Source organism: Panulirus ornatus, chromosome 15 (genome assembly GCF_036320965.1).
Source record: "Panulirus ornatus isolate Po-2019 chromosome 15, ASM3632096v1, whole genome shotgun sequence".
Classification (NCBI taxonomy): Eukaryota; Metazoa; Arthropoda; class Malacostraca; order Decapoda; family Palinuridae; genus Panulirus; species Panulirus ornatus.
Genome location: NC_092238.1, coordinates 848,282 through 920,370, shown reverse-complemented (window position 1 = coordinate 920,370; position 72,089 = coordinate 848,282). Strand labels below are relative to the sequence as shown.

Below are 72,089 nucleotides of genomic sequence, written 5' to 3'. Positions count from 1 at the left end.
ACTCTGTGAGCCACCACCGTCGTCTGTACGTCGCTACCTTCACAGACTCGTCCGAGCGTCGCTTCCCCCATACAGACTCATATTTACGTCGCTCATTTTTCCATCTCACTGCCGGAGGGGGAATGAGGTTCACTTGTGGGTTTCAACCCCATGTAACCCCAAGATGAAGCGTGTGGCCGTCTCACAAGACGGTCGCTGACCCACTACTGCCTCACACACCTTCCCGGCCTCGTCCCTCCAACATAATCACGTTGTTTACGACTCTCGGGAATTACATTGAGTGAGCCGCCTCGAGATTATAATAATCAGGCTATTCAGGGTCTGAAAGGGTGGAATTACCAACAGGTTCCTACCAATGGAGGCTGATGAACTATGTTGACTGTATATTGAGTTATAGGTACGTTATCTGGATGTGTCACTGCTTGGTGCAGTAATCAAACGGATTGATGGTGACACAGTGTGACAGATGTCCAGACCTGTGCGCTCCTTGTATATATAATCTTTAATCCAATTAATGCCATGATTATCTCTTTATGGAAATATTAACGATGTGGAATGATATTCTATCGTTCTTATCCATTTAGAACGGCTGTAGAAGACATCCATTGTGATCAAGACCCATCTTAATGAATGATGGATTAGGTCTTAATATTGTGTGGAAGACAGTTGCTGTGTCAGCAGTGAGTGAGGCTCGTGGTTTACCCAGTGACTCATCATCATCCACCTGTGGGTCAGATTCTGTGACGTCACTGTGTGACTGTATTTGTTGATTAACTGTTGTTCAAGATGGATCAACATGAGACAGGTACCGGACGTCACGTGTCTTTCTGTTGTCTGTATCCTACACTCTGGTCAACATGCTCTTGTCCAGGATGCGATCTCTCTCTCTCTCTCTCTCTCTCTCTCTCTCTCTCTCTCTCTCTCTCTCTCTCTCTCTCTCTCTCTCTCTCTCTCATTAAATACTTCCTCCACCTCCTCGGTTCCTCCCATCTTAGCGTGACAGCGTCAGGGCCTGAGCCTTTGTGTTGAAATCTTCGCTTGGCCTGTTCGTGTGTTCGTGCGTATAGGAAGCGTTAGTTTGAGGTGGTAGGATTGGCGACCCCTTCCCTCCCTCGCTTCTCTTCGTCGCTGTTTACGAGGAGCGGGAGACACGCTGGTAGTAGTCTTACTCTCCCACCCCAGGCATGATCAATCTATCCATCTGCTTATATACACAGATCATGGTGGGAATATCTTCTCCAGAAGAGTTTCAGTCTGTGTTTTATGTTTTACTCTCTATGTTCTGTCTTCCATTATCTGTGTTGTAACTTCCACTACCTGTGTTCTATGTTTCACTACCTGTGTTCTGTGTTTTATTATTCTAGTAACAATAAACTCTGATTTTCCAGGTAAGGTTGGCAGTGCTACGTCCTCCTGGCTTGTAAGTAAGATACTTAACGTTTCTGTCTTGTGTGTGGTTAAGGAGAAGTTCCAGGATATGAATGTCATTATTCCTGAGGTACAAGAACCTGGGTAGATAGTGTTAGAGACATGATGATTGACAGTGACATGAATAGTGTTGGTCAACTGATGGTGTATTGAAATATGACGACTAATGAACATAGAGAAGCTGGCCAGTGGGTATACGTTGATGTGGTCGCTCTGTCGGTTCGTCCAGGACAGATGCCGCTCCTACACTTCCATGGTCACTTACTGGAAGCCTCGATGATCCTTGTTAATGGTGGTAGAGGCTCCATCATATTGTACGTTCGTCACAGTCTTTCTAGTATGACCTAAGCCACACAGGGAGGTAGAGGCTTAATCACAGGTGGCATAACGAGGTAAGGCGTTTAGCTGCGGGATACACAGTGTTGTAAGAGGGTTCCCAGAACAGTTCATGTGATCGTCTGGTCCTTGCTGTGGCTAATGGTTCCCTGGTGTAGTCTTCAGCTACCTAATGTATTCTAAGGTCTGCTGGTGTCATCAAAGACCTTTCGGTCTCCTCTAAGACCCACTGGTCTTCTCTAACGCCCGCTGGTCTCGCCTGAAGCCCGTTCCTCTTCTCTAAGGCTGGCTAGGTTCATTATTGTCCAATAATTATGTTAATGTCCAGCTCACTGTTCTAGTAGGCCTATTAATCTTGCCTGTATCGTCTGATTATTCTCGACGTCGAATTCAGGATCGTTGTTTGAGGCTCGCTGGTGTAGTTCCAAGCCTGCTGTGTGGTCGTTGTATTATTATGGTACATTCCAGACCCCTGCTGTAGTCTTGGCCACCTGGTAGGTCGTCCCAGACCCTTGGTGTTTTCTTAACCCCTTGGTATGTCGTTACGGACCCCAGATGTAATCTTGCCTCCCTCCCACATCACCCCAGACCCCTGCTGTAGCCTTGACCCCCTGGTGCACTATTACAGCCCCCAGGTGTATTCTTAGCCCCCTTAGTATATCATGCCGGACCCCTGGTGTAGTTTTGCCCCCCCTGGTATATTTTAGACCCCTGGAGTAGCCTTAAGCTCCCTGTTGATCAAGGTAGCTAACAGGAATGTCCCCGTTGCTTATACTTGATAATGCACTTGTCTCTCTGTTGGTGTTGTGCAACACTGATGAGAACACTGAGGACAGTGATGATAACATCAGTTGTAAGTAGTTACTACAACTGGTAAGAGACGTGGTTTACCAGCAAATCCTATAGTCGGTAAGTCCTCGAACACTGGTAAGTACATCCTACACCAAGGTAAGTGCATACTTACATCCCACACCTTAGTAAGTAGGAAGGCGAGGGTCTTGAGGATATTTCCTCCTGTAGGAGATCCATATTTGTTGTGTTGTTGACCATCTCCAGACAAGTAGGAAGAATATTGGATCAGGAAGAATATTGTGCTATGCACAAGAAGAATTATGAATTTTTTGTGGTAATTGTGAATTGTGAAAAATTGGTAGTAATAATAAGAAGATGAGAGAGAGAGGATGTAGTCATTAAAGCAGTGACTGTGAAATATATGCCTATTAGTCAAGATGGCAAACCTGATGGTGGTCAGAAAACAGGTCATTATGCTTGACCTCAGGCGTTTCGTGTCTTTTGGGTCGCCAGGACGGTCGTTTGTCGTGTCAGTCGTTCGCCAGACACATTTTTTGTTCGCTAACATCGGTAACTTGTGCGTTTGTTGACACTTGAGAGTATAACAATGAATAAGGTTGCGTTGTTTTGGGTCAAGATCCATCAAACACTTCCACCATTGTCGTAGGGAATGTGTCAACACTGGGGAGAGCATTGTTCATATCAGGAGGTGGCTGACACGGGTAATACCTTGAACTGAACCAGATGTGTACTAGTGGACACGTGGAGAGCAGAACACACCAGGGATACCATGTAGTGATACCATGTTATCTTCTGAGCACGTCGGTACGACCTGTGGACACGACGGTACGACCTGTGGACACGACGGTACGACAATACTCTTGTTCCATGTCCTGGCCTTTAAGGTCAGGCCAAAGGCCAGACCATCATACCCAAGAATCTGACCGTCGTGCTCGAGGGTCGTATCGTCGTGCTCGAGGGTCGTATCGTCGTGCTCGAGGGTCGTATATATTTCTCGTGAGGAAAGTTGATCATGAAAGGTTAGCAACTGCTCATGATATCATGAGGCTCAGACGTGGACGTACTGTACAGTAACGTCTATCCAAACATAAATTTATCTTCGGTAAAGACTTCCATTACATCATGATCTACACGTACTTGACATAAGGTATCATGTGTACTTTCCTGTGGACACATGAACAACTGCTGGATGGCTGCACAGTTACTTCATATATTTCTCTTGTTTGTGTAGAGGGATTCATGGGTGACGTGTGTGTCTGAATATAACCTTACCTGGACGGCTGCTGTCTACAACCTTCCCTGGACGGCTGCTGTCTACAACCTTCCCTTGACGGTTGCTGTCTACAACCTTCCCTGGACGGCTGCTGTCTACAACCTTCCCTGGACGGCTGCTGTCTACAACCTTCCCTGGACGGCTGCTGTCTACAACCTTCCCTTGACGGTTGCTGTCTACAACCTTACCTGGACGGCTGCTGTCTACAACCTTCCCTGGACGGCTGCTGTCTACAACCTTACCTGGACGGCTACTGTCTACAACCTTCCCTGGACGGCTGCTGTCTACAACCTTCCCTGGACGGCTGCTGTCTACAACCTTCCCTGGACGGCTGCTGTCTACAACCTTCCCTGGACGGCTGCTGTCTACAGCCTTACCTGGACGGTTGCTGTCTACAACCTTCCCTGGACGACTACTGTCTGCCACCTGCTGACAGTGAGCACCAGGACGTATCTATCACCCACAGCTGGGGGCGCCAGTGTCTCAGTATTGCCAGGTTTAACTTTATATTTAGTGGTCAGTGTCTGTATTAATAAAGTCTCGTCATTAATTAGTAACAGTGAAGCGTTGTGCTACATAGTACTAGAACTAATCTATCCAAGACACCATACTGAACCTAATTCTTCTACCTTTTCTCTTGCTAGACCTAAGCTATTGTGACTGACTAGTACGTGGCATCACCCATCATATTTGGCACATGTTAGAATAGAACTTAATGGGAAACCATTTTTTGCTTTCCTAACTTTCCCAAGTTGATGTTTTTGCCATCGACAGATATACTTCTTCACCAAACACTCTATTAAGCAACTCCTACTTTACCATTCAGTAGTAACTTAAACTTCCTCTTCACAGATAACAAGAGAATTAGTTAAATTGTTTTTACTCGCTTATAATAAACCGAGTTTATCTCCGTCAGCGAACACATTAAGCAAAGGAGAATATTAGTGTTAAGGTCATTAAGTAGATGGTCGGTGTGTGTGTTCGCTAGCTTATCATCACACTGAGCTCTGGTGAGGTGTTAGCTGAACGTGTTTGCTTAATGATTACAACATGCACCACAGAGGGCCTTCTTCCCTAGCTTGCTTGATGGCTGTATCGAGCGCTGAGACAGATTAGGGAAAACACTATTGTTTTATCGTTCATTTACGAGAGTACTGACTGACGTACCCACGACGACCAGTATTTACGATGAGATTTTGCCAGAAGGCAGAGTTGACAATGCTGACCACATACGTCTTGCTTGATGAGTAAGAGTGTGTGGCCAGGTGGACCTGTTGGTTAACCATCTCCTCTTGGTTCATCTCAGTCTGACATGGAAGGTGGATCATGTGTTCCTTCAACGTTTTCTTCAGGTGGCGTTTTGCACTTTCGTTTTATACCTCTGCGGTTTGTTTTGCTTACTCAAGTGTCATCAGCAACGGATCTTACTGAAGACACACACACACACACACACACGCACACACAGAAAGAATATCTCCTTGTGACGAAACTTTGCCATGAAGCACGTTAGCGCGTTACGCTCACCGCAGAAATGGAAATACAAAACACTGAGTGTGACCCAGTTCACACGTGTGTGTATAACAATAATGGATTCACGGGCCGCCCAGGGTCGAGCGCATAAGTTCGAATCCTGGTTACAGCAGTCGGTCCACAGTCCACCCAGCTGTCCATCCACTCCTGGGATATATATATATATATATATATATATATATATATATATATATTATCCCTGGGGATAGGGGAGAAAGAATACTTCCCACGTATTCCCTGCGTGTCGTAGAAGGCGACTAAAAGGGAAGGTAGCGGGGGGCTGGAATCCTCCCCTCTCGTTTTTTTTCTTTAAATTTTCCAAAAGAATGAACAGAGAAGGGGGCCAGGTGAGGATATTCCTTCAAAGGCTCAGTCCTCTGTTAACGCTACCTCGCTAACGCGGGAAAAGGCGAATAGTATGAAAGAAAAGAATATATATATATATATATATATATATATATATATATATATATATATATATATATATATATATATATATATATTATCCCTGGGGATAGGGGAGAAAGAATACTTCCCACGTATTCCCTGCGTGTCGTAGAAGGCGACTAAAAGGGAAGGGAGCGGGGGGCTGGAAATCCTCCCCTCTCAATTTTTTTTTCTTTTTTATTTTCCAAAAGAAGGAACAGAGAAGGGGGCCTGGTGAGGATATTCCCTAAAAGGCCCAGTCCTCTGTTCTTAACGCTACCTCGCTAATGCGGGAAATGGCGAATAGTATGAAAGAAAGAAAAGAAAAATATATATATATATATATATATATATAGCGTTAATGGGATGACCTTGAGTAGGGCCTCAGCTGCCCGTGTCGTCTCAGCTAACATAAAGTAAATGTGTTCAGCAGCCAGGTGGACACGTGGTGCACACGGAGTCAGCAGCCAGGTGGACACGTGGTGCACACGGAGTCAGCAGCCAGGTGGACACGTGGTGCACACGGAGTCAGCAGCCAGATGGACACGTGGTGCACACGGAGTCAGCAGCCAGGTGGACACGTGGTGCACACGGAGTCAGCAGCCAGGTGGACACGTGGTGCACACGGAGTCAGCAGCCAGGTGTACACGTGGTGCACACGGAGTCAGCAGCCAGGTGTACACGTGGTGCACACGGAGTCAGCAGACGCCAGTCAGTCATGAAGGATCCGGACGACACAGCAGGAGGCTCTCATGACTGGGCAACCCACACCACTCCTTTGTGAGTCCAGGCCGCCATTGGCTGCGGTCACAGGAACGCGCGGGTCCCCCGCTGTGTCGGCCACACACACACACACACACACACACCGCTGGACGGACTCTGGCTGTGATGGCAATGGACGCTGGGTCGACTATCGTGGTGTCCGGAAGCTGTGAATTCTCTGACGCGTTACATTGTGGTGTTGTGTGGTGAATCCTGGTGGCTGGTGGTGGTCAGGTGGTGGTGGTAAGGTGGTGGTGGTAAGGTGGACTCCACCACCACCACCACCAGAAGATGTTAACAGACCTGCGCGAAACTGCAGAAGGACGCACACAAAATAGAATTTGCGCAGAAAACGTCAAACGTTGTGTACCTGGGAAGGTAGGTCGTGACGTCATTATCCGGTTAGTCCGGCCTCCGCGCAGTCGCCGTGCGCAGGTTAGAAAAGATAAACAGGGCGTCTCACGACGTCATGGGGATGTTGCCAGCGGCAGTAGGTGGAGGAGAGCATGTACACACTGATGGTCAGGTGTCTGTATGTCCGTCATGAGGGAGGCGGGAGGAGCGACCTCTCTCATGGTACGGGCTAACCCCCTCATGAACCTGCAGCCTGCGGGTTGGTACATTATATCACATAGTTTCCAGAGGCTGCGCACCACGCCTGGCCAGGTTGCGCACCACGCCTAGCCGGGCTGCGCACCACGCCTGGCCAGGTTGCGCACCACGCCTAGCCGGGCTGCGCACCACGCCTGGCCGGGCTGCGCACCGTACCAAGTGGATCAAGTAACTTGATATTAACAGTTATACACACCAGTCTCGCTCGTGTCGTCATCATCTTGACTTTCAAATATTTGTATTTGATTAACCTCTTGAGCAGGACGGTACGACCCTTGAGAACGACGATACGACCCTAGAGTATCATGATAGGCCACGTGACGTCAAGTTTAAGGGTCAGTCAGGTCAGAGGTCACGCCATCTTAACCAGTCGTGATCAATGATGAATCTTCGTGATCAACGGGTCAAGATATTATGATCAAGTGTGTGTGTGTGTGTGTGTGTGTGTGTGTGTGTCTGTGTGTGTGTGTGTGTGTGTACATATTAGATTAAGTGTCTCCTTCACATACATTTCAATAACACAATACCCTCAGAAGATTGCGTATCAAAAGAGAGAGGAAAAAAAAACAGCTTACGAGGGTTCTCCTTGAAATGAGATTTTTCTTAACAAGGAAATCCAGCACTGGACAAGAGCAGAGACACAGCCAGCACCTCCCTGGTCTTATGATGATCATGAAGACCACAGGAGGGTGCTCATGTTTAGTAAGTTGGTTGTTACAACCTGATGTTGACCTTAATAACCCGAGTGATAGGCCTATAGACCAAATAAGACACCAGGCAACATCAGTGATTATTACAAAATTCATAGTAGTTACGAAAAGGAGAAGGTGCAGCGGTGATGATGGCTGGGGTAAACCACGGAAGTGTAACCTTATGTGTTGACTGGAGGGAAAGGTTTAAGGAGTTGGAGGTGGTGTGGGATGCGTTAGTTGGAGGTGGTGTGGGATGGGTTAGTTGGAGGTTGTGTGGGATGCGTTAGTTGGAGGTTGTGTGGGATGCGTTAGTTGGAGGGAGTGTGGGATGCGTTAGTTGGAGGGAGTGTGGGATGCGTTAGTTGGAGGTGGTGTGGTGAGGAAAAGAAAGCTGGGGAAGGAGGAAGTTCATAGTTGTACGTAACGTCAGTTGTTGCTGCTGTCTGACACCAGACAACACTGGACCACAATAATCACAAGATTAGAAAGATTTCATTCTCTGCCAACTTTTGTGCCAAGTTTGAAGTTTTACAAATTTGTGTTGATTGTTGTTATGTGTGTTGGTCGAGATATGATATATTGTATACTGAGTGATGGCTGATGTAACTGATAAAACAGGGAATAAGGTGGACGACAACTGCATTAATAAATAATTCTTGTTGGTGATTCTAGATAAGGTGGGTTGTTTGTGTCTGACATCTCTTGTGACATTTTAGATGAGTTTTGTTGGATGACACATCTCTCTCTGCCAGGTGATCTTATCTGATTTTTGGTCTTGGGAATATTGGATTTTAATGGAAAACATCAGGCTGGTAGACTCCTGTATTTTAGGGAAATGATCGAAATAAATTAATTTTAAAACTGATAATGACTTCAATAAACGTGTAGTTACCAAGGACGTCTGCTGGGTCCCGCTGATTCATAATGTCTCATTATCACATCATGATAATCATTATGGTATTTATGATGATGACAACAACATGTTGGTATCATCAGAACTCATCACCTGTCATCATGTTGTCATCATGTTACATAATGACCTCGCATCATTTATAACATCCATCATTAACATTATGATTGGTGATATGTTTTAGTTTACGACATTATCATCACAAGATGTTCATTTACATATAAATGTATTAGTCGTAATTTTTGGTGTAAGGATTTACTTTTTAATTATGGCTTTTAAAAGTGACCTTTAACCTTTTCAGGTCACAACCTTGTCTGAGAACCTTCAAGTGTTCTTTTACTTTTATTTTCGGTAAATTGTTGTCCTAGTGGGTCAGTCAACCTATATAGAAGAAAGAGAATATCTGACACTTGATGGATAGCTTTAAATATTTTGACCTTCCCAGTAATACCCCGGATCATAAAGGTAACATTGGTCAGACCTGAAGAATTTTGGGTTTTGTTATTTTGTTAGCACGTAATAAACTCCTTGAACAACTTTTTGAAGAAATTACCTTGGTGATAAGGTAAACAAAATGCTGATGTAGCGTTAGATGATTTAAGTTATATTTGAGAAATGTGGACTACATTGAAATTTCTCACTGAATATACACGTCAGGAAGACCGAGTTGTGTGTGGGGATTACTTGATGTTTCTTGTGTTCTTCATGTAGCAGTGTTGTGGCTGATGTGTTTATTCCTCTGACGTTGGATGTGATCGTCACATGGACAAATGTGTTATTGTTCTTTTGTACAAGACTAAATGTTCAATAGTCTGGTGAGGTCCAACCAAACCCCAGGTTATATTTTGTTATCAGATGACCATAACGAACTCTGCCTTTAGGGTCTATCATCCATACCACTACACAGTTGTAAGAGACTTTCGGGCTTACTATCACTTTGTTTTCGCCGGTCGCTTTGATGAGTGTGACGTGGATTCGGTCCTGCCTCACAGCATGGTGTTCCTGCCTCCAGCACTGCACCAGCAGACCAGTATTGTTGTGGTAACGATGGTTCACGAGGCACTTCACCTCACACATGTAAGGGGATTTCATAGCCTTCCTGCATTTTTGTTTTGTTTTACTTTGTAACTGACGCGAGACTCCTCACTCAGCACAGCCCTACCCCGGCGGGATTAAAGCTTCAATATGTGCCAGATCAATACCCTGCAACAGTAGTTTCAAACCATTTTTGTATTGCAGACAACAGCCCTGTTCCTCTCCTCATTCTGCATCGCCTCACATCTACCATGTTTGTTTATCATGACACTGCTCGACTCTCAGTAAATCTTACGTGTGTAGCATTACTTGATGTTCAGAAATATGCGTTAGTGATGTTCTCTTAAATTTCCTAACATTATATTTAATTATTCATACATCTCTGTACCTACGAAACTGATGAGACTAACTTCAAGTACCATCTGGACGACTCTCAAGCACCACTTGGACGCCGCTCACGTACCATCTGGACGACTCTCACGTACCATCTGGACGACTCTCACGTACCATCGTTTGGGAGGGCAGGCGTGAGAACACACCAGACTTGTGATACATGAAGGTTTTCCGTCACACAAGCTGAGCAATATTCGTCAACACCGGGAAGTTATCTGCCGTTAACAGCAAAAGTGCTTCATCATCAGAACTTAACTCTCAACATGAGAGCAGAAGTTGGGGAGTGACCTCAGTCAGGGTCCAGGGTGTAACCTGTCAGGTCTTCCAAGGCATACGTGAGGAGAGGTCGTAAGTTACAAGGGAAGGAAGGCGTGGGTAGGTACAGCCATACCCCCGCCCGCTTCTTAACGTCGTTCTCGCAATGTTATCTCCAAGACGAATCACAACCCGCTTCAACAACTGTTCTCGTATCTCACTGGGGTTACGACCGTGCTACATACATACCCAGAAGACCGTCCTGCCGCAAGATGTAACCCTACATTCATCCTGCTCACACTGTTCTTGCTGTGGGGAAGGTTTTCGCCTCCACGTCTCGTCCGTCAGTGGGCGGCAGGTAGTGGCGACGTGCACCACCCGAGCCATGTGTCCTCGAACTTAACGTTACACATCGTACTGACGCATTTACCTGACGACGGTTTATGTATATGGATCTGTTCCATTACAGAATGTGTGTTTCTCTGTACTAAATACAGCCCACATCTGTAGAGGTTTATCAGCCATTGTTCATGTATATATATATATATATATATAGATATAGATATAGATAGATAGATAGATAGATAGATAGATAGATAAATAGATAGATAGATCTGTCGCAGTCTATAATGTGTGACTCTATGTAATGAATACATAGGGCTCAGACCACCTTTATAACTGTGCTAAAGTTACTTATATCTGTCTTACCCACAATAATGTGTTGAAAGCTTAATATAGTAATTTAACAGAACCAAGTAAGCTGATTACTACACTTAGTGTGAGTGAAGACACGAACACTGACTACAAACTGGACAACATTACTGTTGGGAAAACAAAATGTGAAAGAGATGTAGGTGTACTGGTGAGCAAGGATCATAAGCTGCGACAACAGTGTAGTAAAGTGTGTAATAAGGCTAATAGGATGGTAGGATTCATTAATATGACTGTCAGCAATATGACTCCGAGAGTATTATTGCAACTTTATCTTGCGTTGGTGAGACCAGATTGTGCGGTACAATTTTGGGCTCCATACTGTGCAGTTGATATAGATTGTTTAGAGAGAGTACAAAGGAGAATGACGAAAATGATCCCTGGAATTAGAAACGTCACTTATGAAGAAAGGTTAAGAAGACTGAATTTGCACTCAATTAAGAGGAGGAGGGCGAGAGGGGATATGATATTAGTTTTTAAATGGGCGAAGAACATTAATACAGGTAACATGAATAAAGTTCTTAGAATGGCGCCACCAGATTGGACAAGAAATAATGAATTTGAATGAGGAAAACATAGCTGCAGGTCGGATGTTGGTAAACATTGGTGTGGGAACAAGGTAGTAAATCTATGGAGGCAGCAGCTGTCAAGTGCAGTCGTGGCGGTTGGTTGTAGGGTGGATGGAGACTCACGACCTGCCTAGGCCTCTTGCAGCGTCCTCACTTCTCATGGTCGTATGTTCTTATGACTTGTGCCACTTTTACTCCAGCAGGTTTGTCTTCCTCCGACACTGTCTCCAGCCTGTCAAGATCCTCTTGATGTTTGGCATCAGCAAGTTTCCTTTTTTGTAGAGTCCCGATCCTCCTGTCTGTCCTCTGATCTCCTGGTCTTATAATGACATCACTACATGTTGCTCCATGTTGTTGTCAGGCGATCAAGTCAGGTCGTCTCCTGTTCGTCTTAGCTTGACGACTGTCAGTAGACCAGTGATAACACCCTCTTTACCTTCCTTTATTTACCTTCTCTAATTCATGGAGATTGTTCCGTCGTTACCTTACACTCCCTGCCTCGCCTTATACTGCTGGTGATACCTTATGCTGCCTCTCTTGCCTTCTGCTTTCATGCTGCCTCACATGACTTCATGATTCCCTTTGTAGATAATACTGACACTTATTGATAATCACGAAGTGTGGTGTCGACTCTCATTGCTATGATGAAGAGTCAGCAAAGTTAATTAAATGGGAAAAGTTGGTTATTAAGGTAATTATCATTATTAGTAACTCCCACGATAGTTGGGTTCTCGTTGAGGTGATGAATGAATTATGTAGGTCAGGTGGTGATGGGAAGACCATTAGCCAGTAATAGTGCTAACCTCTCTCTCTCTCTCTCTCTAACTTGTCGCTCTCTCGTTTCTATCACCGTCCTGGAGTTAATATATAGAGACACATTAGCTCAGCAGGTCATGATTGATCCAGTGCCACGCTACCATTTTCTTCCTCTCCAACAAACTTTACCGTTCAATTGTGTGACGTCTCCCCAACTGTGTACAGCTCAGCTTAAGCACTTCAGTGGTTTTCCTTTATAATAGTTGGAAATTATATTTCTGTCATATATTTTTTTGGGAGGGCAATTTTTCGACAGTTAAGAAGGTTATCTAATGATAGAAAATTCTCAAGACTAATACCATTCTCATTTGTACTTTTTTTAATAATTTGGAGAAACCCATAATTTAAACGTTGTTTTGGTGGATATCAGACAATCATCGACACTTCAGGAAATCGAATCAGCAGAGGTCGATCAGTATTGTTCAGTACAGTACAGTGCAGTGCCATGTAACAACTGGTCTAGGTCGATGTAACACCTGTAAATTCAGTACATATTGATTTCGCACAGGTCGAATCAGTGCAGCTCAATTCTGTGTAGGTTGATTAAGTGTACTTGAAGACATTACAGGTCGATACAATACAGGTCCAATTATTATTGAGTGATTCAGCAGGTCGATACAGTATATACAGTTTCGGTACAGGTCGATACAGTATAGACAGTTTCAGTACAGGTCGATGCAGGACAGATCGGTTTAACACTGGTCGATTCACAACAGGTCTTTTCATTATAGGTTGATTGGTACATGTTGCCTCACCACAGGTCAGCTCAGTACAGTTAAGGTCGATTGTGTCAACTACCGTCTAGTTGCTGTTTTATCTTTCAGTTTCCCGTTATGTAAACCGTCGCCATGGTTGTGATGTAAACCGTCGCCATGGTTGTGATGTAAACTGTCGCCATGGTTGTGATGTAAACTGTCACCATGGTTGTGATGTAAACTGTCGCCATGGTTGTGATGTAAACCGTCGCCATGGTTGTGATGTAAACCGTCGCCATGGTTGTGATGTAAACCGTCGCCATGGTTGTGATGTAAACCGTCGCCATGGTTGTGATGTAAACCGTCGCCATGGTTGTGATGTAAACCGTCGCCATGGTTGTGATGTAAACCGTCGCCATGGTTGTGATGTAAACTGTTGCCATGGTTGTGATTGTTTCTTTGAAGTTCTTTCCTTTATTATTATCATTTATTGTTCTGTCCTTTGAGCAGTTACGTAGGTGTAGGCTTATCGCCTTTTCCCACCACCTGCCTCGTTCCTTCTATTTTTAAAAAGGCAATACATGATAGAATTCCCTTTTATTAAATCTCTCGATCTAATCCCTCGGTTCTCTATGTATATATATCTGTTATCTAGAACTAAAAGCTGGCCCGAGGCCGTTAGCGTGTGTGTGCCAGCCAAGTTAGGTGAGTGGGGACAGCCAAGTTAGGTGAGTGGGAACAGCCAAGTTAGGTGAGTGGGAACAGCCAAGTTAGGTGAGTGGGGACAGCCAAGTTAGGTGAGTGGGGACAGCCAAGTTAGGTGAGTGGGGACAGCCAGTTCACTCACGTACTTGCCTGTTTCTTGTTTAGTAATGAAACAGATGTGGTTAACGTGCTGACCTGAGTGGTGTTCACTCATGACTTTTAAACGATGAGTAATGATGGTGATGAGTAATGATGGTGATGAGTAATGATGGTGATGAGTAATGATGGTGATGAGTAATGATGGTGACACTCATAATGGTGAACATGAGGAGCCGGCCGTGTGTGTGTGTGTGTGTGTGTGACTTCCTTCCTGCTCAGGGTTTTATAGAGATTAGGCAACGTAGATGTTCAGTTGTTACTGTTACTCCAATACACACAGAGTTTATACTGTAAAATGAAGTACATGAACATATTTCAACAGGTTTTTCATCATAAATATGATAATCATATAATGAACTTATAGATCAGCTGTGGAAGAATTGTGATGTACTTACTGCTTATAAGTTTAGCTCGTAAACTGAAACTTGTCAACTTTGATAGTCAAACTTTATCGTAGATCATTTATATTCATATCAAAAAGTTGGATTAAGGACTAAGTCTGATGGTAAACCAATAATTTATCTTTAGACTGTAGATGGCTTGCTGTTGAATGTAGATGGCTTGCTGTTGAATGTAGATGGCTTGCTGTTGAATATTCATGGAACTGGAATGTGGCGGATTGACAGTGTCAGGGGAAAATGGATGGATGAAAAGTAGAATGTGTAGAGTGACCAGAGTAGAGTGGCAGCACATTACTGAAATGTGACACACACAAAAAGAATTGAGGCGTCAGTAGTGATGAGGGAAGATTGATGAGTGGCGAGAGTGATTGATGGGAAGTGTACAGGTTGATGCTGGAGTTAGATATATGGGGATCCTGCCTACCTACAGAGGATGGGCAAACCCTTGTCTACCTACTTACATCCCGCAGGAGAGGCCAACCTTATCCTGTCTACCCTCCGAAGAATGAGCCGACTCCTACCTGCCCTCCGAAGGATAATTCTCAAGTGATATTTTACATCCTTTTTCATGAAAAGGATCCCTCTGGGTGCGTGATGGAAGTCCTTTGATGGCTATAGCCACCAGACGTATTAAACTGATGTCATTATCTCTCAAATATCAAGTCAGCAGGAGGTTAATAGCTTCATATTATAATACTGTCATCACACTATGCACCAGCAGGAGGCTGGTACACTGATCATCAAAGGCATTATTCCAGTTATAATCTGGAGGTCATGTAATACGTGGTGTGATGCAGGAGTGTTGATCATTACTGAACTGTTCTCTTGAACACAAACGTCTTAAAGAAAATGGTCTTATTTCTTGTTTGGTTCACTCACACTTGTCATGACTGTAAGACAAGAGTGTTGCCCAGTGCTTTCCGCAGATACTGTCTATGTTGGCAGTTGATTGACCTGTTTGGTATCTGTTTACCTTCCACAGCCAGACTGTCATCTCCATATTATTGTCCTAAATACCAATATCCCTCTCTTTCTTTCTCCTTTAAGAGGCAGGCCTGAATGGCCAGCACAATTACTTTCTCATCTTTCCCGCAATATGTTCAGTTAGTATTCGATGAAGCTTAGTTTGAGAAATATAGTTAACACCCACGATTTCCTCCATGTTAAAAGGCAAATTTTTTACTGCCTCCAAATCTTTTTAGTTATTCTTGTCTTCTATCTTTATTTCTCTGTCTCTCTAGATCTATTCCGGTTTCATAGACCTGGCTGCCATACCAACTTCAGTCTTCGTGATGAAAAAATATTGAAATGCGATGTGTGAGTTAACCTTGCACTTCATGTAGTGGCATGTTATCCTCTGCAGATGTTGGCCTCATCTGCTGCTCAGGACACAAGAGACTTGGAAAGTGAGAGAAAGTGATGGAGTGTTTCATGATGACCACAGAAGGAACAGTCAGAGCAACAACACAGAAGAAATAGGATAACGTTATTGTGGTGATGGTTGTGTGTGTGTGTGTGTGTGTGTGCACATGTTGACAGCCGAACCTCCATCGTGGTGGGGGAACTGGACGTGAACAGAAGACCAGCATGAGGACACAGTGGAAGGCAACTGAGTAACTATAATATCATGATAACGCTTTGGAGTTCACACGTCAGCTTGGTGACGAAAATATCCTCCAAAAGATCTATAATTCTGAGTGAGTCACAGAACTTATAGAAATGTTTGAGCAATTCTTGTCGGAGACTACAGTCCAGAGTTTTACAATACTCTTTATTAGGCACAGCTTGAAAGCCAAGCTGGTGAAAATACGGAGTGACTCGGCATAAATCTGCCAACTTAATTGCACTGGTAAGCTTTTGTATTCTCCTGACCTTCCAAATGGACGGGCAGTCGAAGCTGAACTGGAAGGTGTTGCTTCAGAACCGGAGAGATTAAAACCAACATTAGCGCCACAAACAGTCACTCCAGGCGGTCAGTAAAACTCTTCTCCAATAGTTTAGCTTCCCCTGGTGTTTTACTGGGCGACCCTGGGAACAATCTTCCTTTTTGAAAAGGCTTTATCTTATGTAAGACATTGTGAAGACTTGTGTACGTTTGTCAGGCATGAAGTGAAGACTAACCAGGTTATGTGCGTATGATTTATGTTCACCTGACCTGAGTGGGGTGGAGGAGGAAGAGCGAGGCTGCTATAATCTGATGTAAAGTGGTCCAGCCAGCACCACACAGCAGAGGGGAACGCTCACAGTGATCACTGTTGCTGTGAGGGATTGTCTAGGGTCCCGGTAACCAGGAGCTGGGGAAGGATTTGCTGGGAAGAGGGATAGAGCGGAGGTGGCTAGTGTGTGGCAGCTGGTGACTGGCTAGTGTGTGGCACCTGGTGACTGGCTAGTGTGTGGCAGATGGTGACTGGCTAGTGTGTGGCAGATGGTGACTGGCTAGTGTGTGGCAGATGGTGACTGGCTAGTGTGTGGCAGATGGTGACTGTATAGAGAGTGTGTGTTGGTGGCACAAGTTGTAGATTTGTTCGTTACGTTGACAGAGAACAACCCGGATGTTTGTTCTGCTGACTCAGATGATATCAATATTTAATCATATCGTTTCTCTAACACAGATGGTAAACATCTAAATTGATACCGACAATCATCGTAATTAACTGGTAATTTGAGACAGATAGAATTAATTACAACAAAATTTATAACTGCCTGGTGTTGACATATGATGAGTTCGTCAATTATCGTGGGACAACAACTACAGTGGATGACCGTTCATCATCATGATCGCTTTATTGTCCTCTCATTTTGCTAGGTTTGACCTGAGGGAAGGTGTAGCAATGATAGAAGTGATTATATTCTCATCGTATGATAAAAATGACTTGCAGAATGGAACAAATCTGTGTCCATTGTCCGTCACTTGGCCATCATGGTGCAGTTTATTATGCTTTTAATATCTTGATTTGGAAGTTCTTGTCTTGATGTAGTTTACTGTGACGGTAATGTGAGGGAGAGTTGTAAGTTTTGTTTGCTACTGAATGAGCCTCGTGTCATGACCGGAGATACAGGCTCAGGATGTTGGCTGTGAACCTGGGAAATATGACAGATATCTGCGAGAGAGAGAGAGAGAGAGAGAGAGAGAGAGAGAGAGAGAGAGAGGAAACGAGAAGGTACAAGAGGGCGTAAGAGAGCGATGAAGAGAGATAGAATAAAGAAGAGTAGAAATTAAAGTGATAAAAGGAGTGTAAATGAAGATAGAAAAGAGATGATACGAATTTAATGGAAGACGACAACCGCCAAGGAAGGATGTTGTGAAGGTGGCCAGCGTCCACTGTGTCATCCTGAGGCACAGACCCTGTGACGTGTACACCCTCACCTGGTCTGGTGTGGCTCCACCCCTCACCTCCACCTCCATGGTTCACACTCCAGAACAACGTAACTCTGCTCAGTATCCCCTGTACAGACTCACTAGTAACACAGTGTCATGTCCAGTATTGTAGGAGGTATGATGTCTGTAGATGTTATGCTCCGGTGGTGTAGTGGTTAGCGAGCGCTGTTGATGACGTAAGCAGTTGACCTGGGGTCGATCGGGCAGAAAGCGTTCACTCACCCACCTGTTCATCCTTGCTCTAACTGGTACATAGATGGGTACCGACCGACCTGGTGTTGTTCAGGGAAACATGCCAGACAAGATAAGAGGCGGTAACATACATCATACTGGTGCTTAGTCTGAATCTCACAACCCAGTACCACATACCCTGGCTGCTCAGTACCACATACCCTGGCTGCTCAGTACCACATACCCTGGCTTCTCAGTACCACATACCCTGGCTGCTCAGTACCACATACCCTGGCTGCTCAGTAAGTTCTTATGAACTTAACAATGTCAGATTTTTGTGTTGTTTTGTGATAAAATATGTTTGTTGATATAGAAGGAAAATTTAGACATTACAGCATCATTCTGTTGTCCGACTCGTACATTATCATGTACACACACATACACACACACACACACACACACACACACACACACACACGTACTTGTGTGTGTGTGTGTGTGTGTGTGTGTGTGTGTGTGTGTGTGTGTGTGATACGGAAGTCTTTCACCAGAAATCATTATATTGCAATACTCTTGTTAACTGACATATTCCTGGCTAGATTTTCGCGTAGTGCAGGCAGTTGTTGGGTGGGATGGCTGTGCAAACACTGCATCAGCTAGATAAATAAAGGGATGTGTTACTGCCTTCTCTTATTTATGTTGATTTGTTGATATCTTTCTCATAAATCTCTGAAATCTGGAGAATATATTGAGAAACACAAACTTTGATGATGAAGATTTTTCAATCTGGAAAAGTTATATTCATCTCAGAATCTGTGATAAAGACATCGTCTCACAATTCCTATCATGTCTCTCTTACCCAAGTCCATTTTCACTTCTTGCAAACTGATGAATCATGAGAATATGTGTGACCGACTACATACGTATAAAGGTATTACGTTATGACACCTTACCGTCGCCTGCCATCTGCAAAATGGAATATTTTGTCATTGTTTACTTTTAGCAATTTCCGTATGATACTTTTATGACATTTTATTAAATTTATGAGAAACACGATCATCACAATGTTATACAGTTCAACAACACGTTCATAACTCGGCACAAAGATTAACCTACGTCTACGTAGATCTACATATTACATGAGGGTGAGAGACTTATTTATCAATTGTTAAATTATAAGTGATGAGAGAAAAATGACACACTGTTGTGAGTACGATATAAATATGTCGCACTGTTGTGAGTACGATATAAATATGTCGCACTGTTGTGAGTACGATATAAATATGTCGCACTGTTGTGAGTACGATATAAATATGTCGCACTGTTGTGAGTACGATATAAATATGTCGCACTGTTGTGAGTACGATATAAATATGTCGCACTGTTGTGAGTACGATATAAATATGTCGCACTGTTGTGAGTACGATATAAATATGTCGCACTGTTGTGAGTACGATATAAATATGTCGCACTGTTGTGAGTACGATATAAAGATGTCGCACTGTTGTGAGTACGATATAAATATGTCGCACTGTTGTGAGTACGATATAAATATGTCGCACTGTTGTGAGTACGATATAAATATGTCGCACTGTTGTGAGTACGATATAAATATGTCGCACTGTTGTGAGTACGATATAAATATGTCGCACTGTTGTGAGTACGATATAAATATGTCGCACTGTTGTGAGTACGATATAAATATGTCGCACTGTTGTGAGTCTGATTGAAAAGCGTCGTTTATTATTAGCCTGACTGGACCATATCATGTAGGATTAGCTACAGATCACGGTGTCTTGCCTCACTCGTAAAGATGTCTGTGATGGACCGAATTCTTACGACACGTCGTCCATCAGTTCATATGTTTATCCGTGCGCGTGTGAACGCAACGTCTCTCTTCGTTCCATGGATTTTTGTTAACCCCCCCCACCCCCCGGCACGGTAACTTTGGTCATCCTCAATGTTCTTAACTTCATAATCACGACCATGTGACCCCTGAACACCATGCTACGACCCTTGTACACGATGATACGACCCTTGTACACGATGGTACGACCCTTGTACACGATGGTATGACCCTTGTACACGATGGTATGACCCTTGTACACGATGGTACGATCCTTGTACACGATGGTACGATCCTTGTACACGATGGTACGATCCTTGAACATGAAGTTATGACTTTCATGGCACGACCCCTGAGCATGACGGTACGACCTTCGTGTGTGATGATGTGACCTGTGATATAATCCTGGGAGGGCATGCAAGGACCTGGCCATTATACCCAGAGGTCGTACCGTCATGCTGCACACATTACTCAAGCGAGAAGTCATTGCTACATGAAAAATTCTAAAAAACAAGTGTGTAAACCAGTTGATAAAGATTCCTAACAACTTTCGTCTATATTCAACTGGTAGAGGGTATCGAACCCAGCCTTGCCAGTTTGCAGGTAGCATCGTTAACCAAGCGCTTTCAGTGAAGAAGCATTATTTAAAGATGTTGTTGTTGTTGTTGTGTCGTGATGATCGGCTGGCAGATGCTGGGTGTTTCGGTCGGGGAGGCATGAGAAGTGAGAGAGAAGAGGTGGTGAAAATCTGCGCAAGATGAAATGTGGCAAGGCGGCTGAAGTGGATGGTAATGCAGTTGAATGTCTTAAGAAAGGAGACTGTGTTGTTGATTGGTTAGTAAGGATCTTCACTGTGTGTATGTATGTATGTATACATGTATGTACGTGCCATGGTGAGGTGCCTGAGGGTTGGAGGAATGTCTCTAATGTGTCATTATACAAAGGCAAGGAGGACAGAGGTGAGTGCTCGAATTACAGAGATGTACGTAAGTTTGGTAAGTGTACCTGGTAAGTTGTATGGAAGATGTACTACATCCAGAGGTTGTGTGTATATTTGTGTGTGTGATTCATTCCGTTATTGATGACGATGTAATATCTTGTGCAAATATACCTTTATATCTAAGTTCTTTGTCATATCGAGGATAGATTATATATCAGAAGACAAGTCAAGTGGCTACCAGTCAAATATAAGGTTTTGTGAGAGTTATTGCGATAGTTTAGCTTGAGGACACTAATAACAACGCTATTATTTTTCCTTGCCAACTTGTGTGTGTGTGTGTGTGTGTGTGTGTGTGTGTGTGTGTGTGGGCGGGGCTGGCCGGGCCTGCTGCCACACATTAATATTTTTCTTCTGGCTACAGAGGACGTTACCCCGTGCTCACCCCAGGCTGGCGCCGTAAACATGACGACCATGATGAAGATAAAAGTTTTGCCATAAATTTTGCCATTTCCTGACTTTTCTTCTTTGCCAGCATTTTGCATTTATTGTTCAGTCGTCAACAAGGACTCGCCTATTTTTTGCCAGAGTCATTTTATTTTTAGATATTAATAAAAGTATTATTGAAAAAAACACTTTCACTGAATTATTGAAATTTACGACAACGATTCCTCCTTCCACGTCATCAGTTGATGTAGTAAACCCAAGGAAAAGCACGAGTGTTAGCGACGGTAGCTCTCACTTTCTTGTCATGTTATGTTTTTTTTTATAGAGAATGGGAGATGGATGAAGTTCGTTACGTAGCTTTATGATGACGTTTGTATGAATGAAGCGGTGTTTTCTCTTCCTCTTAGGTTAAAGGAAGTAGTCACGGAGCAAAGTTTTCATCGAGGCCAGGTTTTATATGAGACACAAGATGAGTTAAAAAGAGAAGAAGAATATAAGAGTTCCTGTAGAAAGTTGAAAGCTTGACTGTTAAAGAATGAGACAAGTCATAACTGTTCGCATAGATATGAGAAGGTAGAGTTCCAAAGTTAAGTGATGCAGGGAAAGAAACAGACTTCATAATGTCCCATCTTTGAATATCACGTTTTCTTAGAAGTTTGGACGCCCATCGACTTGCATGTTCACCTGAAGGTGTTTGGTGTATTGCGAGAGGTTCTCCATCCATTCAGTAAAATGTTAAAGTATATAATGATGATGATGACAAGCTTCTCATAAGACAGGTGGCTCTGGTGGGTCGTCCCTCCCTTGTCCCACCACCGTCCAGGTGTGGACGTCGTGCGGGAAGGTCGTTCACCTGTCGTCCTAGCACCGTCCAGCTGTGGACGTTCTTTACAATGAAGACTATGTAGTGGCAGAGTGTTGCGTGTCTGTTATGACCAGCTCATATCTCGACCTGTTTTAGATTTAGGTATTTTTTTCTTTCATTGCAGAGTTTCACTTTCTCTCGTACTTGTCTGTTATAAAAGACAGACATAAAAACAGACTATTTTAATCTAGTTAATTTCCGGAGATTACAAGGTGTTAATTTCATTGTAGATGCTTATGTATTACCCCTTATATCAAATGGTGGACAGATATATACCCATTTACCAGTGACAGCTTCTTCATGGGGATATAATGGTAGCGTTTCTCACACAGGTGTTTTGTGATAGCTGCTTATGTCGGTAGACAACCTCAAGTGATATGTTCCCTGTGAAATATTGAGTCAATATATGCAAGACGCGTCGCTGAAGACATACAGATACGCTAAACTAGTTGAGGGGAACTGAAGAGTTGTTGCTCAGTCGGTTGGAGGTGTTGAGAATGGACTACTGGAAGAGTCTGTAACTTATTCCAACACCAACGGGATTTGAAAATTTAATCTCCAAACCCTAACGTCATCCAGCTTAATCTCTTGAGCAGGACGGTATGACCCTTGGGTATGATAGCCAGGCATATATCTCACCCTTATGTGTCAAGTCTAAACCCAGACTATCACACCCAAAGGTCTTACCGTCTCGCTTGTGGATCTACCGTCGTACTAAAGTGGTTAACATTTGTCCCCTGAGATGATCAACATCATGGCTGAGGAACCCTCACGTTGAGTCAGGGGTTCCTGTGTCTTGCATGGAGGGGCAGCACCAAGGATGTGGTGCCAGTAAACAGAGGTTCCCAGTCTGACGCAGTGGAACACCCACGTAACCACGAGTGGGCCAGACTCATCATGGGTTGTCGCTATGATCTCACTGGTTAACAATTAAGCTAAGGTAAGGCAGAGCTCATACCTGAGCTTCTGGTAGTATCCAGGGGGTTGTCGCAGTGGGTCCTAAGTGTTCATAGCCTTCCAGTCCGAGTAAGGAGCGAGCATGGCTGCTGGTGAAGGACCCTCAGACCATTATACATATGTGAGAGACACCACAGTCTGGGTGGGCATTAGTACCGTATATATTACCATTATTTTCTACCACAATAACTTACACCCGTCAGGGTGGTGTGGTGTATAAGGCCACCTCTTGCCTTTCATAATTACTTTCTTCTCTCACTCTCTCTCATCGCTCCACATCCAGCCTTCCTGCCACCTCTTCCATGTCTCCCACCATCTGTCTCTTTCTTTATATCATCTCTCCGTTCAAGCCATCACCAAAGCTCTTGTGAGGGAGACATTGTTGCTATTAATGAGATTGGTCTAGCCAAGATTGAGCTCACAGGGTGATGCGAGATTGGTGTAGCCAAGACTCATCGTACAGGATGATGTGAGATTTGCTCTAGCCAAGACTGAGCTCACAGGATGATTTATTTTCGTCTAAACTATACTGGATGGGTTCTGTGAGTGAGGTTAGTGTAGCCAAGGCTAGGTTCAGAGACTGGTCTAATTTCATGAGGAAGATTTGCTGCCAAGATGTAACTCAGTGAGAGAAAAACCTTCGTTGCCAACAGGAAGGTGGAGAAGGCGGGTGTCTGCCCACATGTTGTCGTGGAAACCCATGACTTCTCTATGCAAATTAGGTTAGCAATTGTTCTTGAATAGTTTTATATCATCTCGTGCAGAAGTGATCAAACTAATTCATTATCTAGTAACAATAAGTAAGTAATTACTTTGATTATGAAGGCTGTAGCAATTAACGTCGATTTGGGAATTGATTTCCCGGTTTACCTGAACAGTGTGAGTTACGTCATGTACCAGACCATTGTCATATGAATGGATACAGTTGATTACCAGAGTTTATTAAGACATAAAATGTTGTCTTGCTGTGGATCAGAGTTGATGAAGCCACTCAGACTTGTGCTGATGTTCATCACAGTTGATGGGACAATAAAATGACATCCTTGCGAAGGATGTCCGTGTTTATGTAATGTTTGTATGGCTAGTGTGTGTGTGTGTGTGTGTGTGTGTGTGTGTGTGTGTGTGTGTGTGTGTGTGTGTGTGTACGCCAGACCAAGGTGCGATGATCGCAGGAGTAAGGTCAGTGTACACAAGGCCTTTATGAGTCTTGCATGTTTGACAACCGTATGAAGGTGTGAATACTGAGCCATGTATGGACGTGGACTGGTGTAGGTTTCGTACGTTAGAGGGTTGTGTATGTTACGACTGTATGGATGAGAACTGTGAACGAGGCCAGTAAGGTTAAGGTGAGATATGCCTGGACGGGGTCGTGATGAGTGCTGTGTGTAGGGTACAGCTACCCAAGCATCACATTGTGTCATGTTTATTGCTGACGACTTGACTGTTATACCCTGTTGATATGTTAGTGCTCTCTCTCTGTCTTCTCTCTCTCTCTCTCTCTCTCTCTCTCTCTCTCTCTCTCTCTCTCTCTCTCTCTCTCTCTCTCTCTCTCTCTCTCTCTCTCTCTCTCATGTTGGCGGTATCACAGATTGCTTCTCTTGCCACATACAAGTGACCAATTTAGCCATCAGCATGATCTGTGCTGAAGAGATTTATATCTGGTTCGGTTTGAGTATATGTAAATACATGCACCCTCCATCATTACACATGTCGATGAAGAGACTGTCATAAACATTGCCTGTTTATGTTCATTGTTGCTGGAAGAGAGTGCCATGTAATGTATCCATTGCCATAAACATAAGTCTAATGATGCCTCATAACATAAAGGAAAAAAAATACCTTTATTGAAGGCCACCGTTAACATTATATTGTTCATGGTAACTAAATAATTGTATACCACAGGGGACACGGCTGAATAGTTTGGATAAGATCCTCCATACGTTAGCTAAAACGGAAGGTCGACCTTCCCAGTCCTTAGCCTCCCATCTTGAACCATAGCGTTGCATGCTCAATTAGTCCAGCCCTTCAAGGTGTGCTCAATTTACTCCTTGACAGATAACATCTCCATCTGACCAGTCGGTTCTGGGTAGGCAAATGAAGTCTGAGATTACAGGCAGACGAACGGTGCTGTTGATGGCGTCGACATCCCAACGCGAACAACCCTAACAATCAACACTTTACATGCAACAGATAATGACTGACCTCGCGAGGCATGGTGAGCGGGCGTGGAGGTGTGTACACCTGGCTGACCACATCTGCAGGAGGTCTAGGCCTGAGTTGGCTGGTGACGATATGTTGATGTTTGGGAAACTGCAACAGGGAGTGCTGAATGGCGTATTCTTGGGTCCTGCGATGTTTTGAATGGTAGTACTTCTCCATTGTGGTGTTGTGCTGTGTAATGCTCCTCCTGCGTCTCATCCTCCGGTCATACATGTGTGGGACTCCTCCATGTGTGACGCTCAATTTTGTGATTCCCTAGTGTGACTCATACATGTGATACATGTGTATGTTTTTAGCATAGTCTATGTAGCCAGGTCTCACAGGAGCCGTTGACTGTCTCAAGCCCATGTATGCAGCTGTGACGCTGGACGTTAGTTGTCACTGGTCCATTTACCCAGATGCAACAAGGATCCTTTACTGTCTCTGGTCCATATATCCAGGTGTCAGTAGGGTTCCTTTCTGTCTATAGTTCGTGTGTTCAGCTATGACAGTGGGCTTAAGTATTTTGGTCCATGTATCCACCTATTACAAGGGTCATTAGCTGACTTTGACACCGTTCATTTCTTGTCGTGAAAGTTAGTTTTTTTTTTGTGGGGTGAATTTTTTACATTTTGAGCTTGATACCTAGCGGACGATATGTGCCGGACTGCGAGAGAGTTTAGTGGGAGGCTGGTGTGTGAGCAGCGAGTACCTTGATCTTGCTGTTCATTGCCATGTAAATGTTTAGCATGCTATTCTTGTTTAAAATTTTCATTGTAATTAGTGTAATGTCAGTTGCTACGTTGTTCATTTGATAATTATGTACTTACACTATACATGTATGCAGATTATATATACATTGATATTGTAATCATATATCTCTCATGCAGTATACTTACACTTTGTAAAGCAATATATAGATAAGAACTTTAACTTTCATATAACTGTAAATATATGGGCAATTCTAATACCACAAACTAGATGTTCTATATGCAGGTTATATATCTTGGAGGACAGTAATAAGATCTTATATTGCAAATGTAAGTAGATGAAAACATGGTAGTGAGGAAGAAGGCTCTCCCCACCTACTGCCAGGGAGAGATAGAGACAGGATAAGGCGAAGAGACAGAATAGAAGGCTCATCCCACTGTCTACTGTACATGGATGGAGACAGAACAGTGAACCAACTACTGTAGACTGATGGAGACGGGATAGTAAAGCAGAAGGCTCCTTCCCACCTAATGCTGTAGACAGATGGAGACAGGAAACTTGTCTGATTTGTGTTGTAGCAAGAAAGCCGTAAACTGACAGCCGAGCGGACCGCCTTTGGGAAAGGTCGAACGGCAAGAACAAGAGGAGGGACATCGATCTCTCGAAGAAAAGAGATCCGGTCTACTTCGGCTGCCGCTTTCAGAGACCCTAAATCATGAAGGACCCTCGGCTTCCTCTACATGGGTGTCAAGTGTCACCTCCATTGTCGTATCTTGTCGTTCAGTGTGTCGTGGTTCAGGTCATCTCTCGCCGAGCCTTCTAGAAGAGTTCGACCGCTGTTGAAGTACCTCAAGTTGTTCCAGTATTCTATGATATACGTAATTTCCTGAGCGTCTGCCAGTTGTCAGACATTTACTCGTTCATTTTCCATTCGTTATAAGTGCGTTTACAGGCCATCCACTATTATACTTTGCTAAGAATTCCAGTTTAGGCCTATCAAGCCAGGTTGTTGGGTCTTATGCCGTAAGCCTAAAGTCAGGGATTGGGCAGGGCAACTGACCATGACCTTATCATGCTGTCGTATGATGCTATCTTCTGCACTGGACTCACTCAACCAACAAATATGAATGACAGCGTGAACAACACACTGAAGATACGAATCTATATTTATTACATTTTGTTTACTATGCGATAACGCAGATATTTCAAATAATAAAGATGGAAAGAGAAGTTGCAATATACGTAGTATCCGTTCAAAGATGGAATGATTCTGAGGAGCATTCCTCCATCATTGGACAAGTCATCATCTGTGGATGTGATTATATTATGATAATAACAGTAAAACGGCAACGAAAATCAGCCACAACTGCTCTTCACCTGTCTCTATCTTCACCTCTCTCTCTATCTTCATATCTCTCTCTATCTTCACATCTCTCTCTATCTCTAATTAGTTATCATGGTAAAAGTATAAAAGAAGCAGACTCATCCATGGTTCTAATTCGTAGTCATGTTATGTAAGCAACTACCTGTAAATCCATATTAATCTTGCAAGAGAAAACATTGATAGGAAGCCTGGATATCTATTACGTATTTGCCAATCTTTGAGTGAGGTAACCTACCCTCTCTGTCCTCTTGATACACTGAACCACCTTACGTCTACAATCGTAGTTTCAGAGAAAAATCCTTACAACAATAAGCCATTATAGCCCACATGATAGATAGAATATGTACGATTAATTGTGCAACATGTCCAGAGAATGTCTGTGCTTACGATGAGAACATGTAAGAATGACAACACGAAGTACAGTTTGGAATATACACGATTTTTGTTGTGTGTGTGTGTGTGTGTGTGTGTGTGTGTGTGTGTGTGTGTGTGTGTGTGTGTGTGTGTGTAGGAAGAGAGAGGAGGTGTGTGTGTTTGTAATACCTTGCGTTCTTGAAACAGCTTGAAAGCACCTAAACAAATATATCAAATACTGGCAGCGCTGACAGAGCAACTTGAGTACCATGTTGATTCTCGGTGAAGGGATCCATAAGAATGATCAGCAGGTAAAAAGATCTTAGAAGAATACATGAAGTTGTTGATGAGGATCATAAATGTAAAGCATATTTTGTTCCAACAGCTGTACCAGCTATGAGGGATTACTTAGAAAACCAGCGCATGGCGTGGTTTCATAATGAATTAAAGCTGATTCATAAGCTACACAGGTGATTCAACGATAAAAAGAATGCAAGTTAGATCTTGAATAAGATAGTGGACATTACGTACTGAATATTCATGATAAAAACGTAGAAGAAAAAATAATATAGAGAGGCCTGGACAAGGCAGCAGTTCGTAAGGCTATCTTTTTAAGAATACTTTGGCTACCTCAGTGCTGTGGTATAACCATAAAATTGATTAATCATTACTCAGACTAATGGCAAAAAGTGGAATTCAGTTTTAGTGAGCTGTTTCTAAGGATGAAGACGTAGCAAAAATAAATGTGATGTGATAAAACGAGAATATTTCAACCCTATGGAAGTAGAAATCAAACTTACCTAATATATGGATTCAATTTTAAATTGTTTTCATATAGGATTTATTTTTACACTTTAAAACGAAAATTTATGTTATGTTAGATTATATGCATAATAAAAAGTCATGAACCGAGTTAGCATTTGGCCACACGTCCGAATTTAATGGTAAGCGAATTGCTAAGAACATATAACTGAAACTAATAATGTAGCGACCAAGATGGAGAACTGGATAGCATTAATAATGGTATTCTGCACACGACCCATGTTCTGTCCGGCATGAATATTCATTCTCAAGTTATTCATTCAGATTTTTTTGCAACTGGATTTGTGTACGACGTCACCGATGAGGTAAACCATCACGCATGGATGGATGGACGCTTTCCAACATAACTAGGAGTCGGTTGGTGTTACACTGTGACCAAGAGGTTACGAATGTTACTGGAGTGCTTGGGTGACTCTGAGGTCAAAGGTGGCTAGGGTGAAGCTCGTGCTGCCGTGGTCGTAACAAGCCAATTAAACCCACTTGATTCTTGACACGAAACTGCATCAGTAAGCTGGCTTTCTCTGCTCAAGCCCTGACGCATGAATCACATTCTTCTATGATGAAACTGAGCTGCTCAAGCATGGCTCGTTCCTCATGGAAAACGTAAACATTTGCTCAGTTGACCGGACATGTAGGAAGTGTTACCCGGGCAGAGCTCGGTCCTCAGTAAATATGTAAACATTCAGTAAATGTAATGCAGAAAGTTAGGTTTCCTTTGTTCTTGTCTGGCGGCAGTGTTGTATGGAAATGAGAAGTGTGAAATGTGGGTGTGTCTATCTAGAGCAGGAAGCCTAAATTTGCAATTTTCAAATGAACTTGTGTAGAGTCCCAGAGCGTAGCTGGAGTTGGTTTTTTCAGTCGTTGTGCTGATCAGTTAGTTACATCTTTAACATGCCTGCACAACCCTTGTGTAAGACGGTACGACCCTTTGGCTTACCTTATGATCTGACCCTTGATAGTCAGTCGTGCTTAGGGGTCGTGCTGTCATGCTTAAAGGTCATACCGTTGTGCCAAGGGGTCGCAATTATCGTGCACAGGGAGTCAGTGAGTCACTTGTCGCTGTAAAAGAAAAAATACATAAAATTGTTGAAGTAAAGTGCCCCAGCTACAGAGTACCTCCAGACAAAGTATCTTTTATTTATACCATGAACTGTGTACCTCAGAGCTACGTAATGAACGTGTCTCCACCATGCACATTATCATCATTATAGATATCATTTCACCTGTGTACTCCGAGGTTACCACACAACTAGTTTAGTTTTATATCAGTAATGTCACTCCATCTGCTGTACTTGAAGGTATAGAAGTGAAGCTGCTGTAAAGTACCTCAGAAAAGCCAGCGGGTCTTACTGACCAAGCACAGCGTCTGTGGCTCTCTCTGCATCAGAAGGGCTCCACCTGAGGAGCCTCCAATTACTTGAGAAAGTTCCTGTTTCTCACTGTGGTCTGAGGTTTCACGGAAGTACATGGAAATACCAAACAACAGAACACCACCAAGTGGTCTTTGATGAGATTATCTGCTGAAAGACAATGATAATATCTTACGTTCCTAATCTGTATGGATGGAGACGGATAGTAAAGCCTTCTAAGAAGGCTCCTTCCCACTCATCATTATAGGTGGACACAGGACAGCAGTGTAGATGGAGACAGGACAGTAATGCAGAGGGCCCTCCCTACCCGCTACTATAGATGGAGACAGTACAGTAAAGTAGAAGGCCGTTCCAACTCACCACTCCTTCAAGAACATGTTTACATTGTTTCAGATTTGGTGACGAAAGTTGTTGAGCATCATCAAAGGACATTCTGCCAGAATTTCAGGAATAGCTTGGTGGACACAAGTCTGCGTCAGGAAGGAAGAAACAAGTGCACATCTCCGCGAGCTGAGAGTACGTCTGGCCCTCATGTCTGTATACTTTCTGTGTGTCTGCATGACTGTCGGTATGAGGCGCACATGTGAGTTAGTCCATGAGGCTGTACGTATGCATGACACACGCTTTCTATTCAGGATCCTCATCTTGTGTGGCAGCCGTCAGCCATGCAGGAGGGGTCAGCCAGCCATCATCAGCCATGCTGGAGGGGTCAGCCAGCCATCATCAGCCATGCAGGAGGGGTCAGCCAGCCAGCCAGCCATCAGCCATGCAGGAGGGGTCAGCCAGCCATCATCAGCCATGCAGGAAGGGTCAGCCAGCCATCATCAGCCATGCAGGAGGGGTCAGCCAGCCATCATCAGGCATGCAGGAAGGGTCAGCCAGCCATCATCAGCCATGCAGGAAGGGTCAGCCAGCCATCATCAGCCATGCAGGAGGGGTCAGCCAGCCATCATCAGCCATGCAGGAGGTTCAGCCAGCCAGCCAGCCATCAGCCATGCAGGAGGGGTCAGCCAGCCATCATCAGCCATGCAGGAAGGGTCAGCCAGCCATCATCAGCCATGCAGGAGGGGTCAGCCAGCCATCATCAGCCATGCAGGAGGGGTCAGCCAGCCATCATCAGCCATGCAGGAGGGGTCAGCCAGCCATCATCAGCCATGCAGGAGAAGTCAGCCAGCCATCATCAGCCATGCAGGAGGGGTCAGGAAGGAGTGTGCTGGCCGGGACCTCCAGCCAGACATGCCGTCCTCCAGCATACACAAGTAGTAGGAGGAGGAACGTCTCTCTCCTTCCACCTAGCTTTCCATCTCGCCAGGTTACCTCCTTCCCTCCATCATGGGGTTCTCTCTCCCTTCCCACTGGCCCTCCTCCTTCCCCATTACCGTGCCAGCTTCGCCCTTGCCTTACCCCGAGAGCAACACGACGTGCCCAGCATTTACCTCAACACCTCAGGGAAAACCTTCACCTGGCGAACACTGAGACAGCCATCTTACCTGAGGCATAACAACATGTTGTAAGACAGTTATCAGGTTATTTCCTTGTTGTTCATCTACTATGATACCCGGCCTGTATCACCGTGGAGTAGTCACTTTCTTTTATTACACACTTTGCAACTCGAGGCTTTATATATGTATATATATATATATATATATATATATATATATATATATATATATATATATATATATATATATATATATATGTATATATATGCTTAAGGTTGGGGGCCAGAAAGAACATACGTACGTACAAATGGTTGTACAACCTTGGGTTAGGAAGATGTCGTAAATTGTGTACCGTGCAGCACGTCGTCGTCATGTCGTACGGATACGCTTGGTTTACGCTTTTGAAATAGAATATGTTATCTAATGTTGACCTTTGATAAAAAAAAAAAAAATCAGTGACGGGGAACTGCGTCTTAATCAACGCAGCTTCAAACATCAACAATGACAGTCGTCAATAGTGCCTCTATATCAGCATTATGTACAGCAAGATCAGCATGACCCTCGTCGTCAGCAGTGGTCCCAGCATGATCAGGATGCACGGGACGTAACGTGAACTTGACTATGATCAAGAATGTCATGTCTGTCATCAACGAGAGCGGCACTCACAATACCAACAGGAATGTGACCTCTGACTTGGTGTGCTCCAGGTGTCATATCTGCTGACTTGGTGTGCCCTAAGGGTCGTACCGATGACCTGGCGTTCCCCAGGGGTCGTAGATGTGACATCAAGTGCCTCAGGGGTCGCACCTGTGATCTTGCTGTCCCAGGGGTCGTGCCTGGGCTTTGACGTACTCTAGGGGTCATATTTGAGACTTGGCGTCCCCTACAATTCGTAGGTACGACCTCGCTATTCCTTACAAGAGGACAACACGAAAGGTAATTCGTAAGTAAAACAGAGTGGAAGACCTTAGTGATAATGTACGTCAAGCTAGACTTTGGAGATAATACTGAGGAAAATATCTTCGTAACGATTCGTGTGTTGAGCGGAGGGATAATGAGGAGTTTCAGTAAGAGAGAGTCTGTTGATGATCACGTTCACTATACATGAGAGGCAGACTTGAATATTACTTTAATGTCTCGTCGCCGCCGGGACCACTTGATATCACTGGACTGAGAAGAATTCAGGACCATTTTATAAGAAGTATTGAGGTAAAGAAGAATGTGATCTGCCATGAGAGGTTGGAGGTAGGTCGGTGAAGGCAGAAGAGAAAGACACATGGCAGTTTCATGTACCTGCGACATAAAGTTGAAGGAACCGAACGCACTGGTCATGACCTACAAACTTTACGATGCGTATGTAACACACGTCTACAAGAATCTTGGAAATATACCAGCAGATGTCACACAAAAATATGAAAGGAATTCAGAGATATTTTCAATATTCTGCTAAGTGAAACAGACGCACAAGCAGGGAGGACGGACGTCTGTAAAAGACGGCATAAGCAAATGACTAAAAATTGTCTCAGGTGATCCTAAGACCAATAATCATGCAGCGTGCGTGGCGGCACAGAACAAGAGAATTGCTGAACAGCAGTAGAGTGGGTGAGCGCTACGCGATAGCCCTGCCTCGTGGCAGAATCTTGTCTTAGGCACAAGTGGAGTCAGTCAGTCTCTCTCTCCTGCAGCCAGAGCACTAAACGTTCCACACTCTCGTAAACGAAAACATGAAAATATTTAGTATTACCCACCTTCCTTTACCTGTGTATAAAAGAGACATAATGAGATCAAAAAAAATTCTTTTTATCGTAAGGTAAAGTACGATTGATGAAAGTGTTGAATTACTACGTAACTTATCCAATTTCCAGTTTGTATAAAAGAGATTAATGAGTCATTTCCTGCTCACGTGCTGGCAAGAAAGACCGTAAATGTCTTGATGATAATAATAAAATGTTTTTTATACCTCAGATACTTGTATGAGAAAATCCCGACTTGCTGCATCCAAACATTTGAAGAGAAGACGCAGGTGAATGTACTGTTATTCTAAGATTAAAATGTCTTGTCCTTCATATTCTCAGACTGTTGTAGAGTCTAGATCCGGTGATTAGCAAGGTAATCAGTACATTGATCCCAGACCGCTGCGTCATCTAATCGTCAATTTGCCTTAAGAGAGTTTCCAAGATTATCTTTGATCGTCTTATCCACTTAGGAAACTCCTTCGTAAGCGAATTACTCATAAACTCCTGCATTTTCTTGTTCCTGCTGAAGGAAAATGAGATTACCTTTACAAAAGCATGATGACAAGATTACCTTTACAAAACCATGATGACAAGATTACTTTTGCAGATGGAAGACGAGAGGATTACAGTGGTAACAATAATACTTAGTAGTAATTCTTTTAATCATATGCTGGATCTACAATGTAAAGCAAATATCTATTAAGTTACATATGTTTGTACTACTGCTTCTATAACTTCTCTCTCGTCATGTGATAGATGGTAACTGTTCAGGCCTTGCACGATTCACAGGTTTTACTGTGAGGTGTTGGAGTCATGATCATATTGGATATGTGGTAGTATGAGTGGTGGGTTGTCTGCTGTGAGGTATTATGGCTCTTAGTTCCTCCAAGGTAGTATGCTGGTGCCTTCTGTACTCTAAAGTTGTCAAGTTTGGGGTTTGTGTACTGTAAGATGATGTGTTTGTCTGCTGTTACTTAATATGGCTGGTGGGTTGCATACTACTGTATTATTTGTGGTTTGTGTACTCGCTCTTTCTACATTCAACATATATCAACGTGTGAAGATAACCTGAGCATGAAACTCAGAATTACACACTAATACATTTGATATGTAGACCAGTGAGGAGGATGGCTTCCGTAACACCAACAATCAAACTTGTCACCAACATATATACGATGTCATCCCCCCCCCCCCCAACCCCTTCTGAGGTCTTTCGTAAGCTTCCCGTGCGTGCGCGCGAGAGTGTGGACTGCCTAATTCACCGCTGATGTTTGCTGATGAGCTGTGGTGGTGGTGTGTTTGTATTCCACCACAGTGCGGAAAATAAGAGGGATTATCTGTTCCCTTGGAAGGAGAGGTCGGTGTGAACTAGTGCCGCCTCACCATCAGTCCACAGGCTTTACTTTGCAGACTGAACCGCAGTGCAGGTGCTCGCTACATGTGCCTGGATCAGGAAGTGAAACTCAACAGCTTTCCGACGGAAGCATCGCATGCTTGACAGTTTCACAGTAATTATAATAATACTAATAATTCCGTACAGATAGGGTACTCAGCGATTATTTCCTAATTTTCACACCTGTCTGCTGGGGAGATATTATGTTCCCGTGCCTCTGAAGGTCATCATTTCCTGGTGTTCTTCCTCATCATTTCAGTCTAAAGTCTGACCTTTCTCGTCTTCATCAATGTAATGTGAATATTCAAGTGTCTCACCGCGGGGTCCGTCCCTCGCTCTATGCCGGTACTCAAGGTAAATATATCTTCGCCTTCATCTTGCATTATTCATCTTTCAGTATCTACCATTCTGATGAAAATTTTTCTTTTGATGTGTGTGTGGTGATATACTTCAGCACAGCCTTACCCAAGCATGCTGTGGCACCCTGATGTGGGAAGGATATAGCTGTGGGGACGATACACAGTACATAGATGAAGGCAGGTCTGGCCGGAGAGGATGATGCAGTGTGATGTGGCAGGTCTGAGCTACAGGAGCATCCTAGAGGAACCTGTCTGGGGATCTCCTAAAGCGCCTACGGATCCTCCATGTCACATAGCATGGCGCGAACTGACCTCAGTTTTGTTCACACTGAAAGACTAGAGAAGCTAGTTGTTGTGCCACATTACAGCAGCAGCAGCAGGAGCATGTCTGCTGCACGATACAGATACGTAAACGATATGTGTTGTCTTGTGATGTAGTGAACGTCAAACCTTACCCATGACTGATAATTATCACGGCCTTAGGCTGTACCTGGAGACCGAGAATGGCATTAAGAAGTAGGAAGAGTCTTGTAGCATTCCTTTATACACAAGATGATTGATGTAGAAGGAAGAGTATGATGAGGCCTTCTTATACAGTACATGATTGATGATCAACTGCAATTAAAGTGTAAGACAAGAATGATGTAATGGTTTTATAAAGTGTTTGGTAGCTTGTGGTTTTATAAAGTGTTTGGTAGCTTGTGGTTTTATAAAGTGTTTGGTAGCTTGTGGTTTTATAAAGTGTTTGGTAGCTTGTGGTTTTATAAAGTGTTTGGTAGCTTGTGGTTTTATAAAGTGTTTGGTAGCTTGTGGTTTTATAAAGTGTTTGGTAGCTTGTGGTTTTATAAAGTGTTTGGTAGCTTGTGGTTTTGTGAAGCTAGCGAAGGGGGAATGATGGCCTGGCTTTCTCATGTTAGTGATGCATCCCGGGAGTGGCAGCAGGTCAGAGTGAGGCCACAGTGGAAGGTTGTCATGGCAATGTTTCAGTATAGGGATCCAATATGCCGTCTGCACGAAGGAGTAAAGCAGAATATTTTACCCAAAAGAAAAAAGAAGAAACTTATATGATGGCTTTATAAATCTGGGGGAGACTTGTGGCAGGTATTATAGGTCGTATACATTTATTCATCATTTCTTCATACACTTTCCTACATTCTTCTTGCCATCATTCCCACACTGCACACGCCAGACATATCCATCATAAGCCGGTGAACACCTCACATAATTCCAGTCACTTGCTGTACTGACATTTGACTGTTTCATTGTTGCGTGCATAATAATGGGTCATTGTCAGTAATCACCTTGCAGATCATGGTGAAGACCTGCCGCTGTAGTGAGTGTATGTGTTCCTCCTGCTGCTAATACCTGTACACCACTGCTCACGGTGAAGCTCCGTTGTGTGTGACAGTCATGCCATGAGTTGGTTCTCATGCTGCATTCACATGGACTTCTCCGGAGTGAGAGGTTCCTCGACGAGGCTGTACTCTGATGATACAGGCTGGCTCAAGGTAACTTTTCTCAACTACGTCGTCTGGCTGACTCAGGAAACGGCGATCAAGTGTATGTATGTATATATATATATATATATATATATATATATATATATATATATATATATATATATATATATATATATATATATATATATATACCTGTGGATTGGCGGAATGCGTGCATAGTGCCATTGTACAAAGGCAAAGGGGATAAGAGTGAGTGCTCAAATTACAGAGGTATAGGTTTGTTGAGTATTCCTGGTAAATTATATGGGAGGGTATTGATTGAGAGGGTAAAGGCATGTACAGAGCATCAGATTGGGGAAGAGCAGTGTGGTTTCAGAAGTGGTAGAGGATGTGTGGATCAGGTGTTTGCTTTGAAGAATGTATGTGAGAAATACTTAGAAAAGCAAATGGATTTGTATGTAGCATTTATGGATCTGGAGAAGGCATATGATAGAGTTGATAGAGATGCTCTGTGGAAGGTATTAAGAATATATGGTGTGGGAGGAAAGTTGTTAGAAGCAGTGAAAAGTTTTTATCGAGGATGTAAGGCATGTGTACGTGTAGGAAGAGAGGAAAGTGAGTGGTTCTCAGTGAATGTAGGTTTGCGGCAGGGGTGTGTGATGTCTCCATGGTTGTTTAATTTGTTTATGGATGGGGTTGTTAGGGAGGTAAATGCAAGAGTCTTGGAAAGAGGGGCAAGTATGAAGTCTGTTGGGGATGAGAGAGCTTGGGAAGTGAGTCAGTTGTTGTTCGCTGATGATACAGCGCTGATGGCTGATTCATGTGAGAAACTGCAGAAGCTGGTGACTGAGTTTGGAAAAGTGTGTGGAAGAAGAAAGTTAAGAGTAAATGTGAATAAGAGCAAGGTTATTAGGTACAGTAGGGTTGAGGGTCAAGTCAATTGGGAGGTGAGTTTGAATGGAGAAAAACTGGAGGAAGTGAAGTGTTTTAGATATCTGGGAGTGGATCTGGCAGCGGATGGAACCATGGAAGCGGAAGTGGATCATAGGGTGGGGGAGGGGGCGAAAATCCTGGGGGCCTTGAAGAATGTGTGGAAGTCGAGAACATTATCTCGGAAAGCAAAAATGGGTATGTTTGAAGGAATAGTGGTTCCAACAATGTTGTATGGTTGCGAGGCGTGGGCTATGGATAGAGTTGTGCGCAGGAGGATAGATGTGCTGGAAATGAGATGTTTGAGGACAATGTGTGGTGTGAGGTGGTTTGATCGAGTGAGTAACGTAAGGGTAAGAGAGATGTGTGGAAATAAAAAGAGCGTGGTTGAGAGAGCAGAAGAGGGTGTTTTGAAGTGGTTTGGGCACATGGAGAGGATGAGTGAGGAAAGATTGACCAAGAGGATATATGTGTCGGAGGTGGAGGGAACAAGGAGAAGAGGGAGACCAAATTCGAGGTGGAAAGATGGAGTGAAAAAGATTTTGTGTGATCGGGGCCTGAACATGCAGGAGGGTGAAAGGAGGGCAAGGAATAGAGTGAATTGGAGCGATGTGGTATACCGGGGTTGACGTGCTGTCAGTGGATTGAATCAAGGCATGTGAAGCGTCTGGGGTAAACCATGGAAAGCTGTGTAGGTATGTATATTTGCGTGTGTGGACGTATGTATATACATGTGTATGGGGGGGGGGGGGCCATTTCTTTCGTCTGTTTCCTTGCGCTACCTCGCAAACGCGGGAGACAGCGACAAAGTATAATAAAAAAAAAAAATAAATATATTTATATGAAAAAATCATTGGTGGTCATATACTTGTAACGACCTTAAGTCAGTATACCCCCCCCCCAAACACACACACACCTGATGAACCGGAGCCTCTTAGTGCTTGCGTCACCAGTGAAGTGCTCGTGTGACGGAACTCGTCATCGTCCTGGCAAAGGCCCAGAAGGCAAGGGCTGAGGACGAGGACCTGGCGAGGCTTACCCTGGACGGCGACGACGCAGGTGACCAATGAAGGAAACAACAGCGACGGTGGGAACGACCACCCTGGCCATCCAAAGACAACCCCCCCCCCCCCACCTCATGATAAGTTGTGATACGGGCACCAGGCCCCTGGTGTACCTGGTGTTCTGTCACTGGTTCTCAACTCGCGAATACCAACTCAGCGACGCGTTGTGCACCACACACCCAGATCCACGGCACGACAACTCCCACGTCTTGACCTGGGGATGAGGGTTGAGAGGTGTGTAATGCTTGAGTCTGGTCAATAAAAGGCGACAATATAAGCAAGCCTTCATGCTACCTCCCTCCCAGTGCTTGGGTGTGACAAGGACCTTCTCTCGTGTACCTAGAGTTAAGTATATCCTTCTAGGCTTTGCAACACAAGTGATCTTCCAATTCGTTCAATACAAGGCAGCAGAATATATGAATGTTCTGGTTGTCTGCAGAACTTCGATAGAAAATACATTGACACACGTTTAGTGTAGGATGCATATGCAATAGGATCATTCTGAATGTATTAGATATGTAGGAAAAAAACATACAGCAGATGTTCTGGTGTATTTTTAGCAACAGTCTGAGGTCGTCATGCTAGTGTGTTGGAGTAACTGTGTATGTTTGTGCTGGTCTACTATCCCAACAGGTGGGTCACTGACCCTAACTTACCTCACGTCCACCCCACTAAGGTTTCAGAGGTCTCCTTCCTCCACAGCTGGGTCTGGGACATTGCCTTACTTTACGTATACCTTATGATGGTTTCGGGCGTCTCTTCTCATAGCTGGGTCTGAGACCAATGTGTCATGTTGCTCCTCTGCTCAGTTAAGCTGTTGGAGGCAGCGTCCCGTAGGCCAACGTGCTTACATTATGCATGAATCAAGAATTACCATTGTAAACTTTAGTGTACCAAGCACGAGTTGATTACAAATAACATTACGCCGTGTGGGAACAATGGAGCCTGAGGGTAATACATCAGCGAGAACGTCAAACGAACATTACATGAGAATCGCAACGCCTACACCCAACCGGTGTGTGAAGGCGGCTTATGCTACCTCCCAGCGGTCAATACGGGTTAAGAGCAGCCATGATAACACCCTCTCCGATATACACACTACCACTGTACTTAACCATTCACAGTGGCAATGATAAATGGAGGAAATTACAGTTCTCAACAGAACATGAGTGTCCCCATACCTCTGTCGTCCGCACGCTATCCCTGATAGCCTGAATGATCATGCTAATGACAGAGACTATCAAGTTATGGTAACGCTGGCATATCATTACCCTGTTGCCTTCTGTCCCCAAGATGAGAACCATCAACGATGACACTATTATGTCACACTCAGTGTCAGTGGGTCACTCTAGCGGCTGACCATCTGGCACAACACTTAAACCGAACTGACACGACGCTTGAATAAGAGTGATGGTGGGAGTTTGTACCACGAACAAACAATAACTTCCTGGCTGAAACACCAAACATACCTAGACTGAGCCTTTCCCCTCAGACGTAAAGTTCAAGGCCAGACCTGATCTGCTGCTCACACAACTAGACTTAATCTGGATTGATGGAGCCTGTAAAGTTCTGTGCCATCGTTTATCGCGTTAATTTTGTCGGCGTCTTTGAGGTGGGCGGGAGGGAAAGGTATATGTACAGTATAACGGTACATACTTCTCGCCTCGTGTCTTATGGTTTCAACTAATCATAAAAGATTATTCAGTTCAGAGTATAACGAAAATTGTCCATGTTTTAGATGAGTATCAGAGTTAGTTGAATCATGAAGCAGTTGTGCAAATCATGCATCAGTGACATCTGTTTAAGTAGAAGTGATAAAACTCTTAGGCAAAGTCTTTTAATCCCATGAGCACGACTTTACTACTCAAGAGTACGACTGTACGACCACACAGAATCACAGGAAAAGCCAAGCCACTATAGTGAAGGATTGTACCGTAATGGTCGTGCCCGTGCATCGTGCCGCTATGCTCCAGGACTTATCATGGTGTTCAAGTGTCGTACTGTTGTGCTTCAGGTCGTGCCGTCGTGTCCCCACACATTGTGTCCTGGTGTTCTAGGGCCTACCATCGTGTTTTTGGGTCGTACCATCAGGATGTACGTCGTGCTGTCGTGCTCAAGGACTTACTTAACCCTTATCTTGCAAAAGAAAATAGTTATTCATATAATTGGTCCACTTTTCAGGAGACGAAATACATTTTCTCTAGAAAATATTGCATCGTATAAAAACAGTTCTACACTCGCGGATATCATATGTGTGTGTGTGTGTGTGTGTGTGTGTGTGTGGAGAGAGAGAGAGAGAGAGAGAGAGAGAGAGAGAGAGAGAGAGAGAGAGAGAGAGAGAGCATAGCAGTTCAGTTCAGCAGCACAGATAGAGTGGGACCTGTCTGGTGGCATTCATGATATTATTCACAACGAGGCAGATAACCTGAGCAACACTACGACAGTAAAGGCCTCGTCGTCCCACAAAGACGGGCTATTTTCAGCGTTCAGGAGAGGGAGACGTGGCACCAGACGCTCCACAGCCTAGATCGGGATCGATAAAGGCCACAAGCACACCCGCCCTGCCAAGCACCAACACACGACGTGTCTTTATACCAATGTTCCTCACAGCGGCGTACCGAAGGGCACCTCTCGTTCTATAGTCCATCTTGATTTCATTTAACGAACTGTAATAAAATTCAAATAAAATTCCCTCTCTCTCTCTCTCTCTCTCTCTCTACACACACACACACACACACACGCTACCTTGCTAATGCGGGAAATGGCGAATAGTTTGAAAGAAATATATATATATATATATATATATATATATATATATATATATATATATATATATATATATATATATATATATATATTATTTGAATTTTAATAGTGAAATCAAGATGGACCACAGAACGAGAGATGCCCTGCGGTATGCTGCTGAGAGAAATATTGTTATAAGGACTTACCTTCTGTTGCGGCTTCGCTGGGCAGGTATCCTTAAGGCCTTTATCGATACCGTTTTGGGCTGCGGAGCGTCTGCTGCCACGTCTGCCACTCCTTCGTCACCAGTGCTGGACATGGCCCGTCTTGACTGGATGACGGAACCATAACAATGACCATGTTGAGCGGATTATCCATCTCTTGCTGGATAACATCAAACCTTCCATCACACAAGTCCCTCTCCATCTGCTCCACCAAGCTGGTCTGATTTCTTGGTGCTGCCGGATCTCATTATATATATATATATATATATATATATATATATATATATATATATATATATATATATATATATATATACATATATATATATATATATATATGATACACAAGAGAGAAAGAAACAATATAACATATGACGAGAAAAATTCAGCTTGTAAATCATGATTAGTTATTTGATTTTCACGCAGTGTAAACATGGCACTGGAAAGTATGATTCTCAATCCAAACTTGCAAGTCAATGAATTCTTTTTTTTAGACTTAGAATAAAGTACCTGAAGACCTGCATGGAAGACAATATTAATATCTGCGACCATCTGCTTTGCCAAACCCCAGAAATTATCCCTATTATCATGCCATTAACTTAAGTTCTCGAAGGTCATTACCTTACCATTAGCCTAAGTTTTCTGAGAGTATTATCTAGATTACCGTCCCATTAGCCTAAGTTCTCTATGATTGTTTCTTAACTCGTGAGCGTAAACTCATGTCTGTGACATCAGCGTGTAGTGTGAACTTTGTTGTAGCTTATGTGTGTGTGTGTGTGTGTATGTGAGGGACCGTCCATTCTAGTCTCGTTCTTTTCATCTTCCACCCAGTCCATACCAGTAAGGAAAACGGGTACAGCAGGAGGGAGTGATGCATGTGTAACTTGGCAACGCTTTCGTCCTATGTGGCAAGAAGAGCTGTGGTTGTGCTCGTTATCTTATAAATAACAATTCAGAAGAAAATCATACGTCTGTTTTGAATACGCTCCAGAGACAAGAAAACTGTTACTCTCTCTCTCCATATATATATATATATATATATATATATATATATATATATATATATATATATATATATATATATATATATATATATGAGACGCACATATATTCTTAATATACAAGATCATGAGTCAAAGAATACCAAAGTATCTTGTGAGAAGATTTTGCTGTCAGAAATGTGGAACAGAAGAGTATAAGAAGTATGTTCTAAGAAAGAACGGAACTGAAACAGTGTTTGGTATACGGGCGGTAAAACTGTGAGTAGAAGTTTGAATGGAAAGATAAACTGAATTTTGTTTCAGTTTAAAAAGTGGAAATAATATGGAATTAGAAAATAACGATGGAGAGGCACTAATTGAAAACGGCTACTGGTCCTTGATATGGTGCTTAATATTTGTCTTGATTACATCAGGAAGCGATGGTGATAACGTGGAAGCACTTAACTAAATATGGGAATAGTAATGAGGTGTGAGTCTCCGTGCACTGCCAAGCTTTGGAACTCTATACCTTCTCGTGTCTATACTTGCAAGAACGACCTCTTTCCCGTATGAACGATTATAGAGGACATGGGGGGGTGTTAGTGATATGTTGACTCCGTATTGTAATGTTGGGAAATGGATGGTGACCAGATAGCAGACGAGAAAGTGTAAGTCGTTCACGTCTGAGGAGAATAGTTCATGTGTTGGGGTTGTTAGGGCTGTTGTTTGGTGTATGGTGAGTTATTATGGTTTTATATGCTACGTTGTGTTTGTTCAGGAGGAGGGGGAATATGCAAGTTGTTGGTGGATGGGGAATAAAGCAGGGGTGATCTATATCCATTTATGCCTGCGGGTTCTCCGTATTTGTGCACACGTAGTAAGCTCTCTTCTCTTTTCTTGTGTGTGTGTGTGTGTGTGTCCTTCAATCCACCTGTCTTTCCCTTACAATACTCTGTGCGAAATGATCTTTCTAACCCATACATCCCAAACAATATTTCTTCGTCTTCTGTATGAATCTTTCTACACACATCTTTCCATCTGTCCTCCTTGCTCGCGACAAAGCCTCCATATGACATAAAATCTTTCCTCCGAGCCAATAATCTTTCTCTTTACCTAATCATTCGCCTCCTTGGTCCCCCGATACCCTTCTTACTTGCCTTTCCTGATCTCTTCTTCCCTGCCTTATCCTGTTCCTGATTATCTCCCTTCCTACCCACCTGGTCACAGGTAACCCTCAGAACTCAATATCTTTATATGGTTAAATTATGTCCTTTTTTAGAAGCTTAACTTGCTAGATACAATACGTAAATAAACACAGGCAAATGATTTTAACATTAATACACACGCAAAAGATGTGTAGGTTCATTCATCGCTTGAAAAGATAGAAAGAAAACATGAGATCGGTGGAAACAAATGTCCTTCACATAGTTACAGCGGCAGCCAATATTTGTCGTCAACACGTCTGGAAATGTTTCTCTCTAGGTAAAGCAGCACATCCCGGAACTTGACTGTATACGCTCATCAGATGTTGACAGTATACACTCATCTGATAAACTGTGAATTGATGTTCTTCATGGAGTTGATCTGATAAGCAGTTGATAAATGTTAATGATAAGAGCGAGACAGTAAGCTTCTGTTGCAGTTGTTATCGCCTTAACTCCTTGAGCACGACGGATCGGTATGACCCTTGAGAACTACAGTAAGACCCTTCAGCACGACCCAGAACACGACGTTATGTTTGACTGCGACGGTAAGATACCTGAGCACGGTGTTTTTGATCCTTATGCACGAGAATACAACCTCTGGACTAGATGGTACGACCGCATAGCGCGAGGGTGCTATCTGTCACGACAGTAAGATCCTTGAACACGAAGGAATCATGCATAAGCAAGACGGTACGATCTTACAGTACCATAGTAAGATCCTTGAACACGAAGGAATCATGCATAAGCAAGACGGTACGATCTTACAGTACCATAGTAAGATCCTTGAACACGAAGGAATCATGCATAGGCAAGACGGTACGATCTTACAGTACCATAGTAAGATCCTTGAACACGAAGGAATCATGCATAGGCAAGACGGTACGATCTTACAGTACCATAGTAAGATCCTTGAACACGAAGGAATCATGCATAGGCAAGACGGTACGATCTTACAGTACCATAGTAAGATCCTTGAACACGAAGGAATCATGCATAAGCAAGACGGTACGATCTTACAGTACCATAGTAAGATCCTTGAAAATGACGGTATAGTCGTTATGGACGGGAGTACGACCCTCGGACATAACGATATGACCCATGGGTATGTTGGCCTGGTTATAACCAGAACCTTGATTTGTATTTGAAAATGTTGTCTATAAATGTACTCTGCTTGAAGTTTTCACATAGCTAATAACTGATGTTGTAGTGAAGCAATAACTTCATGAGTTAACCCATGATAATGTTTGGCTCAAGTTATGCATTTTCTTTTCGTATGTCGGAATAAATTAGTGGTACACCATCAATTATTACAGAAAAGTATATTGTTTACTTGTAGCTTTACTTACCCAGCTATAACGAGAAGTTAAAAAACTTTTGAGAGTTCGTAACTTAATTCCTTCACTGTGTTACTGTCATTGAAAAATCATGTTCTAACACCAAGGCTTCAGTATGTGAAGCCGGTGACTTATGTTCGTCATTTTCAATGGTATCATCGAACGCTAACTTGTTGGCAGTTTCGAGTGTCAACTAATCAGTATCTCTGCTGCGTATTGGTAAACGATTATTATTGATATAAGGCAATGTTGATCCCTTAGGCCTACACACATGCGTGTATTGTGTTGACCATAGAATGGTTCCCAAGGAGTGTCAGGGTTGGTTCTCTCACTCATATTGCGACAACATATTGTGTCATGGAAATGGTTATTGTTCCACGAGCTCAATGTTGGGGAACAATTACTGTCATGTAATTTCCTGCTGTTAAATGATTCGAGTCCCGCAGGCACAGCTGTTCCTAACCGCTGGTTAGTTTACAGCTTCTCTTAACGTGCACTGACTGCACCATGTAACCTGTAACCGCCGTGATCCCTTGCCTCAAATGTAACTTTGGAAGAGCTTAACCTCTTCCTAAGGACGGTACGATCCTGAAGCGCGACATGCACCTGCACTCTTTCTATTGTTCTACTTCATGACTGAACAATTTTAATTTGAATCTTCCACAGAAGCTTAGTTTTCTTCTTATCCTATTTATGTTTTCTCTCTCTCTCTCTCTCTCTGGTAGGCGGCCACTGTCCAGTAAGGTTTCATCAGTAGTGCTCGCCCGGATATCGGGAAGGTTAGTGACGGCTGCCATGAGCTAGCACCTCAGTAGCTTTCTCCTTTGGCCGTCTTTTCTTCTGCCTCACCCACACGTGCTGGCTGCTGGCATTCAGTCAACAAACATACCGTCCCTCAACCTCACATACAGTTCACACGACTCGTTTCTTCCATTTCTTAGATTATTAGGCGATAGCTTTTTGGGAAATTCTCGTTATAAGTATTCGCAAAGTAGTGCTCTCTCTTTTTCTCTATCGTCATGTGACTCCCAGAATATAACCTTCGTTTCGATGAACTTTCCTGAGCTTGAGCGAGTAACTTAATCATCTCCTTCCACAGGTAACTTTCCTCGCATTTCCTACCTCAACCTTTGTATCTTCCAGGTCAAAAATTCTTGCTGAAAAGGCTAAGCATTACCATCTGGGTCGTCTAATAAGCTTTCCGGTTCACTTTTGTCGGGGTCGGTAAATAAAGCCGTGAAAGTCTTCTTTTCTTATAATTCATCTCTATCTATGGTAACCAGAGGTGATGTCCATCTGTATATGCACCACCAAGAACTGTACACGTTAATATTCCACACCAATTGCATTATTCCCTTTAGCTTCTCAACACTTTGTTCCTTACGCCGGTCCTTAGGCTCTCACCAGTGTGATGTCTGCCTCAGGTTATTTCTAGTTTCTTTTAAGCGTTATCCATGATAACGATGACTAGTGCCTTTAATGGATTGGATTAAGCTGCAAGGCAAAGGACATGCAGTACAAGAGATGTATTATTAAGATGCCTGGGTGGAAGGTAAATGATACACTCCATGTACCTTTAAAATATTACAGCAAGAAGTATATGAAACACTAGATGTACCCTTGAGGTACTATAGCAAGAGGTACACAGTGCATTAGGTGTACCATGGTACGTATGTGGTACAGGGTATGACAAATGTACCCTCACGCTGACCCTCTGGCTCATGGCATGTCTCATGACTAATGTCAGAGCAACATGAGACCAGGGTTCCAGGCCTCTTGTCACCTCACTGTTCACTGCATTATTATCTCCAGTTGACTGTTGTCCATCCCAGCATGTCTGAGATGCATTTGATTTTGAAATATTATTGGTATATCATCTTTGGCAGAATTGTCCCACACTCCCTTGAAATATCATTTGTGCATCTTTTGTAAAAGACAAGGTCAGAAATATTCCAAATACAGTATATTTTGAAATATCTTGAAATATTGTCATTATATTGACTCTGGAAGAAATGCAAATCTAATCCTTTAATTTGAAGTATCGTTGCTTTATCATTTCTGAAAATAGAGCATGTCCTTATACAACTAGAAAGTGGATGTGAGAGACCATTTCTTCATGTGTTCTTGGTGCTAGCATACTAAAGAGGGATACAGTAAGGAAATACTTCCCACGTATTCCCTGTGTGTCGTAGAAGGCGACAAAAAGGGGAGGGAGCGGGGGAGCTGGAAATCCTCCCCTCTCATTTTTTTAATTTTCCAAAAGAAGGAACAGAGAAGGGGGCCAAGTGAGGATTTCCCTCAAAGGCTCAGTCCTCTGTTCTTAACGCTACCTCGCTAACGTGGGAAATGGCGAATAGTATGAAAAAAATATATATATGCATGTGAGGTGTCCGGGATGAATCATGGAAAGTTCTGTGGGGCCTAAATTATGCCTCACATGCTGGTCATCTACCTTATCAGAGGCAAATATAATACAGCTGTAAACTGCACAGAGAAAGTGTACTTAGAGCAATCACCGGCTGCCTGACTACTGCAACACTTAACAGAGAGCTTCCTAATGCAATCCCACCTCAAAATGCTCAGCACTCATTTCTTTGCACAACATTAAACCTTTCCCATCCAACCACAACTAACCATGGACTCCTAAGTACAAATAAAAAGCTTATCCTTGCTTCACATTTTGAACAAGCTATACTCACAAAGCCCCTCATCTCCAGTAAACATAACACTGACAAAACATACATACACCAAAATAACCTGACATGCACTAAATAATTTTCTTTCCCAAATTAGTTTCATATACCACCCCACCAGTCTGTGTTGTGGACACCACCCATCCCAACATTATACACACCAGTTCAACATATCTGAAGACCCATCATGCCCATATTACAAATACCACAATGAAGACACTTAACACTTTTGGCTCAGTTGTCAGCATTTTCCCCACTTGGACACATAAATGTCATTATGCTTTCTGACCTGTTGACCCATCTGGTGGAAGTGGCCAGCTTCCTGTGCACTGCAGTAGCCCTATAGAGGATAGATGGAATCCTATGGCAGAAATATAGATATGTAAAATATACTTCTTTACCACTGAGATATAAAAACACTTTTACTAGCATTGAAAATTAATGAACTAATTTCCAAGAGTAATAAAATTATGATTCTCTTGATGTCAACTAAACTATTATTTTCTCTTAGACCAACTAAATCAGTCAATGCTTTTACAATTCAGAGAGGAAAGTAAAGCCACTGACCTTGTCCAAACACAGATATGTGAAGAAAATCAGTATGATGCTATGATATAAACATAAAATAAAACCAAGATACATAATCAAGTAATGAAAGCTCAAAGGATGAAATAAAGGAAGAAATGTGTTAGATGTCAATTAGTGCTTTTATTGTATCAGAGTTGCAGATGAATGGAACAGACTATGTAGTGAAACTAAAAATGCAGTCACAATACCTGATTTTAAAAGTCATATGTTGATACAGAAAATATACCTTATTTTAATAGCCATATGTTGATACAGAAAATTCAATAGATGGGGCTCTGTGAGTGTACAACTCCCATCCTGTGCTGTGCAAACAGGTAGTTACATATAAACACATAGACTTAACCTTATGACATGAAACGTGTTGATATTCAACATGACATACTCTAGTTGTGGTAACATACGATAAGTATTCTATCCACCTCCTTGTGTACAATGATTCACAGAAACTTAGGTTGCTATCAAATACACTTATTTCAAATATTCTATTTTTCATGCTGTACACCTGCAATCATGGATATAAACCTGAATGACCATGTGATTAGTTTAACTGAGTACAAGTAGAGCAAGAAGTAACAACTAAATAAATTACAAATAAGTGATAACAAAGTTAATCCTGTTAAAGAAAAAAATTCTAAAAATCAAGGCCAAACACATACAATTTCTTTTTCTTTTGTATCTATATCAGAAATGGTCTAATACATGACTCTCACTCCTCCACCTGCATGACCAAATATAAAACCATCAAAGGTATTTACATTTCTTATGATAATATGTATGGAATGATCATTTCATAGATTGGTTAACTTCAGCTTTGTTAATAATTTTACTCCTTCTTAATGTAGTTTAAACTTAATTGCTCAAGATCTATTTGACAATGATCAGATCAGCACATGCTCCAGAAAGTACTTTTTATTGTAAACCATGAACTTGAACCTTGTGTTTCTTCATGGTATCAATACAACAATACCTATTCTTACACAAAGAACATTTATAAGGCTTAATATTTATGTGAACAAATTTAGGTCTTTGCAAGTTAGAGACACTAGAGACCCACTTGTTACATGTGGGGCACTGGACTCTCTGCTTTTTTTTTTTCTTTGTAATGTAACCTTGGTGATGATGAGAATGAGAACTTACTGTCTCTGTACATGAGAATAAGTAATCAGAGACAGGAAATATATCTTTATGAAGTTCACCAGAATCTTTACAAACAGTTGGGATGTTGCATACTTTCTGGACTGTCGGTTTTTGTTGGTTAAGGAAGGTGTGCTTTAAAAAGATTCCCAGGTGGGCATCATCAAAGTCAGTAACATCAACAGAGACATCTAATTCCCCTTCAGAGTTACTCTGACATGAATGATGAAATGAAATAACATCCTGTGGAAAATGATGCGACTCTTGCTCTGACTGACAGCACAGCTTATGCCTACACTTTTTAGAGTCATACTGTATACATATACTCTCAGTAATTTTTTCATCATCACATCCTATTTCTTGATGCAAATAGGGCTGCTGGTTGTGTTGAGACACATATGACTGTTTGAGCACTTGTGTGTTCCAAAGGGAATCCCATATCCGAGGGCCTTCAAATCTAAAGCTTTTCAATTTCTGCAGAAAACTGAACTTTTGATTCTTAGGAGGCCAGGCAAAATCCAGCAACCTGGGTTGACCTATGGTATGATCTTGTTTCCTATTTTGAGACTTTATAACATTAACATCAAAAATTTGTCTTGAATGAATCTGTAAGTGCGTTTTCAGAAAATCTCTGTTCCTGAAAGTGTCACCACATGCTTTACACTTCCAACTCTCTCCACTGTGCAGCCTAAAGTGGCCAACTAGACGACCTTGACTAGAAAAGGTGTGCCCACACTCAGAACACTTAAATGGCCTGTCTGCACGATAGATTTTCATGTGTTTTGTGAGGTTTTCATGTGTGGCAAATTTCTTCTTGCATCCTGAGCATTCGTAATGTTTCAGCCTTCCACGAGCAGCCAGATGCTTTGTAAGTTGGGATCTATGACTGAACATTTTTAAACAAAATGTACATTGCAGAGACTTTATTTTGCCATGCTGACATTCATGCCTTCTCAAACCTAACTTGGTTGAATACCTATGACCACAGACTGAGCAACAGAAAGGAAAATTCTTAGACACACGCTTTATATGTTTTTTCAGGTAATAAGGTTTGGAAAAGTGCAATCCACACAAAGAACATTCAGTTTCTTCCTTCAAATGAACCTTCCGTACGTGATTCCTCAAATGCTTCATATTTGCAGCAAGCAGGTCACAGAGACAACATGGTACTTTCCCATTTTGGCTATGAATCCGCTCGTGAATTTTACAACTGCGTTTGAGAGTAAAAGTATGGCTACAGTAAGAACACTGGAATCTGCCAATATCATAGTTAGCAGTGGTACGTGAGAGATGTTTCTTTAAATTTCTAAGCTCTTTAAATTTATGACCACACTTATTACATTCAAACTGCTTATCACCTACATGAACCCTCAAATGTGAAATCAGTTCATTTTTCCTGTAAATCTTTTTCCCACAAACATAACATTTGTAATGAGTTTTCCAGGATTTTTTTGCAGAATGAAGCTTAGTTTGAATCTTCTCCACCATTAAACTACTACAACTCTCTGTTTTCAATTCTTCCATTATCTTGGGGTAGACCCCATCAGAAGTAACATTTGAGGCTGGTCCTTTAACTTTCCCTGAAATTGCTTCACTGAAACTTTCCTTCAACTTTCTAATCTTTGACTTTAAATTACCTGTCAATTTTGAATACAGTACAGTGATTAGTTTAAATATATTGTAGCTATTACAGAAATTATTGCATCAAATTACTTATTGTAAGCCTACCAAACATGTCCTATAATTTTCCTTTTCTGCTGTAACAAATATGACAAATGCAAAATATTCACCAAACAAAAGCTATTTCAAATGAAAGGAAATCTGGTTTGAAGACTGACTCTTAAAGGTAGAAAGGTTACAGGAGGAGTGAAAAGCTAAGGGGGACGAGAACTTCACATCTCACTTGCATGAGGGAAGAAAGAGCTATCATAACAGTCAATTACTGAGAGACCAGTCTGCACGAAAGCTATAGGAAGTAGCAACCAGACATGTGGCTAAGTCCAGGCCTTGGCAGCAGGGAAATATGCAGATAGCTTATAAGAGCGATGACCAAAATCATACCTGCAGAACAGAGAGATGGCAGCAAAACTACTGCCTATGGAAAGGGAAGATTGAAGAGAAGTGATACCTAAGAAAAAGATGGACAAAGGACCACCCTAGGTATGTGAGCAATGTTCCATATTTGGGCAAATATAGCCCATGTAAATATGAAATAGCTTTACACATGAAAAATTATTATGGCAATTATACAACATCTCCAGCTTTTATTAAGAAGCTGTATCATCAGTGAACAACAACTGACTCACTTCCCAGGCTCTCTCATCCCCGATGGACTGCATACTCGCCTCTCTCTCCAAAACTCCTGCATTTACCTCCCAAACCACCCCATCCATAAACAAATTATACAACCATGGGGACATGGTAATCTCCAATGAAGAAATTCACCTGAGGGGCATGAAATGTAAGTCAGAGTAACCTAGTTTTGGCTTTTATACTGAAGCAATTGTCATCATGCATCAGCACATGAATCTACATGACTATACGTCATACACTGGCTATGAAATGAAATGGAGGGTTGGTAGAGATGGTGGAAGGATTGGTGATGGAGGTGATGGTAGTGGTGGTTGCAGAAGGGATGGTAAAGGTGGTTGAAAAGATGGTTGTATTGAAGAAATAGGTCGAAGAGATGGCAGTATTGCAGAAATTGTCTCAGTTAATTTTAGAGGTGTTGGTGGCAAAAGGGATGGTAAAGGTGGCTGCAGGAAGGTTGCAAAACTGATGGAAGTGGTAGTGTGATGGTGACCCCTTACTGAGTGATGGTGGCCCCTTACTGAGTGATGGTGGCCTCCTCCCTTACTGTATGATGGTGGCTTCTTTCCTTACTGTCTGATGGTGGTCACATCCCTTACTTTGTCCAGGCGGTGCTAGTTGGCAGTGAGAGAGATGGCACCTGATATGCTGCTAATGATGGCATAGGTGATGGTAGAGATGGTAGCCAATTTTGTTTATGGAAGTGATGGTAGATGAGGTGGCAGTGTTGGTGGTGTTAAAGAGGGTGACAAAGGAAATCATAAAGGTGGTGGTTAGACAGCATACATTATCCATAGCTGCATTCTGTTTATCTTCATCCATTCCTACCCTACAGTTATTAGATACTTCTGTTCTATGATATAAGATGCTAATTCTATAAACCTCAGTCTCTGCAATGAGTGTCATATCGTCTATAAAAAGTAAATCAATGGGGATGATGTTCCTGGTTGATTGGTGTATAGCCTGTATTAGTTTGAATGTTCCACACATTCTTGTTAGCCTATCTAACTGTTCTCTACCATCTACTGGTGCATAATTTCTGGATATATAATTATATTTGCATCCATAATGCATCCTCTCTCTTCCCATTCCATAACATCAAAATCAGTCATTCAGGTTTACCTACATTACTTGGTAACTTTTCAATATTCAGTAGTCCTGCAACTCACTGAACTCTTTTATCTTAGTCTTAAGTGGTCTGTATGTCAGTATGTCAATTGTATTTATTACCGATATGCTTACTACTAATGATTCATATTCTTTGTGACATATTAGTATCATCATTTCATTTCTAATGCTGGAGGCTCCAGTCATGGACTAAAGTCCACAACCAGACCAGACTGTAACTGAAATACTAAGGAGATTAATGAGGGGGTAGAGAGTTAAAAAGCTTCGAGACGTATGGAAAGAAACAAATATCAAAATGGCTGATTTCCCTCAACCCTACTGTTGACATAAACTGCTATACCACCTTGTTTAATTTCATCTCTGTCTGTTCTGAAGGTCTCAAAGATTTCTTTAATCTCTTATTTATCCATATTAAATCATTAATGCTTATCAGTTACTGCTTTGTAACTTCTACATATATTAGATACTTTCTGAAGATTATATTGTCTTTTTTCTATTATTTTATGGCTGAACCTGTTTGGTTTCCAGTGGATCTACCTTCTTGCTTATATCATCTTATTTTTTTTATAATTCTTTGGTTTCATGCTAATTTTATCAGCAATTCTACTTCATCTCTTTTGATGACACCCAAATCTTTAACAATTGTTTTACTTTCTACTTCACTGTGAGTGTCTGATATAATCATAAAGAGTACTGAGGCTAACACTAATCCTTGTGGTACCCCAGACATAACATCTGCCTTAAACATGGTTCCATTTGTAAGTACTTCTAACTTTCTGTGAGTCAGAATTTTGTAAGTCCATCTTCCTATAATATCCTTAATATTTCATTCAGCTACTTTCTTCAACACAATTCAATGTTTTACTTTGCCAAAAGCATTTTTCAAAACTAAGAAAAACTGTTCATTCTATATCTCTGCTTCAAACTTTATGTTATTGTCATAATCTAATAAATGGGTTTGTGTACATTTTCCTAGCAGAAATCCTTGTTGGCCTTTTTTTAATGTAGCTGTTCTTCATTAGTTCATGTAAAAGTCTTTTTATCACTATATCAAAAAGAGAGAAATAGAAAGAACTTACAGACAAGCATTCATGATGACATTTTATCAAAAGGCAGGGGTAGCATGTAGCACTCACCACAGGAAATCTAGGGTTATGTGGTGTTGAGTAAATTTTGAGACGGAGAAATTGTATTGGTTTTGGACTGAAAGCCAGCAGCCCATATGTGAGTAAGGGAGAAAGAAAAGACAGCTCACTAGCCCAAAGGAGTGAAACTTGATAGTCACTAAAGTGCTGACTCTATGTAGCCATCACTAATCCTCCAATTACCAGACAGGTAGTGTCTGGCTGTCTAGTACCTACTTGAAAAAGAGAAAGAGACAGGGAGCAAGACAGCATGAGTGATGGACAACTTACGTTCAGCCTTCTCATCCTGTTTGTGTTTCAAAGCAAGTTCTTTTTGGGTTAGGTTCTTTCTCACGGTTCTTGCCTCATTAGCCTTGCCCTCAACCAAGCTGAAAAAAATAGATATTGTTGTAACTTTAAAATTCTTATATTATTATCTTTTATTATTATTGTTCTATATCCATATGGGATTTTGTATATCTATACTGCTGATTTAGAGAGATCATTCTATGTTACCAGACTCTGACTTCAAGAGGTTACACCATGAATAAAAAGTCATCTGGCGAGGTTGTATCATTGGGAGTACAATCTCATCAAAGTGCTTCTCCCTCCAAAGGAGTCCATATTTTCCCGATATTGAAAGTATCACAGCCTGGACTGAAAGAGCTTCCAGAAAGAGATCCTGGGTCACACCAGGATTCTTTCTTAGAAAGAGGTCCTGGGATAATTATAAATAAATAAATAAAAAAACATTCATGCAACTTGAATGCCCTTTGTAGCACTCCTTACATTTCTCTTATCATTTTCACTTCTCCCTTACTTCCCTTAAGTAATATTCTTCTGATTTCCCTTACAATGAACTGTAGGAGGAATTTACATTCTCATACACTACTGTAGCCCTATTTCTTTAATTGTGATATATGAAAACCATATGAAGTTCTGTAATTCAGCACTTTGGCCCAAGGACACACTATGATGTATAAAGTCACAATTTGTTGTTTTTTATACACTATCGCTCTCAGGGTTTTCCCATGTTTAAAATTTAATCAAATTCTACCTGCAATGGGTTTTCATAGCATTTTGTGCATGAATCATTTAAAGAAGTCATTAGAATTGGCATTGGCATTTTATGGGTAAAAAACACAAAGTAACTCGCATCCATAAAAAACACAAAGTAGCACAGACACACAAACAATTATAAAGGTAATTACACATGCGTACACCATACCTGGAATGCTTTGTTTTTTGTGGTTGCTGCAAACGATCATGGTACCTCTGGAGGAAGTCTGGAGGCTTGCTACTCAGACCTGTTGTACATAATTCACCAATTACTTGTTTATATATGTAATAACTTGTATATTTCATTAAAAAATATCTAAGTAATTTCAACCTCCTCACATTATCATACATTTTCACAATAAGCTCTGGATAACAATAAGGAAGAATCCCAAAAAAGACTAAAATCTTTTTCTATCCTTTGTTTCAAAAAATACGTTGTAAAATATATAGGTATTAAACTTCATATTTTCACAGCCATTTGGTAAATAAAGTTATGATTTTAGATTTTCTTCATACTAGTTTGCTGTTTCTGCTTTTGCTAGGTAGTTTCCAGAACAAAGAAAAAGAAACTTATTTGCTCATAACTACTCTCTTGCTGTCATGTATGATATACCAAAACCAGAGACCACCAACACCAGCCAAAGCTTCATATCCCCTGGTTCAGTCCATTCATAACCTGTCCACTTCTGTGTACTACATCACTTCTCCTAACTATATCTAATGCATACTTCTTACCCTTCTGAATGTTCAGCTCCATCTATCTCAAAGCCTGTTTCCTTCTTCCCTTTTCCTTCTCAGTCTTCCCTTCCCTGTTACTCCATTTCTGACACATAAGATCCTCTTAGTTAATCTTTCTACCCTTATTCTATCCATATGTCTGAACCATTGCATCACATATGAGTCAGCTTTGTCAGTCAAACTGCACATACTACCACACCTTGCTCTTACGTCATTTCTTTTTTCATGTTATGTTTTATGGCACAGGCAACTGAAGTCCTAATCATGGGCATCTCAATAGGGATATATATATATATATATATATATATATATAGAGAGAGAGAGAGAGAGAGAGAGAGGCATTTGGACAATTTTTGCAGGGAAATAATGCAAATGACTGGGAGATGTATAAAACAAAGAGGCAGGAGGTCAAGAGAAAGGTGCAATAGGTGAAAAAGAGGGCAAATGAGAGTTAGGATGAGAGAGTATCATTAAATTTTAGGGAGAATAAAAAGATGTTTTGGAAGGAGGTAAATAAAGTGCGTAAGACCAGGGAACAAATGGGAATATCAGTGAAGGGGGCTAAGGGGGAGGTGATAACAAGTAGTGGTGATGTGAGGAGATGGAGTGAGTATTTTGAAGGTTTGTTGAATGTGTTTGATGATAGAGTGGCAGATATAGGGTGTTTTGGTCGAGGTGGTGTGTAAAGTGAAAGGGTAGGGAGAATGATTTGGTAAACAGAGAAGAGGTAGTAAAAGCTTTGCGGAAGATGAAGGCTGGCAAATCCAGTGGTTCTATCCATTGCCGTTTCCACTTTCAGGTGCCTGAAGCACTCCACTTCTTCCAGTTTCTCCCTATTTAAAATCACACTCAAACTAAACACTATTCTGTCTCACTTCAATGCTACACCTCATTACCTTACCTGTATCAACAATCTCTCAACTTTTTCCTTCCACACTCTCTCTCAAACATGTACATGAGATTTTGGAGAAACTTGTTAAAAAAGATGTAAAGTGTATTTTAAATATAAGAGTGATGGTTGAATGGAATAAATTGAAAGAGGATGTGGTAAATGTGGACAGCATACAGAAGTTTAAAAGGCCATACAATAGTTAACAATGCTCAAGACAAATAGGTAATTACAAAAGATAATTACACATTGCACATTAAATAGGTGATGGACATAAAAATTGATTTTTCCCTTGCAATGAAGACAATACAACCTTTCACTGCCACTCAGAATCAACCATTTAAACTGTGAATTATTGTTTACAACCTATAAAGTAATTTTTAATGATAAAGCTACAAATACAACATTCAGAAGTATGTATAATCCAGGAAATTTACAAATCTGGCCCCTATACTTCCCCTTACACCCAAACATCCTCTTTTCAATCATTACAAACAGATTTTATTGGAATCTGTAAGTACCACAATTTCTGTAAAAATTCAAGATATAATGATACCAAGAAATCAAAACTGCAGTCATTAATGATGCATATTGCAACATTTACATATTTCTGGAAAGACTTTAACCATACTGTTCATTCTTCCAAACACAGTGTGTAATGAAATCAATTGTAGTTTTCAAAGCATACACTGAAATCAGCATCTTTAAGTAGTAATGCTGTGAATAATCTATGAGCTTAAAAGCTTTTGAAGATATTTTAAAGAAATATTGAACACTATAATCAAATCTGATTTAGCAGATACGAGATGTTACTTTACACATAGTGTATATACAGATACTCTTCAAGTATGTTTACCTAACATACATTAAAGATAAAAAAAGTTTATATCATGCAGTGCCAAACCTAAAGCTGATACTTAGCAAAACAGCAGAGAATAAACCTTTTCAGTGCACACAGTTCCACACTTCCTAAGCCTATAATGTCGAGATGCTAATAATGTACTCAATGTGTCCAATCCTATACATTCAACCATGTCCCTCTAACATAACTAAATTATATCATGTAAATAACCTGAGTAAGAATACCTAGGTGTGTTTCCCTCACTACACTTGTGTCGGGTTACACTGAGGGTAAGGTTATCTCTGGTGAGTTTGTTTCATCTTCAAAGAGCAAAAAATAGTACAATCTCTGGTGAGTTTGTTTCATCTTCAAAGAGCAAAAAATAGTACAATCTTGCTGAAGAGACCCTCAAACTCTAAAGGAAACCAATCTTTCCCTGATACTGATAATAGTACAGCCTTTAAGTTATAGGACACCACATTGGTCCTGAGGTTATTATAATGAAAATCCAAAAACATTTAGGTTCAGCCAGCCTAAATCTACTTCAACAAACATAAAATTTTCTGCTCTGGTGAATTTTGCCACTTTCAGATGTTTCTCTGGTGCTTCAATTGTCCCATTTGCTCAGTCAGTTTGTATTTTTGTCCTTTTGTTCCTTGGCATATATTCATATCAAGCATTATCCTGCATAGTCAGTTTTCAAGTGGGTGCTCTCAAGAATGTAAATAATCCACCAAAAAATAAAATGTATTAATCTGATATAATTTTTTTCTTTACTTTTTCCATTTATTCAATACATGCTGGCCATTGCCTCCCTTGTGAGCGAGTTAGAGTCAATAACATGACTAGGCCTTCGACTGAAAATTCCTCACTTGGCACATTCCTCTGTTCCTTTTTGGGAAGTAATACAGGAAGGGAGGATTTCCGCCTCTCTTAGACGCCTTCAAGAACATGCAGGGAATACGTGGGCAGTATTCTCTCACTACCCTAATGTATAACTAAGATATATTTCCTAGATCCAGCAGTAAAGTTCCTAGAAATCCACACTAGACAAAACTAATATTATTTACTTAGAAAATGAAATAATATTTTAAAGTGTTCTTAAGTGATTCATAAATTTTCTATCAAAGAGAATTAACATCTAAAATCAATATTTATCAGAAACTAATACATCTGAATACTAATGAAATTTTCCAAAGTTTTTAATTTCTTCTTCAGTATGTTATGGTAATAAGAATACACGATACAATGTTTTGTGTATCTACATTTAATAATAATATAATCAAATGTACTTTTTATGGGGCAGCACTTCGCTCAACAACTGGGTAAGATGGACTCCTTTGGGTCGATTCTACACTTTCCGCAATGCAAGTCCTCGCTTGTTGTGTGATAACTTCCTAAAGGAATCCATTAACACCTCAGTGAATCATTGTAATACATATAGTGAATCTTCTGGCATTATCTTAGTCCATGATATAGCTTGTATTGATTTCACTTCGTCCAAGTCTAAAGATTTTCGTGCTAGTTGCTTGAGGTAAACCTCGTTGCGCTCACCTAACTTCAGCATCTGCTTGTACCTTTGGAGCACATTAAAGCAGCGAGTTCGTTCTATCGGTGGTAGGCTATCCCATTCCTCTGTAGTGAAGAACACTTTCATGATGTGTTCTCCAGAGCTCGCGTCCATGGTTTCCAGGAACGAATACGTGTCATTGCCAACATTCGCCATGACAGCAGTCATGACCCTATAGGACGGTAGAGCATTTTTTGTATGTCATAAGTAGGTATCATGACAAAATCAAATTTAGGTTGTATTTTGTTATATAGTTGAATTGGGATACTTTTAGTTAGGTTAAGTATACGGGTGTAACATCAAATAATTTAACGAAAATACCACCCCTTTAAAGGTATTGTAGGAAAACGTTTACATTGTTATCGTACGTGGAGATAAAACTATCGTATGTCTAAGACGTGTATTGGATGTATTGCATTGTCAGTAAATTGATATTTATTGGCTTATGTATGTCCTGTAAAATACACAGGGCTTTTTACTTAGATAATTCCTTGGCATATAATGGATGAAATCGTATTGTAGGACTTTTTCATTCGATGCTTTGCATGTCATAAATAAGATTTTGTGATGAACATTTTGTGGATTTTAAAAAATGAATGGAGAAAAACCTTTTGATTTCTTTGGAACAATGGATTCAATCAGTTTAAGATCAATTATCCTGCTGAGATTTCTCTATCTCGCCATCTTGTTGGTCCAAAAAATATTTAGTTTTATCTTCAGTAAATTATATGTAACTTGCTTTAATGTATTTAAGATGTTATTCCTCTCCAATTTGATAATCGTATGTTAATACGTTACAAGAACAATAGTTTGAAATGAAGGATTCAGAGACATTGGGCGTTACAATCAGCCATTGATTTATTTTTCAAATTATCATTTCGTTTCTGAAGTCCTTCAATCAAATTTCTGAGCGAAGGTCACCTCTCCTATTTCAGTCTATTTTTCAAGATTTATAGAAGGTATGATAATTAGCTTTAAGGTCTTGCTAAAAGCTTTCAAGCACTTTATTTCCTTTTAAGGTGTCACAAGAAGAAGGATTTGATTATCCTTGCAATAAGGGGAGGAACAGTCGTCACTGGACTCACTCCGCTGGTGTTTGTGGTGAATATAATCACCATAGTTAAGATTACTGTGGTCGTTACTTAAATGAATGTTTTCTTTCTAAGGTAAGAGATCGTAGGGCAACCTGAATAACGGAAGACTGGAGCACATATGGATTTGATAAAGCGTTAGACCCCTCCAACCCAAACCACTAACTCCCAAGTGAAAATAAGTTTACCCCTTCCTCACACTTCAACAAGCTCAGACCACAGAGACCCTCCATCCCGAACAACCCTTAACACCGTCCTCTGAACTTGGACTTAAGGTCTACTTCACCAGACTTACCCATCAAAAGCAACATTCCCCAGACAAACGTGAGTTACACTGTCATGTTTGTTGTCGGGACATATTCATTCCGACAACATTCCTAAGTTTCAATATATACTTACGATCCTTGTGTCCACAATGCAACCACTACATCGAAGACTTGGTAGCGACAGGAATGGATGAAGGCAAGCAAGTATGGGTATGTATGTAATGTATGTAATGTCTGCGTATTTGTATGTATATGCATGTATATGTTGATATGCATATGTATGCATGTGTGCGTATGTGTGCGTTTATATATGGGAAGTACATGCAGCTAGACAGTAAATTATTATGCAAATGTAATGTTGAGCGAATTGGAACACGTCGGCCATGTTGGAATGCCAGGCAACTGCTTCAAGCATCTTGGGGAAGGAATGTGTGAATATATATGGTGCGCCTGATGATGGGGGGAGGAGGGAGGGGATGGTTTATGGTTGGGCAGCAGCAGCAGGGGAGCCAGTGTGATGATGATGGGGTGAGTGGTTGTTGTGGTGGCTGTGACAAAACCTACCCCAGTCATTGTCATTCACGTGCCAGGGAAGATCATGGGTACAAGTTGAAGAGAAAATGAACGATTGATTTTAGTTGTTCAAATGTTTATTGCGTGACATGAGTGTGTACGATAAGGATGGTTGATGGTAGGGAAGTGTATAGGACAAACGATGCACGAAAATTCCACAGCTCCACTGTACGAGACACGGAGGCGTCTCGACCGTCAGTTCTCGTGTGGCCGGACTACAGCAGAAGCATACAGCCAGCAGACCGATCATGGAAGCTTACAACTCTGCACTAAGACCGCGCTACTTCTGTATTTACAACCTTTCTCCTCAACCCCGTCACCTTTCCAAGCCTACAACCTCACATCCTAAAACCTCTACATGTCAGAACTCAACAGTCTTATTCTCCCACAACAGTTACTTACAAATATAAAGAATTTGAACACATAGCTTAAGAGTTATTCATCATGTTTAGAAGATTGTGCGAGACAATTGAAAAAATTAACTTTATTCTTTTTTCTCCGAAATTATGATCTCTTGCAAGATTTGTGTTTGTCAAGCAAGGGAGTCGATGCAGATTCAAATAATGCTTCTCATTATTCACTTATGCATCACGATATTACAAGAGTCATAGTGTTGCCTTTAAGATTAAATCGCAAGATTTCTTGCAGAATTTCCCACCGCTTAGGTTGATAACATAACTTTAGATTCATTTTCTTCCATTGTAAGTTTGCTGAATTTGATAGTCTCTTATTCAGCATTTTCTTCATGTAATATAATTTCATGCCCCCGGCATGATCCTTTCTTCTGGCCACCATCTCTCAGACGTTCCTTTGTTTACTTCGTCGTTAGACCATCTCCTCCTCTTCCAACCTTTCCTAGAATTCCTTACCTTCCGTTCTGCCATCTTTACCGGAAATAATGATAATAATCATTGTAATTAATGGATGATTACATTAAATGTAACCAAAGGCTGGAAACATAACATCAGGGAGGGTTGGTCAGACCCTTTACACAAACGTTGTTGGCTTTATATTGTGATCCATAACAGCTGGCACAGAGCTGTTCTTTTAGTCAGCAGAACAACCTAGGCTACATGCAGAGTGAGAATGTATCTGGTTAAGCATAATACTTAACACCTAAAGAAGGTGTTGCAGATTTCTCTGTTGATGATGTAGCTTACATTGACGGCCTTAATGACCCTGGCAGTTGATATCAGGTTCATAGCCTCAGCAACCAGTCAACCATCTACAGTGGTAAAAGTTATACGTCCACTGATAGCGCTCAAGAACTTACACTTCTGAACGTCATAAGCTTACAAGAAAAAATACATTGTGCCTCGTAATGACCTCGGTCGTCAAAAGACCTAAAGCGAATTTGTACGAGCTCGTTTGGTCGTGATGCAGTTTTATTGTTCGACTGTAACTAAGGAACAAGGAATCTCAGGTGGGAGGCGACGACCCTGGCAATGTTGGTGCAAGAATAACTTCCTAAACTGTTGCACACACACACACACGTCTCACATGCTGGACTCTTTATCTCCTGTATATTTCGACGTGAATTACATTTTCCTCTAAAACATCTTTCATAGCTACCATCTTTTAGGTTAGATTAGGTCAGGTCATTTCAGGTCAGCTCAATACGTGTCTGGTGTAGTGTGTGTCGGTTTTGACACAATCTTAAACACGTCATTGAATCTTCAGTTTTGATTGGGCCAGATCATCATACTGAAGTGCCGTACCGGCGCGTCGTGTTCAAGACACCGACCGTCGTGTTGAAGGGTCGTACTGTCATGGTGAAGACGCTTACCATCGTGAAGGGTCGCACTGTTGTGCTCAAATGTCGTACCGTCGTGTTCAAGGGTCGTACTGTCATGTTCAAAGGTCCCACCGTCGTGCTCAAGGGGTGAAAGATTAGATTGGCTCCATCAATTATTGATGTCATGTTGACGTGATAGCAGTTTAGCTTGCCCCTCACGTAGCCTCACCGTCTTGACCAGTGTCGCTCTACCTTCACTAAACCATCCATTGATTTTCATCAGCAGGTGTGCTGACCCGTAGCCTATCATCTTGACCAACCAATCCCTTCTCATCCAACATTCATGTAATTCTTTAGTCGTTATTTTCGCTTATCATCATCTTAGTACCTTCCCACACTCTTGTGTTCCTCTTCTGACCTTTCTCCGGTAATGTTTTGCTTTGTTCTTTATCCAATATTCCACATTCGTTACGGAGTCCAATTATTGATAGTTTCTTTTGATCGTAAATCATGGGTTATCACCAGTGGTTTGTGTAAACCAATGCTTAGTTTCATCTGTTCTCCTGCTGATCAGATGCATAGTAGATGAGTTGATCAACTAATTGATAAAACACTTATGTTTTGCCTCCACGTGAGGTCATGCAGTACTCGCTTTGTGCATGCGTAAGTGTTTCTCTGCGTATGTGTGTCTTTGCGTATATAAGTGCGTCTTTGTGTATGTAAGTGAGTTTGTCAAGCAAAAGTTTGATTTTCTGTGTATTTCTTTTGGTTTTTTTTTTGACTTCCTGGTTGAGTCATGGTTGATGAGGTGATGCCCACGCACTTCATGACGAGATTTACATTTTTTTTTCTAATCATTTTTCTTCCGTGCACATGACACTGGGAGAAATATGCAACAGCGTTTGATATATTGAGTCTTTATCACGGAGTTACTTCATTCGTTATGACACTTAGTAATGGATGCATGTTTGTTGTGTGGTGTTATGTGCACACATGTCTCAAACTTGATTATTATGAGCTGCGTTACGTTCTTAGATCCGTGGGCCGGACATTCGCAGTCTGTTGATGCCATTCTCATACTGACAGTGTTAATGCCATTCTGATACTGACAGTGTTTATTCTCATCTCTGGTGAGGACGGGGTCGATCCATTCATGGTTCTCGTTGTGTTGGCAACAGCAGTTCACTTCGTCTCATGGTTCAGTAAAGATCCAGGTCATGAGAGTGTGTCCAGTGTCCTCAGTCCGCGCAGCCAGACATACACAACACAGTGTCTTGAGCACTCACCCATGATCTCTAAAACATAAGGCTTTATTGTTCTCTCTTTCCCTCACCTTCCTTGTTTATTCCCTCCTGTGTACAGTGAGCCTGATGATATTTGTTTGTTTGTTTGCTTGTATCTTTGTGCCGGTTCATGCATGGGGCTCCTCATCTGGCTGGGTGGTCGTGACTCTGAGTTCTTTGCGCCAAAAATCAACTTCAGTTTTTTCATGATTTTGTAACGCCATCCACACACGTCTGCTGTTATTGTTTACCTTTAAGGTTGATGAAGGACAATGGTCGGGGAAGTGTGACACTCGCTGCTGCACATGGTTCGCTGCTGAGACCTGTTGTCTTCGTTGAGGCTGGAGACTGACGGATGAGGCCCGTGTGTGAGGCAGGTGACCCAGCCACCTGTATATACCCAGATGACCAGGTTTTCTTCACTCTAGATGTTGATGGCATGGAACCTCACTCTTAACTTTAGGAAAACAAAAGATCGACAAAAGGCGATAGTTTCTTCAGTGAGTCTTAACTGGCAGAAGACACTGGTCGGTGAGCTACCATTTTTGATGATATTATGCAGGATGGTGAAGCTCGTGGCAGGCTCTGCATTTCGAAAGTGTACATACATGATGTACATCTGTTGATGGATACATGGTGCCTGACGGGTGTACACTTCATACTGACACTACCTGCGGTATTCGGTCTGGTATATTTGTTACTAATGTACACTGATAACGTCGATCAAATACAATGTCGATACAGGTACCAGACGATGGACTACATCGTCCACTACAGCGACTGTATTATGAACTAATGTACGCACAAAATTCTGTACAGTGAAGTCGTCCGTCGAGAGCGAGTGGGTCGAACGTGCACCAGACTAACGCTCAAGTTAGCACTCATAGTTTTCCCATCTGTTAGCGTCCAAATCCTTCAGGATATGAACGAAATAAAACGACCTTTCATGTAATTGTCTCTCTTACAGACGGTCATTACGTCTACCAGATTGTCCAGCATACTTAGCCACACCCACCCAACCCGTGAGGAACATGTGAGCCAGACTAACAAGGTGTACAGCAAGGATGATACTGGTTATATGTACTCGCTGCCTCACCTACCAAACTGCTGTCAACATTTGTAGGAAATATTTTTCTCTCGATATCTTTTTTCTCATGGGTCGTTCTTATGACGAAGTGAAAGCTTTAATATGATATCTGTGTGTGTGTGTGTGTGTGATCATCATTGCAGGCTTTCACAAATTCTTGCTTAATATTTCATTTGTCTGACGGTTGAGCAATGTTAATGTTTCACTGGAATATACTTGTTTTAGTTCTCGTCATTCAAGTTGATTGTCTTAGTAATTGTTAATGTTGTTTTTGTCTTTTTCGTGTTTTATGTTATGGTTCGTATTGCCGCCACAGATATTGTTAATGTCTGTTTCCTTAATGATTTGTCTAGCATTGTGCATACACAAACACACATTATATATATATATATATATATATATATATGCACGAACAAATTGCATATGAACGCGCACCTTCATAGAGCGTATAAACCTCCAACAGCCAGGATCGAACCCGGGACCCCTGTGCAACAGTCTGGAGCGCTCCCGCCTGTTGCACAGGGGTCCCGGGTTCGATCCCGGCTATATATATATATATATATATATATATATATATATATATATATATATATATATATATATATATATATATATGGGCGGTGGATCAGGCAGTATAATGACTGGCTAATCATATGTGTTGTGAAAAAGTCTTGTCATAAGTGTGATGATGAACGTAATCCTTCTTCATAATTATACATTATTATCTTCACATTTTCATGATCGAGGCAGACACTTCATAACTCGGAGATAATTATCATCTTTACTATGTGAAGAAAATGCGCAAAAATTGGCATACATATTAATCCCCTGAGCACGACGGTACGATCCTTGATCACATGGTACGGTTCCTGAGCACGACGGTACGATCAGTGATCGTGCTCAGTGGTCGTGCTCAGTGGTCGTGCTCAGTAGTCGTGCTCAGTGGTCGTACTCAGTAGTCGTGCTCAGTGGTCGTGCTCAGTGGTCGTGCTCAGTAGTCGTGCTCAGTGGTCGTGCTCAGTGGTCGTGCTCAGTAGTCGTGCTCAGTGGTCGTGCTCAGTGGTCGTGCTCAGTGGTCGTGCTCAGTAGTCATATCATTATACGGAAGATGTCGTACTCTCGTGCCCAAGGGTTGTGCCTCAGTGGTCGTACTGCCGTGCTCAAAGCCATGCCGTCGTGTCCTAGAGGTCGTACTCCAAGGGTCGTACAGCCGTATTCAAGGATCATACCTTCTCCTGTTACTGCTGCTACAGTAAAGATGACGTTGTTTCTGGGTCAACTGGCGCTAGTGTGTGTCAGGGTCACACACACAGAGCGTGTGGTGCTGGCCTGGGTGAGGGAAGGGTGGGGCTCGGGGATGTGTCTTAAGGCGCCGCCAGTCTCTCACGTAGAGCGACACCAACCTTCCCCGATGGTCCTGACCTCCTGCTACGCTGGACTGACCTAGAGTGGTGGTTGAGAGAGAGAGAGAGAGAGAGAGAGAGAGAGAGAGAGAGAGAGAGAGAGAGAGAGAGAGAGAGAGAGTCTCTGTTCGTGTTTGTCTGTTTCGTTTACCCTGTTATAACCTGATAGGTCATTATCTCGGCAAGGTAAACAACAGGTTACAAGTTTATTCTGATCACGAACACATGCTGAATCCTACATCACACACTCCTTGTTCTTTCATCATAATTACTGAGTCTTGTCACGAACTGTGTGTGTTTCCAGGGTTTCACCAAAGCCCACCATATACCTTCGCTCGGCCCAGTGACAGCACGTCGCCTGTATACCATATTGGAACACTATGTTATATCGTATACCATATTGGAACACATTGTTCCCCAGTACCTCCTCCTGACGTGGTCTGTGTGGTGGCCCATCCCAGGAGGACCAAGTCTGACGTCACAGCTAAGACAGCCGATCAGAGGAGGGAAGAACTATGACATCACAGAAATGACAGCCAATCCCCGGCAGATAATGTCGAACGCCACAGATCAGACACCCAATTATGCTTTACATCACAGGGCAGACAACCAATCGCTGTAGGTTACATATAAGCTCTGTACTGCCCCTGGTGGTCATCCATGACTCCACCCGGGACGTACGGACCCCTGTAAGTTGGTTAGTCTGTTAATGACTTGCTCAACACCTCGATGTAGTTAATGACTCCAGTAATTCATTTAATTACCCATGACTCTGTTAGAATATCTTAATTATCCGTGAAGCTATGATGGTCTATAACCTCGTTAACCTTGAATGGTGGGCCATAAACCCTTCACCTCACCATGATGACTCTGGCTGGTTGGAGTGGTCAACTGGCTTTGATGTTCCATGACCTCCATTAACGACCATTGACCACGATTATTGACGCTCGGTTATTCATGCTCTTGTTGGCTGCCAGCCGCCTGCTCTGTTAATATGTTCGTATGTCACGCACTATTTCCAGCTGTCGGTGGGGGTGGGGGGGGGGGGGGGCGAACGTTGGAGGGGTTCCAGGCCGTAAAGGAGTTTGGAGGAAAGACGTAACTCATAAATTCCTGTTGTTAACGAGCCGCTGGTCATTAACCAGACTCCTTGATATTGTAATGACCATTAAGACGAACTACATAATGACCAATGTTGTGGTGTCGCCCCTTGTGTCCAGGGTGGCTGACATACGACCACTGTAGAATCTTACACACACACACACACACACACACACACACACACACACACACACACAGGAACAATTAGATACATATCAAATGATGAAAATGAATGTGGGATATTGTTACCAGGATTAGTAAGTTGGTGGTGGTTTGTGGTGAACGTGTCTGTTATGTTTTCTGATCTGATGACAGTGTACGAAAGTATATATGAATTATGAGCCTGAGTCGTCTACCAGTCAACTGTTTACAACTTTGCGATTATTGATTTACGACCTGCCTGTAGATATGATGAAATCGAACATGGAATACATGAAAGAGAATGTGATGTGGGGCGTCAACCGTCTGGGGGTAAATCACTGAGAAAATTGTCGCCGTTGGATATAAACAGATTGTCCATGGTGAAAGTCACTTGTCACATAATAGTCTTATATATATATATATATATATATATATATATATATATATATATATATATATATATATATATATATATATATATATATATTGTTAGAAAATACATATAATTTCGAGGATGAAGTATGATTCTGATTTGTGATGTTGAACGTAAGTTTGTTGAGTATGTTATAAGAATATTTCAGAGGTTACATTTCGTTGTCAGTAAATGGACGAATCATGATAGTGTTAAGCCTTTCTTCACTGTTTTTGTTCTTGCCTCTCTGGGTCAGCTTGTGGTGCACGTTTTCACTGCTAAAACTGGTTTGATAAAGAACTGAAGTTGTCGTGGTGATCAAGAATTCTTCATCCCTCTAGCACAACAGCACGGCGGTACGACCCTTGCATATGATGACCTGACCTGTGACCTGACCCTCTCGGATCGGGTTAAAGGCCACTAGAGGGACGTACCATTGTGTTAGCTATATCGTCGTGCTCAAGGGTAGTCTTATGGAGCTCAAGGGATGAACATGCTAAAAACGGGAATCAACAAGACGTTCACAACAACATATTGTCACCTTTCCTTCACATATACCTTGATGATGAGGAGAAGCAGGAGGAGGATGGTGATGAGATCTTGTGTGCAATGAATACACACCAGTCTTCTTTGTGAGCCACGCGGGAAAAAAAGATGAAAGAAACTTGAAAAAGGGTGAAAGAAAAGTGAAGAATAAGTGAAAGAAAAAGTGTCGGCGACAGGTCGAAGCCGGCGCGCGTGTGGGTCCTGGTCTATACTTGGGACAAACCAGAACAGGATTGAACTATTCTGCTGCTTGTGAGGCTCAACAAGTTCTTAAAGATCTTGAGCATTGGAGGATGTTATCTGCTTAGATAGCGTGTCCTCGTTGTGTGCCAGCAAGTCCAGGATGCAGACAGACGCAGACGCTGCAGCCGTAAAGAAGTAGACAAGAAAATGATTCTGAGCGCGACAGGTACTAGAAAGAAGAAAATAGGAAATTCCTTTTGAGGTTCCTCGGTCCAGGCGTGATGGTGTCGACCATGGCTGCAGTAAGGTTGCAGAATATCAAGCAGGTCTTGCTGGCTTCACCAGATACATACCGTCGCTCTTCTGTCTACCACAACATCGGCCGAATCATGTGTCTGATAAGCCCGATATTTGCACCATTCTGAACTGGACGTGATTCATTGTCGTTCCTCAGTGATAACAGGTAAATGGGTAAGTGACCAGTACCTTTTTTGCCCTGTTATCCACACACACACACACACACACACACACACACACACTGAAGGAAAAGGAGATTTCAGATGTAGTTAAAGTCACCATATGATTGTTTGCATTTTCAGTTGTATAAGAACAGCTGTCTTTCAGCAGCACCAACGGGCCCTTGATTGTCAGGGTTGCCATATAACAGCATCCCTCCATCAGGAGAAACGCACGACAACACTTCTCCTAGACAGACAGACAGACAGACAACAATGTTGTAGTAGTGAGAGAACAGCACCTACCTCGCGGAGGACATGTCTAGCGCCACGTGTTGTTGACTGTTTTACACTTCCCTCAGTGGTTGGAAGAGCGAGACGTGATGACGGTAGACAATACCTCATAAGACACTTATGTTTTTAAAAGTATTGTGTTGTTTATGTTGTAGAGATAATCAAGGAGGCTGGAATGGATCACACTTGACTTCCTCGGGACCTTAATGCCTTGAGAGAAGCCCCAGTCATCCAAGGAACTGTTTTAAGTCTGACTTACCTCGCCTTACTTTCCTTCATTCCTGACCCAACACACTGGACCTCTACACACTGCAACACTCGAGACTATGGCGAGATATGTAACACGGCACCTAAGTCGTCAACAGACAAACCCCCACATAACACAAATATACCGGTTGACGTCAGACATCTTTATACACTACAATTGTCTTCCGTTTCTCCTCTTCATCTTCCGTGTCCAGACTCTCCTATGCTCCTCTCAAACTACCCAGTAAACACACCCACGCCCACACAGACCAGGGGCTTCGGCACCCAATTATTATTAATGATGTGTTTGAACGCTTAATGATGCCAATTTTTCCAGTGATGTTCCTATGGATGAATTATCAATATTGGTTTAGGTAAGATTAGACCGTAATGTTTGTGTGATTGGGAAAAAAATAAGTTTTATATAATGCCCATCGTTGCCATGATCATTATTTTAGAAACGTATTTATTTTGTTAAGTAATTGTATTTATCACATCAGTTCAGTGGTATCACACCTCTGTGTGATGGCTTTGCTTTTTCAGTTCCATATCTTAGCCAGTTAGAGTCCTCCTGTACAGTCATATTTGTGGATATCTCGAATCATTTAGTGTGACATATTTTGATGTCTTGCTGCAAACCTTTGATCATAATGTCATTTGTGTCTTCCAATGTACAGCTCTTGTCCGATTTTCAGAGTTTAAGCTGCTGTACTCTTACTTGATCTGCTCCAGACGAGCATATAGTCCCAGTGCTGAAAAGGCTTCTGTTTGTTTGTGTGTGTGTGTGTGTGTGTGTGTGTGTGTGTGTGTGTGTGTGTGTGTGTGTGTGTGTCTTTACTATTACCGAAAGTATCACATTTTCTGGTATGTCAGTTGCCTTATTGTGAGAGGCCTCTCCAGTGAAGCCTCTCTCTCCATGAGAGGATCTTACCAGTAGACATCAATGGGGTCTGGGAGAGAGGCGCATCTTCCGGGATGTTTCTCTCCAGATGGATCCGTTACCATTGAAAATCAATGTGACTTTGGCAGAGAAAAGTAGATTTTTTTCCGAGGATTCCAGCAGAGCTTCATGTCTACGACGACATCGGTCTAGTCGGTAAGGCTTTGGACCTTTGACCTTTTACATTGAGGGGCTAAGGTCAAAGGACAGGTCATCATACCCAGGGTAGTACCGTCGTGCTCAGAGTCCTGGCGCAGCCAGAGCATCGTGTCGATGTCCAGAAAAGTGAAGCCACACCAGTACTCAACGTGCGCTTGCACCAGCTGCAGGTGGCACAGCAGAGCCACAGCTGGCTGTGTACATAGCGGGGATGGCTATAACTCTACACTGACCAGGTACACTGAGTGAACCTATTCTCCCTATGGATACTGAGTAACCTCCGCCATCTGCATATACAGTATAGAGTGAGTCCTTTCAGCACGATGGTTATGCTCGTGAGCAGGACGGTACGACCCTTGAGCACACCCTTGAGCAGGACGGTACGACCCTTGAGCACACCCTTGAGCAGGACGGTACGACCCTTGAGCACACCCTTGAGCAGGACGGTACGACCCTTGAGCACACCCTTGAGCAGGACGGTACGACCCTTGAGCACACCCTTGAGCAGGACGGTACGACCCTTGAGCACACCCTTGAGCAGGACGGTACGACCCTTGAGCACACCCTTGAGCAGGACGGTACGACCCTTGAGCACACCCTTGAGCAGGACGGTACGACCCTTGAGCACACCCTTGAGCAGGACGGTACGACCCTTGAGCACACCCTTGAGCAGGACGGTACGACCCTTGAGCACACCCTTGAGCAGGACGGTACGACCCTTGAGCACACCCTTGAGCAGGACGGTACGACCCTTGAGCACACCCTTGAGCAGGACGGTACGACCCTTGAGCACGCCCTTGAGCAGGACGGTACGACCCTTGAGCACAGCCCTTGAGCAGGACGGTACGACCCTTGAGCACCCCCTTGAGCAGGACGGTACGACCCTTGAGCACACCCTTGAGCAGGACGGTACGACCCTTGAGCACACCCTTGAGCAGGACGCTTGAGCAGGACGGTACGACCCTTGAGCACGCCCTTGAGCAGGACGGTACGACCCTTGAGCACGCCCTTGAGCAGGACGGTACGACCCTTGAGCACACCCTTGAGCAGGACGGTACGACCCTTGAGCACACCCTTGAGCAGGACGGTACGACCCTTGAGCACGCCCTTGAGCAGGACGGTACGACCCTTGAGCACGCCCTTGAGCAGGACGGTTCTGCCCTTGAACAACATGATATTACCCTTCACCGCGGCAGTACGGCCCTTGGATTTGATAACTTGGCCTTTCCCTGAATAACCCTGTCTGTGTACGAACATTCTGAGTC

General features: G+C 42.3%; 1 protein-coding gene and 1 long non-coding RNA gene across 2 annotated transcripts in view; both read right to left on the bottom strand.

Moving 5' to 3' along the window:
* Positions 1 to 3,882, bottom strand: part of LOC139753584 (uncharacterized) — a 9,898-nt gene extending 6,016 nt beyond the window's left edge. Inside the window, exon 1 of the long non-coding RNA XR_011713728.1 lies at positions 3,850 to 3,882. This is a non-coding gene — a long non-coding RNA (uncharacterized lncRNA). The remainder of the gene's footprint in view (positions 1 to 3,849) is intronic.
* Positions 3,883 to 48,216: 44,334 nt separating this feature from the next.
* Positions 48,217 to 59,077, bottom strand: LOC139753883 (uncharacterized). The gene is made up of 4 exons (XM_071670839.1): positions 58,894 to 59,077; positions 55,041 to 55,119; positions 54,104 to 54,201; positions 48,217 to 50,887 (listed from the first exon to the last, which is right to left on the bottom strand). The coding sequence occupies exons 1-4, from the start codon at positions 59,075 to 59,077 to the stop codon at positions 49,026 to 49,028; spliced, it is 2,223 nt and encodes a 740-aa protein (XP_071526940.1). The 3' UTR covers positions 48,217 to 49,025.
* Positions 59,078 to 72,089: the final 13,012 nt, after the last annotated feature.

Excerpts from the sequence above, each read along its gene's own strand:
- LOC139753883 (XM_071670839.1), bottom strand. The coding sequence starts at position 59,077 with ATGACTGCTGTCATGGCGAATGTTGGCAATGACACGTATTCGTTCCTG. Across the intron at positions 54,202-55,040 it reads CAAAAAACAAAGCATTCCAG|CTTGGTTGAGGGCAAGGCTA; the intron begins GTATGGTGTACG and ends TATTTTTTTCAG. Across the intron at positions 50,888-54,103 it reads ACAGGATGAGAAGGCTGAAC|GTAATTTAAAGTCAAAGATT; the intron begins GTAAGTTGTCCA and ends CAAAATTGACAG.